The 72,089-nt window shown below is 39.5% G+C and overlaps 2 protein-coding genes and 1 non-coding gene across 3 annotated transcripts; 2 read left to right on the top strand and 1 right to left on the bottom strand.

Moving 5' to 3' along the window:
- The first annotated feature begins 48,541 nt into the window (after nucleotides 1-48,541).
- On the top strand, nucleotides 48,542-49,825 carry LOC110933220 (pollen-specific leucine-rich repeat extensin-like protein 3). The gene is made up of 2 exons (XM_022176452.1): nucleotides 48,542-49,245; nucleotides 49,318-49,825. Exons 1-2 carry the CDS (start codon nucleotides 48,542-48,544, stop codon nucleotides 49,823-49,825), a joined length of 1,212 nt encoding a protein of 403 aa, XP_022032144.1.
- Nucleotides 49,826-52,979: 3,154 nt separating this feature from the next.
- LOC118490975 lies at nucleotides 52,980-53,085 on the bottom strand. The gene has a single exon (XR_004890200.1). It is a non-coding gene; the product is annotated as a small nucleolar RNA R71 (small nucleolar RNA).
- A 5,397-nt stretch (nucleotides 53,086-58,482) lies between these two features.
- LOC110936165 lies at nucleotides 58,483-61,117 on the top strand. Its single transcript, XM_022178508.2, has 2 exons — nucleotides 58,483-58,693; nucleotides 59,010-61,117. Exon 2 carries the CDS (start codon nucleotides 59,012-59,014, stop codon nucleotides 60,731-60,733), a length of 1,722 nt encoding a protein of 573 aa, XP_022034200.1. The 5' UTR covers nucleotides 58,483-58,693; nucleotides 59,010-59,011; the 3' UTR covers nucleotides 60,734-61,117.
- Nucleotides 61,118-72,089: the final 10,972 nt, after the last annotated feature.

Here is a 72,089-nt window from a genome sequence, read left to right as displayed (position 1 = left end):
ACCATAGACTTTGTTAGTAACGAGGTAGAGGGTTTGCCATGGTTTTCGGATTTGGAAAATTATTTAGCAACCGGTGATATTGTGAGGGGTATATCCTACCAACAGAAGAAAAAGCTTCTTAGGGATGCTAGGAAGTACATTTGGGATGACCAGTACCTTTTTAGGATAGGTGGTGATTGAGTGCTTAGGAGATGTGTTTCAAAAGAGGATGGGATAGACATCCTTAGACATGTGCACGAGGGTTTAATGGGAGGCCATCACGGGCCAAATGTGACGGCACAAAAGGTTTTTGATAGTGGCTTCTATTGGCCAATGGTAGTTGAAGATGCCATAGAGTTTATTAGGACATGTGACCGTTGCCAACGTACCAGCAACATCTCATCCAAGGATGAAATGCCCCAAAATCCCATCCAAGTTCTAGAAGTCTTTGACGTTTGGGGTATTGATTTCATGGGACCTTTCCCCTCATCGAGTGGGAATAGGTACATCCTCATGGCCATTGACTATGTCTCAAAGTGGGTGGAAGCTCAAGCTTTGCCCACTAATGATGCCCGAGTGGTGGTGAGATTTCTTAAGAAGTTATTCACACGTTTTGGAGTTCCTAAAGCTATCATAAGTGACTGTGGTACGCACTTTTGCAATTCCGCCATGGAAAAGGCACTTGCGCGCTACGGTGTCACTCACCATCTTTACACCGCATACCACCCGCAAACTAGTGGCCAAGTAGAGAATGCAAACCGAGGGGTGAAGAGAATCCTAGAAAAAAACGGTAGCAAAAAGTAGAAAGGATTGGTCGGAAAAGCTCGACAACGCATTGTGGGCATTCCGTACCGCTTACAAAACACTGTTAGGAACCACGCCCTTCATGATTGTGTATGGCAAAGTGTGCCATCTTCCGGTGGAGTTAGAACATAGATCTTTGTAGGCATTGAAAACCGTTAACCTCGACCTTACCGAAGCCGCAAGACGGAGGTTCTTCCAAATCCATGAATTAGAGGCTCTAAGGGATGCCGCCTATGAACGATCTTGGAGTATCAAGGAAAAGACTAAGGCGTTGCATGATAGGAGGTTGCGAGGGTTGAAGGAGTTTAAGGTAGGTGATAGAGTGCTCTTATTCAATTCAAGATTGAAATTGATAGCGGGGATGTTGAAATCGAGATGGACCAGACCGTATGTGGTAAAGGAGGTGTTTCCATACGGTACCGTCGAGTTGTATTACGAAGTTGATAAAGGTGTGTGGAAGGTAAATGGTCATCGATTCAAGCATTATTTGGGAGGTCCCATTGATACTACCGAGGAGGAAGAAATTTCTCTAGAGGACCCACCCACCTTCACCGAACAATGAGTTGAGAAAAGCTTCGTTTGCAGAGTATGTACCGTTTGTAAATTTCGTTAATTTTTCATTTTTCTCGTAGTTTTTCGTGTTTGTGTTTTGTGTGTTTGAGAAATTTTGCAGGAAACATACCCTTGAAGAGCTGAATTTGCGAAGAAAACAACATTCCAGGTAAGTCCCAACACCTAGAAAAAATTTGGGATGATTTAGGGAAGGTTTGAAAAAAGTTAGAAATTTTTCTAAGTCCTAAAACTCAATTTTTTACGAAACATTCTGTTAAAAAATGGCCTTAGCTTTGCGCCACCAGATAAGCCTTCCCCCCGTGGCGCAGCGCCACCCTTGGGGTCACCAAAAACCATCTTGAACCCCCAATAATCTGAACCCTCTACTTGACCCATGTCGTGGCATTACGCCACGGCTTATTCCTTCTCCCTTGGCGCCGCGCGACGGTAACAAAGAACGAATAAAATACTTTTTCTTACCTGCTACCCCAAACGAAACCCAAAACCCTTCTTTTTCTTCCCACCGCCGAATCACCTTACTCCCACCATAACTCCACCAAATCACCACCGTTTTCCGTCCTCGAACCACCCTTGTGACCGGTTTTCTTCACTTAACAACACCCACCAAGGTATTTCACCATACATCCGTCACATAGCTCTGAATCGAGGCTCACCCACATAGCTCCGAATCGAGGCTCACCCATCACCGAAAATTTCAACTTTTTCTTGCAAAAATCAACGATTCAGGTAGGTTTCTTCGCATTATTCTCTTATTTTTGCTGATTAGAGTCTTGTCTTGGTTTGTGGTGTCGGTTCTTTGTCAGTCGAGTCGAGTAGGTCTTCATCGAGTCATTAGTTAGTGGTGTTTGTCAGGTTAGTTGAGTCATTGTTTCTGTTAGTTTAGGTCAGTTCATCGGTTTTATTTTGAGTCCGGGTTGAGTTGTTTGTATGGCCTACATTGTCGGGTCAGATGTGAGTCAGTCTTCGAGTCAGTTGCTTAAGTCCGTATGTTGGGTTTTAGATTCTATGTTAATCGGGTGTGTCGAGTCTTGTTAAATAATCCGTTTGGTCAGTTTTGTCGTTGAAGTCTTGTGTCCTCGAGTCCTTTGTCTTATGTGCGGCATGGGATTGGTTTGGGGCATTTGAGTATTCGTTGGTTGTGTTTGGCTTGGTTTGGGTTTACATTGCTACTTTGAAATAAAATTTGGTTCTTGTTTCAAAGTTTACATTGGCTTTGGGTGGTGTCGGTTTAGGATAGTGAATGTATTTGATTGTGGATTGATTGGTATGGTACATTGACACTTGAAGTTCCGATCTTGCGCATTAAAACTGAATTTTTGCATACGAAAGAAACCTCCTTTAACTAGGCGGAATTTTTCAACGCTTAATTTGTTTTAAAATCTACTAAATGGCTGATTTTTAACCGAGGATTGGACTTCAATGTCATTGTTAGGCACTTGTTTTAATTGCGGACAATTAAAGTGCCAAGGGGGGTTAGTGTACATTGAGTCTAATTTAGTGTCTTCATGTCGTCTTAGTGTCGTTCTAGCCTAGTTTTAGTCGTAGTTAGTTGTGTTTGGGTTTACTTGTACGTACAAGTGATTTAAGCTCGCCCGTACTCAATCTCCATCCGGGCGAGTTTAACTATCACTTAGCAATTGTAAAAAGTAACCCGTTTATTTTAGAATAAGCCGCAAATGAAATGCTATACGGCTATTCTTTCTTTTTCGAATAAATTATAAAAATACAAAAAAAATATAAAAAATTCAAAAAAATTAAAAAATTAAAAAATACCAAAAATAGTTTGTTATCACTGATTGTCTGCTTGTTTTGTCTTGATTATATCTGTTTTGCAGACATGGTGAGCAGTTCGCATAGAGGTAGAGCGCGAAAGACAGGAGCGAGTCAGTCGGCCCCACAACAGGATCTGCCTCAGCAGGACCCGGTCCCACAGGAGACACCGATCACTCAGATAGCTGCCGATGATCCTAAGCTGAGAAAGATTGAATATCAAAGGTCTTATAACTTTATTTCGGATAGGAAAACACATAGAGCTGATCACCCGATATTGAAATTTGAGCCGAGTACATCAAAATGGAACATGTATGATAAACTGAAAAATACTGATCTACTTCAGCACAGGGTGATAGACTGGTTGTGGCTAAGTGAAATAGGCTCAAAGCAGGAGGTGAGGGATCTTTTGGGTCAAAGGTTGATTGATGCAGCATAAGGAGGGAAAGTTTGAGCATGGCACAGCTGTGTCATTCAGTTTAGGTAGGCAGGTGTATGAGATGAATATGGCGAGGTTTGCCATAGTGTCGGGGTTGTATACTGAGGAGGAAGTGAAGAGGCCGGAGTTTGTTACTAGTTTGAGGGGTGCTTATTCTCAGCCTAGGGATTATGGGGTTGGTGCGACTGAGCTGCGAGAGTTCTGGAGTACGATTTCTGACCACCCGTTCACGACTACGAACCTGATCACTTTGGTTCATAATCCGGTTTACAGGTATGTGTTGAAGATCTTATATACTACACTGGTGGGTCGGAAGTCGGGGGAAAACAAGGCGAATTAGATAGAGCTATTCATTCTGATGTGTAGGGTACAGAACAGGGAGATGAATCTGGCTACGGTCTTAGCAGATTCATTTAGTAGAGGTCGTCGAGGTGGTCCTCGTGCTGGTTTGGATATGGGCCCCTATATTACTCGGATTATAAGAAATTTGGGGGTGTTTGACAAATATCTTCCCGAATTTCTACACGATGGGCCCAAGACAGTGACATTTGGTTTGAAGGAGTTGCAATAGGCGGGTATAGTGTCATGGATGGAGCCCTACGGCTGGGAACCGGTCAGGCAGGGTCTGCAGGTGCAGCCGCCGGAGGGACATCCCGCTGAGGATATGATGCTTCAGATTGACCCCACACACAGACAGCGGCCACCTTAGAGACGCGAGCTACCAGCACAGCAGTACCCGAGGAGGCAGCCTCCACTTGAGCCTCTCACTTTACAGTCACTCTTTGGCTATGTGGAGCAAAGATTTGACAGATTGGAGCATCTTATTGAGGCGATTCAGTTGGGACAGTCGAGGCAGGATGACGCTCTCCTCTATATGATGACTACTCACAGTATGAGGATCCCAGACTTCTTCCAGCCGAGGTAGCAGGAGGGCCTGGCTGGTGCTGGTGCGAGGGTTGAGCCGGATCCTCCATTCCGTGTGTTTGGTGAGAGCAATGCTGGAGCAGCTGGGCAGGAGGAGGACAGTGATGAGGACTGGTGTGGGGATAGCATGAGGATGCAGGAGCAGCAACTGACTACTATATCTTTTGTTTGATTATTTTTCTTTTATGCTATTTTTTATTCTCATTAGTTGGTCTGTACTGATATTGATATACTTTGAACAGGTTGGTTAGGGAGGTTGGGTTGGGTTGGGTTGGGTTGGGTGATGTTGAAACAAATGATCTTTTGATGATATATATATGATATGTTTTGGTAGTTTGTGTTGATGATTGATAGGTTGATTTATAGCCATTTTCGTTCGCGTGTCCGAGGTTAGAGTTGTTTGCTGAGCGCGTTTCGAATTGGAGGGCTTATGTGGAAACGACTGGCACTTTGACAGTCTCACATATTCAGCTAAGTCGTTTCCCTTTTTGTTGTTGTATTTTATTTATTTGTTTCGTTATTTAGTTCGTTATTTATTTAGTTAGTTCGTTAGTAGTTTAGTAGTTGTTTTTAGGTAGTTTGGAGTCGTATTTCCATTCTTGCATTAGGGACAATGCAAACTTTAAGTGTGGGGATGGGATACATGTAAATAATCGATTCATAATATTGAAAAATACAAAAAAAAAATTAAAAAAAATTTATAAAAAATTCAAAAAAATTTGAAAAATTAGAAAAATGTCCTTTGAAATGAGAAGTTTGCATATTTAAAACGGAAAATGATAGAAAAGGTGAATTTTTGCTTGGGTTCGAATAATAAAAATATGAGATTAAAATTAATCGAGCTTGCGTCTAGTTAGGGATATGTGGATAGGCCAGGGTTTGGTTTTAAGTCCCTTTGAGCTAATACACCTTAATTGTCGTTCTACTAGTGGGTTTTCGCCTGGGAGATATGGGAAATCAAAACTGCCGATAATAGTATAAGGGACACCGTTATAAGTTAAAACTGTTAGAGTTTGTGATCATGCGAAAAAATAGAAAAAATAAAAAGTGAGCTAGAAACCGAATGAAGATAGCACATTCCTATGTAGTCTGGGTTGGGGATAGTGACTTTACAGCTGGATTACCGCTAGGATGTGTGAAATCGACTGTGCAAAGAAAAGTAAAAAGTACTGAAGCTTAAGTAATCCGAGTTGGGGATAGCGACTCTACAGTCGGATTGCCTCTTGGTTAGGGAAAGCATCGTCTACGCTCATCGAAAGAAAAAAAAGAATAGAGAAAAAAATGGAAAAACAAAAAAAATTTGATTGTAAACTCTCTTGGTTTTGATATAAGACGGTTGGGAATTGGTCCAGTGATCGTTCCTTTAGTCCTATAAGCTTGAGGTGGGAGTAGGTGGACTGTAGATTCTAGTGTGAGGCCCTAGGTAGATTGGCCGCACTTAAATTAAATTCACATGATAAGGGCTTAGGATCGGACTTGAGTTTAAAAGGACAAGTATATTCGCAATCGCGACTAATGCAAACCTTGGTTTTAATAAGATATAAATAATTTTTTACCCAAGTTATTATTCGTCTCCGATTCCATTGCGTAATTCTTTTTCGAGGACGAAAAAAGAGTAAGTGTGTGGATATTTGATGTATTGCAAAATACATCCTTTATTAGTATATAGTTTGTACAATTTTCCGTTATTTCTAGTTTAGTTTACGTTAGAATGTGCGTACTATTGATTAAATTGCGTTTTCCAGGTCTTGGTACATAATGTTGCTCAAAATGGAGTGAAAACGAGCTACAATGCTGAAACACCAAGTCCCAGAACTAGCTTAAAAGAGTTAGAATAATTTTGGAGAATTTTGGGATGCTAGAGCTGGGAATTGGACGCAACATTCTATGAAAAAAGTGTCATGGCGTCGCGCCATAGCTAAAATGGATACGAGTCGCGTAGCGCTAGCAATAAACAAGAAAGTTATGGATTTTCACATGGTGGCGTCGCGCCACCAGGAATGCTTTTCCCCGTCGCACGACGCGACGTGGGTGTCTGGAGGGCTAAAATTCGTAAAAGCTAGGGTTTAGTATATAATCTAAAGTTAATCATTCATTAAGGGGAAGTTACGAATTCAAGAAACCCTAGGCGGATTTCAGAGCTGATTTTACGGTTTTCGGAGTACTTTGGCTTGCAGGAATCATCCGGTTGAAGCTCGGAGCATAGGAAAGAAGATTGTTCGGGTCTTATCTCCCGGTTTTCATTATTTTCTTGTTTCGATACTTTGACGATGAATTCTTGTTTTGAACTTATTATGTTGATGTTAGACATTATCTTTTCAGGCTAAAACCTTCATTACTACCTAGGTTAGATGATAGTTTAATAAAGTTTGGATTTTTACTGGTTTTCTATTGTTTGGTATGGATTGATCTTTGAAAGTAAATAATTCAGGAACCTTTAATTTGGTGCGTGTGCGTATTTAACTTTGATTGTTGATTATTTGCTGTTTCACATAAATTTTGGTGGATGTCTTTCACGTAATGAATTTGTGTTGATTATTCGTATCTTTGCGGGTTCGGGTGATCTTTGGGTAAATCGGCCGATAACCTTTGAAACAGTAATTAAAATTCTATTAGAATTAAGTATTTTGCTTAACTTGTCGCTGAGAGGCTCGAGTTAGTTATTAGGTCTCGGTGCAATATATAGCTAAGATAGGTTTTGAGAGAAGTCGGTTTTAGTTCCCTAATTGCACCTGTGTCTATTAAACCAAGTTAGAATCTAGGATTGCCTTAGACTGCCGCGCTAAGAGGTAGATAGTCGTATTAGGGCACTTTTAGAGATGTTAGAGGACTAAGGGGAAGTCTAACAATCGGTGTTCACAACAGGCTTGTAGGGTTTCCTAGGTTTCTTCCTGAGAAGGGTCGGGAAGTCTTAGCTTGAAATACCTTAGGGTTTAGTACCTTACGATCCCGGTTCCATACCGCAATAGTACCGTTAGAAATCCATTCCTAGTTAAACTAGATTCAAGCCTAGGTAGTCGTTAATCTCATTTGAATTAAACCTTAGTTCTTGTTCGTTTCATAGTCTAATTTTATTTTAATTCCAATTTTAGAATTTTAGTAAACCCCCCCCCCCACCCTTAAAACACAACAATAGTTAAGTCGTGTCAGTAGTAGTCTAAATAAAGTCGTTAACGTAATCAATTAGAGTCCTTGTGGGTTCGACATCCGGACTTGCTTTCCTTTGCTAGAGTCGACCGGTTCACTTACCGGTGATAAGTTTAGTCAAGTTAGAGAGTCTAGATTATTATTACTTGAGTCTAAATTTAGGTTTATTTTAGTTTATTTATTTGAACTACTTATTTCACATCAGGTTTCCTTTACAAAACAAACCGATACGGTTCACGTACCGATATAGTATTCGTTTTATATGGTCTCCCCGCATACCGGTGTAAAATTTATTAAAAACGGAGTTGTATATAAAATTCATTAAATGAGGAGTTGTATTCACAATAGAGTGTCGGTACCTTGACGATCCAAACCCATATTGGCCACACAACATATGTACTAATATACGTTTTTGGGTTTTTAATCGATATAAAACACGTGTTAATATCCTATTTGTCATATCTCTTTCAATTGCTATGTTGATGGTATCATAATGGTACTATAATGAACCATATCAATACCGAACAGAACCCGCAGCAAAGCGCGGGAATCCCACTAGTATATATATACATATATATAGGGAAGGGTATCTCTTCAGAACGCTAAATATTGCGAGAACCATGAGAACGAATGAAAAAACCAATCAAAATTAAATTTTTAATACAAACATCATTATAATCAAAATACAACATTAAAAAAAGAATTGAATTTTTAAATAATTTATCTCTCATCTCAAAATCACTCTTAATAAAATTTTTACACGTGTAAATACAACAAATTTACAAATGTGTAAATGACAAAGTTACACATGTGTAGAGTTTCTTTATTTACGAATACATGTAAATTTAATTTCTAATGTTGTAGTCGAATAATAATGATAAGTGTAAAATGAAATTATAAATTTAAATTGTTTTTGAACAAGTTCTTGCAGTTTTTTCGTTCGTTCTCACGTTTCTCGCAATATTTAGCATTCTCATTTAAAGCATCCCCTATATATATAACATTTTTATTCAACTACCTAAAAATATATTACCTTGATAGGTGGATAGCCGACGAATGGTGCACCAGACACAACTAGAGCCACAAAAACCTAGGCTTGCATCCACCTATGATACTGAGACTCTCATGGTTTACATCCACACTCGCGTCACATCTTACTTCTTGTTCTCTACTTTTGAACAGTCTTCCGTGAACCTTTCTTGAACTATAAACGCAATATCAAAAACTACATCTATTTCTATAACAGTAATAAAAAAAACTACTTACTGAGTTATGTTGTAGAATTTATTAGGAAAGAAAGATAACATGGAGTATATAACTGTTGACACTGGGTAGACTTTATGACTTTCTAAGTTCTTCGTCTCCTATTGTTGAAGAATTTGTATGTTGGTGTTCTAGGTTCCTGAGCACGCATCTCGCAATTATCCTTGCATCGTGTGGAGCTGAAAATGCAGTGTCTGTAGCCCTAAGAACACGTGGTGCACTCGATGCTTGCAACAAGTTCACTTTGCCCACCCGATAGTAAACTGGGAACTTTATAAATCAAAATTAGTTAAAGACATGTTAACAAGTATTAACGGGTGTTTAACCTGTTTAGACAAGAAAATTGACACATCTTATCGTGTCAACCTGTTTAAGACAAGAAACCTATTAAGAGTGAAACATGAACCTGTTAAGGTCGTGTCGTGTTTTCGTGTCTAAAATTGCTAGCCCTAGTTGCTTGTAAGATGATTTATATGTTTAGGCTTTGTAACTGACATCCATCTGTATGTTTGTGGGATTTAGGGTTGCCATGCATTTTCATTAGGCGTATCCCTCATTTCTTTGTTTATATTAGTACAAGTCTACTAAGTGTTTTACATTGATATCTACATTTTTTTAGCAATTTGTGATTACCAAGTCTTTGATGCCTTACATAGGTAACGTTTCTTCTTTTATGGCAATGATTATAAAGGATGTTTGAAGGTTACTGTTATGGCATTGTGAATGTTTTATTCGCACCCACTTTAACCTTCTAAGCCTCATTTCTATTGTGGCTCCGGAAGAGATACATTTAGGCCTATTGGTACCGTATAAAACTTCTAACATGTTGGCCATGGTATTATCCTACCCATTTTCTATGATTTTCGGTATCGATATCGGTACAGGTACAGTACAGAGCTCATCCCTACTGCATTCACTAAATCACATAAATATCATATTCACATGTTTTTGAATAAAGTTTTTATCTTTTAACTTCATAAATATCGTATTCACATGTTTTTGAATAAAGTTTTTATCTTTTAACTTCATATCTGTAATATGTCATTATTTATCTATTAAATATGTTTATTGTTAGAATAAGTATTAAAATTTAAAATTATATCCAACTCTATGTAGGATAAGTATTAAAATTTAAAATTATATCCAACTCTATGTTTTTAATATAGAATTTTCAAATTTTATACATCTTTTGTCTTCCTAACTCCATGCATAATTTCAATGGGTTGATGTGTGTAAAATGCAACATATAAATTACATTAAATGAGGCATAAAACTAACCCTTTTTAAGTACTAATGTTGGAAAAAGTATGCTTTTGTCTTCCTTTTGTATTTTCAGGGTTAAATGAGCTTAAATGAACAAAAGAAGCAAAAATGCAGCCAAATCTAACAATAATACAAGAAAAGCAATAAACGTGGCATGGCCGACCCCTCGACAGCATCTTCCTAAGCAAAAACAAGACATCAGAAGGCTGAACACGCCACGTGCCCATCGGACACGGGGGGCGTGCCCAAGTGTCTGCAGAAAAGACAAAGTTGTAGAAGCTTCTATTTCCCAACACGGGGGCGTGCCCAGCGGACACGTGATCGTGGTCAACGCTAAGATTCGCAGAATCCAAGCAAATCTTGATAGTACAGATACGCTTCTGCACACGGGGCCGTGCCCAGCGGACACGGGGGCGTGGTCAACTAATGCAGACAAACTGCAATTAATAAAGAAAGAGAAAGTGGATGGACACGGGGCCGTGTCCGAGCTTCTGTGCAGGCTATAAATAGAGGTTCTTGGTTCACTTCAAAGGCATCCTTTGACAAACCACCTCTCTCACACTTCACCCACCCTCCACCACCATCACAACCCACATCCACCACCATCATCCATCATCCATCATAGAGTGTGTGTAGTAGTCTCGGGATCCAAGATTGATAGTAAGAGTTCTTGACAATCAAAGGCCATGTTTGCCTAAGTTGTAACAACTCTCAATAAAATTTATACTTAGTATGTTAATTATTCCATAAGGAAACCCTAATTGAGAAACCCAAGTAATTCTGCATAAACCCTAACATTTTCAGAATAATCAGAATTAGGATCAGGGCCCCTAAAACTCAGGGGGGGGGGGGTAAACCCTATGTCACACCCCTAATTTCCACGTGTCACCGGTGGGCCCGGTGGGGAGTATAGTGACGTAGTTGGCATCATCATAGACAAACAACACAATATATAAATGCACAGCGGAAGCAAAGATAGATTCATTTCAACTCTAATAAAGTGTAATATCAAATATCACTAATAGTTGAAACGGATCCACAGGCGGATCAAAATAAAATAAGATATTGTTCAACAGATTTATTGTCATCCAAGCTTGCGAGACTTATTGTGGACGCTCTGGAAGACAGCCAGCCTATTACGTGTAGTACCAGCACTTAACCTTTTGGGAAAAATACGTCAGTTTACACTAGTAAATACAGTTTAACTGACTCATTTTGAAAAGGTTGAAAATTGATTTGAATGCTCAAGGCACAAAACGTTTTTATAACTTGGGATAATTATTTATTATAATCTTGTGAACGATACATGTTACTTGTGCGTTCAGTAGCCCGGATCTTGTCCGGGTTAAAGATCAATAGACACACCACAATAATGAGTTATACACTGACAGGTGTACGCCTACACCTCGTACTCTGGTCGTGGCCATCTCGTAAGATGATGCCAAGGATATCCGGGACATGGTCATTAATCCCCCAAAGGCTTAAAGTAAACAAGACTGTTTAAACGAGTCGATCAAATTATTCAATTAACCACCCAAGGATGTAAGATTTGATGCTCGATCAAGCGGTATTCTATATACCGTAACCCAAACCCGTATAGGGAAAATAAGTTAAAAGTATTTACCTTGGTAAGTATAAATCACAACTAGCAAGTGAAGGTAGCTTTTACTGGTTCTTCTATTCTGGAACAAAGGTTTATATAACCTATTAGATTCCTAACGGATCTTTATTTAAGCCTAAGCTTAGACCGGTTAGTTTAAAGGACGATACGGTTCAAACGCACGATTAAGCGAAGACTGGATAGAACGTGATTTAGACCCGACAAGTTTGGATACTTGTATAATATGGGTATGCTAATTACATTCTGGATTTTGAGACAAAAATGATAATGTTTGACCCGTTTCGGTCAATTTATGCAAACTAGTTACATAAACCGCACCGAACGCTAAAAGAGCGTTACGGGTAACCATAAGAGTCATATGCAAGTTCCCTGAGATAATATGCTCTAAATATGTCATAATATCAGTAAGTTATGTTCTATTATGCCCCGAATGAATTTAAACTCAACTTATGCCTTATAAGGGCATTTTGGTCATTTAAAAGATTATAAAAGAGTTAAATTTGTACTCTGAGTCGTAGGTCTGATTCATACAGTAAAAATACTTAATTTAACATATTATAACAGTAGGGTATGACCCATATATGAAACTTATCATTTAAAATCAAACTATGCACCTTAGGGGTATTTTGGTAATTTCACAAGGGCTAAAAGTGTCAAAACTGGAAACCTGAATTCAAAAACTTATACTTACTGTTATTTTATAAAAATATAATAAGAATATCAGTAGGTATCAACCTTATATGTTTAATAGGGTTATAGTGCATACTAGGCGTTAAAAACGCTTAAATAGGCGATTTAGAGCCGTTTCCGGATTTTCAAAAGAAAGCTGATATTTTTATATTTCCAGAATGCTCAAAATAATTTATTTAACAAATGAAATCAGTGGAAAAAGGTTTGGGGTCAAAAAGATTTATAAAACTCATTTTATGGCTTAAAAGGGTAAATTCGGTATTTACCGAATTAAACTTAGAGACCTATGATACGATCAGCCAAAAATTAAATAAAAATCATCAAAAATCCCAAAATATTATATAACATCAGTTGGTAAAAAGTTTGGTGTCAAAAAGTGGGTTTAAATAGGCTATACGCTAATTACGCCGTTTACTTAACATAAAGCTTTCAAATTACGATATTGAGCATAACTCTTAATCTAGACCTCCAACTGATATCAAATTTTAAGTGCATGCTCAGAGAGTTGTACATATATAAAAATGGTCCAAAATAAGCTCTAAGGCAGATCTCAAACATGCATGCACGGATCCGAATTGAGAGTCAAAGAAAAAGTCATTTTATGAGACTTTCGGTTCCGATCCGGGTTTAAACTGAAAATTGTCGAGTTGATCATGATGAAACATGTTCTTACATTAATTACAAAGTTATTTTGATGATCAAACAGATTGCATGTGACCTACATTGCTATTTATGCTAAATTTTGCAAAAACACATTCTGTTGACTTTTTAAGAAAAGCTTTGACTCGACAATCATCATGCTTAGAGTGAGAATCTGAAAATACCATTTTGAGGGTTTGTTACCTACATAAATACCAACTTGTAGGTACTTTCAATTCGAGAAATGACTGAGCCATTTTTGTTTAATCGTAAAGTCAAACTAAATTTACGACGGATTGACTTTCGGTTAATAAACTAAGCTAGAACGAATTTAAAAGAGTTATGAACACTTACAATGGTCCTAAATAAGCTTAGAGATCACTAGGAAGATGCCTTGATGTCCAGAAAGCTCCAGAGATGGTCTTGTGAATTTTTGTAATTGCAAGTGTTGAATGTTGTAAGCTTCAAGACCCCTTTTATGTAAACTTTGATCTCATTTGAAGATGCCACATGAGTCTCTGATGTTGTAGGATGGTTACAAGTGCCCCTAAATGCATGTAATACCATTGGAGAGTCCCTAGTATCAATGCACAGCTGTTAAGCACCGGAACAGACCTGAAAACTGGCATCTGTGCGTTTTCTGTCGCTGGGCAGGTCATGCGGCCCGCTTAAGGGTGCCAGGCGGGCCGCCTGGCTTCTTCTGATCCACAAAACTCTTTTAATGTTTGCGTTTTGGTCATTGGTCCTTTGTTACGTGGTTTTGGCTATCTATCTTGCTCATTAGACCCTCAAACTTGATTTTTAAGGACCTTGGGACATTTACAAACATGGTAAGGTCCTTGGTTAACTTTGTGCTCACCCGAAAAGTCACGAAATTCAACGTTGACGCATTTAACCCTTCGTGCATGGTTTTGATCATAACTTTCTCATACGATAACGAAACTTCATGAAATTTTTACCACATATTCTAGTGAGTATATCTTATCATTACAAAGCTTCGGGTTTGCCAAAAGATCATTCAGAGGTATACATTCAACATGTTGACACAATTGGCCCCTGTAGTTTGCAATTCCTCACTTTCTTTCATTTTTCGCTTTGTATGATCCATGATATATCCGTTTAGGATTATAAACACCATGTAGGGTTATTGTAGAGCCTATTTTTCCATTGTTGACACTTTGGACCTTTATATTCCCATAGTTCCACTGTTTGTCAACTTTAGTCCTTCTAAAGTATGTTTTCACATATCCAAAGCCTATGCCACGTGTCAATGCATTATTGGACGTAAATTTCCGAGGTGTTACATCCTCACCCCCTTAAAAGAAATCTCGACCTCGAGATTTACTGGAACAAATGAGGGTATTTTTCTTTCATCGTGGATTCTACCTCCCATGTGTATTCGGGACCTCTACGGGCATCCCACTTGACCTTAACTATAGGTATATACTTCCTTCGGAGCTTCTTCACCTGTCGATCCTCAATCGACAATGTTTTTTCCACAAACTTCAAGCTTTCATCAATGTGTATATCTGTTTGCGGTATGACCAGTGATTCGTCAGCGAAACACTTCTTTAGATTACAGATGTGGAACACATTATGTATACTACTAAGTTCTTCAGGTAAGTTTAGCTTATAGGCAACTGATCCGACGCGTTCGATAACCTCAAAAGGTCCTATGTATCTCGGGCTTAGCTTACCCTTCTTACCAAATCGCATCACTCCCTTCCAGGGTGATACCTTAAGCAATACTTTGTCACCTACTTCAAAGTGAAAAGGCTTACGCTTTGGATCAGCGTAGCTTTTCTGCCTATCTTGGGCCGCTTTCAAGTGATCGCGAATCTGGACAATCTTGTCCGTTGTTTCAAAAACCAAATCTGGTCCTGATAACTGAACTTCTCCTACTTCTGCCCAACAGATGGGTGTTCTGCATTTCCTACCATATAATGCCTCGAAAGGCGCGGCCTTAATGCTAGTATGGTAGCTATTGTTATAGGAGAACTCTATCAATGGTAGGTGGTTATCCCAACTGCCACCTAAATCAATCACACATGCTCGAAGCATGTCTTCCAATGTTTGGATGGTACGCTCACTCTGTCCGTCTGTCTGCGGATGGTAAGCCGTACTAAAGTTTAAGCGCGTACCCAAAGACTGTTGAAAACTCTTCCAAAAATGAGAGGTGTATCTCGTATCTCGGTCAGAGATAATCGACACTGGTACACCATGTAGAGCTACGATCTTATCCACATACAATTGAGCTAACATGTCAGAGCTGTAAGTTTCCTTAATGGGAGGAAAATGTGCTGACTTGGTTAGCCTATCTACTATAACCCATATAGTATCGTTTCCCTTTCTTGTCTTGGGTAATTTGGTGATGAAATCCATTGTCACCATCTCCCACTTCCACGTGGGAATTTCAGGTTGTTGAAGCAAACCTGACGGCTTCTGATGCTCAGCTTTGACTTGCGCACAAGTCAGACATTTAGCTACATACGCATCTACAGACTTTTTCAAACCAATCCACCAGTAGTTTGCCTTTAGATCCTGGTACATCTTATCAGCTCCAGGATGAACGGAATATTTGGAGCTGTGGGCTTCCTGGAGGATAACATCTCGAAGTCCTCCATAAACTGGAACCCATATTCTCCCATTCAGTCTTAGCATTCCATCCTTGTCATAGGATAACTGCTCCTCAGTTACTCCTAGCTTTTCTTCAGGATAGTTAGCTTCCAACACAGCTTCCTTCTGTGCAGCTAACACCCTTTCGTTCAAATTATTCCTTATTTCTATGCGCTTGGCATTGATTCTTATCGGCTTCACTCTTTCTTTTCTGCTTAAGGCGTCAGCAACTACATTCGCCTTGCCTGGATGGTATCTTATCTCACAGTCGTAATCATTTAAAGTTTCCATCCATCGTCTTTGTCGCATGTTCAAGTCCTTCTGATTGAACAAATGTTGAAGGCTCTTGTGATCCGAATAGATTACACACTTTGTTCCATACAAGTAGTGTCTCCAAAGTTTCAATGCAAATACAACGGCACCCAGTTCCAAGTCGTGGGTGGTGTAGTTTTTCTCGTGCACCTTTAGTTGTCGTGAAGCGTAGGCGATGACCTTGCCTCTCTGCATGAGTACACAGCCCATGCCAGTGTGTGACGCATCGCAATATACCACGAATTCTTCTATACCATCGGGCAATGTTAACACTGGTGCATTGCTCAACTTCTTCTTCAGAACGTCAAAGGATTCCTGCTGCTTAGGGCCCCAATCAAACTTGATCTTCTTACGTGTCAACGAAGTTAGGGGCGCAGCAATCCTTGAAAAATTTTCGATGAACCGCCTATAGTATCCTGCTAATCCTAGAAAACTGCGAATCTCGGTAGGTGTCTTTGGCTCTTGCCAATTCATAACTGCTTCTACCTTAGCGGGATCTACTTGGATACCACGCTCACTTACCACATGTCCAAGGAATTGGACTTCTCGAAGCCAAAATTCGCACTTTGAAAATTTGGCATAGAGTTTCTCATGATGTAGAAGTTTGAGAATACAACGAAGGTGTTTCTCGTGGTCAGCTTGGTTCTTTGAGTAGATAAGGATGTCGTCAATAAAGACGATGACGAATTTATCCAGATAAGGCTTGCAGACGCGATTCATGAGATCCATGAATGCGGCCGGTGCGTTAGTGAGCCCAAAAGGCATCACTAGGAACTCGTAATGTCCATAACGAGTCCTAAACGCTGTCTTGTGTACATCTTCATCCTTGACCTTCAACTGGTGATAGCTTGACCTCAAGTCGATCTTTGAAAAGTAGCTTGCCCCTTGTAACTGATCGAACAGATCGTCGATCCTAGGCAAAGGATACCTATTCTTGATAGTGACTTTATTAAGCTCGCGGTAATCGATGCACAGACGCATCGATCCATCCTTCTTTTTGACAAACAAAATCGGCGCTCCCCAAGGAGACGAGCTAGGTCTAATAAAACCCTTAGCTAACAGATCGTCTAACTGCGTCCTTAACTCCTTCATCTCCGTTGGTGCCAACCTATATGGTGCTCTCGCTACTGGCGCCGCACCCGGAATGATGTCAATTCGAAACTCCACTTGCCTATCCGGCGGTAAGCCAGGTAGTTCGTCCGGGAAAACTTCAGGGTAATCCGAAATGACAGGGATATCCTCAATCTTTGGCTTTGGCTCATCAACAGTAACTTGTGCCATGTAAATGACACAACCCTTCTGCAGACATCTGGATGCCTTGAGCATGGACACTTGCTCAGGCAATCCATGCTGGGTATCTCCTTGGATAGTGAGTGACTCACCGGACGGAGTTTTAACTACCACTTGCTTTCTGTTGCACACAATCTGGGCTTGGTTATGTGACAACCAATCCATACCTATCACTACGTCAAAACCGGCTAGCTTAAAGGGAAGTAAGGATAATGGAAAAGAGTGATTCCTGATGGATATAACACATCCATCTAACACAGTTGAGGCGGTTTCTATGGTCCCATCAGCTAATTCCACCTCATACTTCACACTTAAGGCTTTTACAGGTAATTTTAACAATTCACAGAACTTATTATCTACAAAAGACTTATCTGCTCCAGAATCAAACAATACTCTAGCAAAAATATCGTTTACAAGAAAGGTACCTGTAATCACGTTGTCATCTTGAACAGCTTCCTTAGCGTCCATCTTGAAGACCCTTGCGTTGGTCTTTTTCCCTTCTTCGGTTTTCTTGGTGTTCTTTGGGCAATTAGACTTAATGTGCCCCTTCTCATTGCAACCATAACATGTTGCATCCTTCAGCTTCTTACATTCCAAGGTCTTATGATCGGTGGATTTGCAGATTCCACAGGGTCTCGCGTGAGACTGGGATTTAGACTCAAATCGACACTTCCCAAAATGGTTCTTCTTGCAAGTTTTACATTTGGGCTTATCCCCTGATTGTTGCCTATCCTTTTTAGATCCCGACCCTTTCTTGTGGTCGTCATTTCCTCGGTGTCTCTTCTCTGATCTTCATGAGGTATCGTCCTCACGCTTTCTCTTACTTTCTTCTGAGTTCCTAAGAGCTCTCAACCTGACTACGTCCTGGGTGAGAGAGAGGGATAGATCAGCTACTGATCTGAAAGTTGTAGGCCTCGATGCCTTAACACTTGCTTTAATCTCAGGGGCTAAACCCCCAATGAAATGGGCGATCCTTCTCGGCTCTGGGGTTACCAAGTATGGAACCAATCGAGATAGAGTATTGAAAGTGGTGAGGTATGCCTGGAAGTCTAGATTTTTCATCACCAAAGATACGAAGTCTGACTCGATCCTTTCAACTTCATGTTGTGGGCAAAAATTCTCTTTAATAAGGGTTACGAACTGATCCCATGACATACTGTAAAGTGTGGCCTTTCCGGCAGCTTGTAAGAGAGATTTCCACCACGCTAGTGCGTCCCCTTTGAACGATTGGGATACGTACTTCACTACATCCCGATCAGCACACCCGCTGATATCTACCACTGTATCCATTTCGTCCAACCAGGTCATGCAGTCAACCGCTCCCTTCTCCCCAGTAAAGTCCCGGGGTTTACATGAGACGAAGTATTTGTATGTACATGACTTACCACGCAGTTCTGACTTATGCTCAACCTCCCTTGATGGAACACTGTTTTGGTTGGATGAATGTCGCTCATCATCCTTCTTGAGCTCATCTTTCTTAGATGCATCTTTCTTAGAGGGCGGTTTGCTATGAGCCTCCGAATGAACCTTGGTCTTGGGGTGTGGCGCGGACCGGGTCCTACTTCGGGTCCTATTTGATTCACTATATTGCCTTTCAATGGCTTTGGTAACAGCATTCTCCACTAATGCTTGCAGCTCCGCACCAGTTATATGTATTTTAGTGTTATCTGGGCCTTCCTCTGGATGACTGTTTATTTCCTCAGACTTAGCCATGTAGCTTTAGGTGCTACATAAAAGTAAGGACAAGGTCTATTTAGAAGCCTAAACAGTATTATCGTTCTTGACGATTTATTAACCATGGTAAATAAGGGCCATATTAGTTAATTAGTTTCATTCAGGACTTTTTATTAGCTACTTTACCTGAGAATGAAATATATATTGGCACAATAGGCCTAGTCACTTGGACAAATTTCTAAATTTGAATTTAGATTCTACAGGATTAAAATTTGAATAATTAAAACAATCCATCCTTTTCTTGGCAGGGGGTCTATAAACCACGGCTGTCTTTTTGTTTTATATGACATTAGTTATAACCCGTACGCATTATGTCACAATCAGATATAGAATATAAATTTGGATAATTCATTAAAAGGGTGACATGTGTGATTTTACGGATCACACTAGCCAAGAATGCTAACATGTTTACAGATGTTAACAGAGATTGAATCTTTTTAAACAGGTTCTACCATATTGGCCAGGTCTTTAATATGACATTCAAGCTAGGTTTTACCTTTTTAAGATTCTTATTATTAAAATGGTAAATTAAAATAATAATTGCTATTTTTCATTTATTTGTGTATTATATTCATGCATATAATTTAAAAATGAAAAACTTAAATTAACCATTTCAAATAAAATTAACTAACAAGAGTTTGCCCTAAACGGGACTTTTACACAAATAACATACCCACGCAGGGGCTAAACTAACAAACAAACCCACGCAGGGGTCAAACAGAAACAAACAAACCCACGCAGGGGTAGAACAGAAAGGAATAAAATATGCCCACGCAGGGGCAGAGTACAGAAATAAATATCCTCGCAGGGACATGATTAAATAACTAGCAAACAAAGGATTTAGTAGTCCTTCTTGCTTTTTCCCTTGATTAAATCCACCATCTTCTTAAACATCCCACGATTATGCCGACGATCTTCCCGTAATTCATGCCGCATCTCTCGTCGCACATCATTTATCCCTTGAAGGATTTCTTGAACTTGTGGCGGCGACATCATCGGTGCCGGCGGTGGTAGCGGATAATGCGGTGGTTGAGGAGGCTGCGGCTGCTGATATCCATATGATGGGTATACATAAGTCGATTGTCCCGTAGCCCAGGGACCTCCAAAAGGACCTTCCGGATGTAGAGAGTTGTAGTTCGCAGCTACCCAGTAGGGATCCTCTGTAAAGTTATAACCTGTGGGGATCGTCTGCTCGAAGGGATTGTATGCTGCCGCGCTAGTATAAGCAGGGATTGGGTTTCCGAAATCCTGTGGTGGTGGTGGCGCGATTGGCGCAGAAGTTACTTCTGAGACGGGGTGTGAAGATTCTCCCATCTCTGGTTCTTCATGAAGTGGCGAGTATCGGCTGCTACCTGAATGTGGAGGGGTGCCGATGCGTATTCCCCCTCGTGCGGAAATCCGTGCGTTCCTTCCTCTTCGCCTCGGAGGCGGGGGAGGCAGAACCGGAGGTGGTGGCGGCGGTGGAGTGACCGCGACAAGTCGGGAATCCTCAGAAGGATTCTGCTGCTGCTGTGGCTGCTGTTGCTGGGGGTGCAAGGGAGAGCTGTGTTGTGGCTGGTGCAGGGGAGAGTTATGGTAACTAGGGGTAAATACCCAGTCATACTGCCTGAATTTCTCCTCAAAGCTGTCGGGACCATTGTATGGTGATCCCACAAAAGGTGACCCATCGGAAATCTCGATAGGGTGGTTCGGAGTTCCAGATGGTGGCATTGAGGGATCGGTATCTTCATCAACATCCATCGCATTGTCGCCAGGAAAATGGTCTTCTGGTCCAAGTGGGTTAAAACCCATAGGCACATCAAGGTAGTCAGCAGGGTTGAACAGGCCTTGGAAAACAGGTGATGGGTGGTTAAAGGGTGATTGGTGTCCTTGGAGAGGAATATAGGACTGGTGAGAGTTGTGGGGCTCATTTTCTGATTGAGGCCCAAAGGAGTGTGGGATAGAAGGTGAGGTACTCAGTGAAACCGAGTGCCTTGCGGGTTCAGTAAAAGACCTCCACAGATTTTGAGTATCTGTGTTATGGGAGCCTGAAGGTGTTCGCCTGTGCGAAGGTCCGGCTTCATGGTCGTTTGGGGCTACATATGCTCCTTGTTCCCTTCCTCTTCCTCTCATACGTGGCGGCATTTTGTGAACCTGTCAAAAATCAAACAAGTGACACAACAAAATATATATAAGACAAGGTTAGAAAATAAAACAAATTTCGGATATTTCCTAAGTTCTTTGTCTAGACTCGAGAATCGAGGAATGTGCAATTGTGTAACTGAGATTAAACACAAAAGGCTAGTGTTTAATTCACTCAGAGTTGGCTCTGATACCAACCTGTCACACCCCTAATTTCCGCGTGTCACCGGTGGGCCCGGTGGGGAGTATAGTGACGTAGTTGGCATCATCATAGACAAACAACGCAATATATAAATGCACAGCGGAAGAAAAGATAGATTCATTTCAACTCTAATAAAGTGTAATATCAAATATCACTAATAGTTGAAACGGATCCACAGGCGGATCAAAATAAAATAAGATATTGTTCAACAGATTTATTGTCATCCAAGCTTGCGAGACTTATTGTGGACGCTCTAGAAGACAGCCAGCCTATTACGTGTAGTACCTGCACTTAACCTTTTGCGAAAAATACGTCAGTTTACACTGGTAAATACAATTTAACTGACTCATTTTGAAAAGGTTGAAAATTGATTTGAATGCTCAAGGCACAAAACGTTTTTATAACTTGGGATAATTATTTATTATAATCTTGTGAACGAATTACATGTTACTTGTGCGTTCAGTAGCCTGGATCTTGTCCGGGTTAGAATCTAGGATTGCCTTAGACTGCCGCGCTAAGAGGTAGATAGTCGTATTAGGGCACTTTTAGAGATGTTAGAGGACTAAGGGGAAGTCTAACAATCGGTGTTCACAACAGGCTTGTAGGGTTTCCTAGGTTTCTTCCTGAGAAGGGTCGGGAAGTCTTAGCTTGAAATACCTTAGGGTTTAGTACCTTACGATCCCGGTTCCATACCGCAATAGTACCGTTAGAAATCCATTCCTAGTTAAACTAGATTCAAGCCTAGGTAGTCTTTAATCTCATTTGAATTAAACCTTAGTTCTTGTTCGTTTCATAGTCTAATTTTATTTTAATTCCAATTTTAGAATTTTAGTAAACCCCCCCCCCCACCCTTAAAACACAACAATAGTTAAGTCTTGTCAGTAGTAGTCTAAATAAAGTCGTTAACGTAATCAATTAGAGTCCTTGTGGGTTCGACATCCGGACTTGTTTTCCTTTGCTAGAGTCGACCGGTTCACTTACCGGTGATAAGTTTAGTCAAGTTAGAGAGTCTAGATTATTATTACTTGAGTCTAAATTTAGGTTTATTTTAGTTTATTTATTTGAACTACTTATTTCACATCAGGTTTCCTTTACAAAACAAACCGATACGGTTCACGTACCGATATAGTATTCGTTTTATATGGTCTCCCCGCATACCGGTGTAAAATTTATTAAAAACGGAGTTGTATATAAAATTCATTAAATGAGGAGTTGTATTCACAATAGAGTGTCGGTACCTTGACGATCCAAACCCATATTGGCCACACAACATATGTACTAATATTCGTTTTTGGGTTTTTAATCGATATAAAACACGTGTTAATATCCTATTTGTCATATCTCTTTCAATTGCTATGTTGATGGTATCATAATGGTACTATAATGAACCATATCAATACCGAACAGAAACCCGCAGCAAAGCGCGGGAATCCCACTAGTATATATATACATATATATAGGGAAGGGTATCTCTTCAGAACGCTAAATATTGCGAGAACCATGAGAACGAATGAAAAAACCAATCAAAATTAAATTTTTAATACAAACATCATTATAATCAAAATACAACATTAAAAAAAGAATTGAATTTTTAAATAATTTATCTCTCATCTCAAAATCACTCTTAATAAAATTTTTACACGTGTAAATACAACAAATTTACAAATGTGTAAATGACAAAGTTACACATGTGTAGAGTTTCTTTATTTACGAATACATGTAAATTTAATTTCTAATGTTGTAGTCGAATAATAATGATAAGTGTAAAATGAAATTATAAATTTAAATTGTTTTTGAATAAGTTCTTGCAGTTTTTTCGTTCGTTCTCACGTTTCTCGCAATATTTAGCATTCTCATTTAAAGCATCCCCTATATATATAACATTTTTATTCAACTACCTAAAAATATATTACCTTGATAGGTGGATAGCCGATGAATGGTGCACCAGACACAACTAGAGCCACAAAAACCTAGGCTTGCATCCACCTATGATACTGAGACTCTCATGGTTTACATCCACACTCGCGTCACATCTTACTTCTTGTTCTCTACTTTTGAACAGTCTTCCGTGAACCTTTCTTGAACTATAAACGCAATATCAAAAACTACATCTATTTCTATAACAATAATAAAAAAAACTACTTACTGAGTTATGTTGTAGAATTTATTAGGAAAGAAAGATAACATGGAGTATATAACTGTTGACACTGGGTAGACTTTATGACTTTCTAAGTTCTTCGTCTCCTATTGTTGAAGAATTTGTATGTTGGTGTTCTAGGTTCCTGAGCACGCATCTCGCAATTATCCTTGCATCGTGTGGAGCTGAAAATGCAGTGTCTGTAGCCCTAAGAACACGTGGTGCACTCGATGCTTGCAACAAGTTCACTTTGCCCACCCGATAGTAAACTGGGAACTTTATAAATCAAAATTAGTTAAAGACATGTTAACAAGTATTAACGGGTGTTTAACCTGTTTAGACAAGAAAATCGACACATCTTATCGTGTCGACCTGTTTAAGACAAGAAACCTATTAAGAGTGAAACATGAACCTGTTAAGGTCGTGTCGTGTTTTCGTGTCTAAAATTGCTAGCCCTAGTTGCTTGTGAGATGATTTATATGTTTAGGCTTTGTAACTGACATCCATCTGTATGTTTGTGGGATTTAGGGTTGCCATGCATTTTCATTAGGCGTATCCCTCATTTCTTTGTTTATATTAGTACAAGTCTACTAAGTGTTTTACATTGATATCTACATTTTTTTAGCAATTTGTGATTACCAAGTCTTTGATGCCTTACATAGGTAACGTTTCTTCTTTTATGGCAATGATTATAAAGGATGTTTGAAGGTTACTGTTATGGCATTGTGAATGTTTTATTCGCACCCACTTTAACCTTCTAAGCCTCATTTCTATTGTGGCTCCGGAAGAGATACATTTAGGCCTATTGGTCCCGTATAAAACTCATAACATGTTGGCCATGGTATTATCCTACCCATTTTCTATGATTTTCGGTATCGATATCGGTACAGGTACAGTACAGAGCTCATCCCTACTGCATTCACTAAATCACATAAATATCATATTCACATGTTTTTGAATAAAGTTTTTATCTTTTAACTTCATAAATATCGTATTCACATGTTTTTGAATAAAGTTTTTATCTTTTAACTTCATATCTGTAATATGTCATTATTTATCTATTAAATATGTTTATTGTTAGAATAAGTATTAAAATTTAAAATTATATCCAACTCTATGTAGGATAAGTATTAAAATTTAAAATTATATCCAACTCTATGTTTTTAATATAGAATTTTCAAATTTTATACGTCTTTTGTCTTCCTAACTCCATGCATAATTTCAATGGGTTGATGTGTGTAAAATGCAACATATAAATTACATTAAATGAGGCATAAAACTAACCCTTTTTAAGTACTAATGTTGGAAAAAGTATGCTTTTGTCTTCCTTTTGTATTTTCAGGGTTAAATGAGCTTAAATGAACAAAAGAAGCAAAAATGCAGCCAAATCTAACAATAATACAAGAAAAGCAATAAACGTGGCATGGCCGACCCCTCGACAGCATCTTCCCAAGCAAAAACAAGACATCAGAAGGCTGAACACGCCACGTGCCCATCGGACACGGGGGGCGTGCCCAAGTGTCTGCAGAAAAGACAAAGTTGTAGAAGCTTCTATTTCCCAACACGGGGGCGTGCCCAGCTGACACGTGATCATGGTCAACGCTAAGATTCGCAGAATCCAAGCAAATCTTGATAGTACAGATACGCTTCTGCACACGGGGCCGTGCCCAGCGGACACGGGGGCGTGGTCAACTAATGCAGACAAACCACCTCTCTCACACTTCACCCACCCTCCACCACCATCACAACCCACATCCACCACCATCATCCATCATCCATCATAGAGTGTGTGTAGTAGTCTCGGGATCCAAGATTGATAGTAAGAGTTCTTGACAATCAAAGGCCATGTTTGCCTAAGTTGTAACAACTCTCAATAAAATTTATACTTAGTATGTTAATTATTCCATAAGGAAACCCTAATTGAGAAACCCAAGTAATTCTGCATAAACCCTAACATTTTCAGAATAATCAGAATTAGGATCAGGGCCCCTAAAACTCAGGGGGGGGGGGTAAACCCTATGTCACACCCCTAATTTCCACGTGTCACCGGTGGGCCCGGTGGGGAGTATAGTGACGTAGTTGGCATCATCATAGACAAACAACACAATATATAAATGCACAGCGGAAGCAAAGATAGATTCATTTCAACTCTAATAAAGTGTAATATCAAATATCACTAATAGTTGAAACGGATCCACAGGCGGATCAAAATAAAATAAGATATTGTTCAACAGATTTATTGTCATCCAAGCTTGCGAGACTTATTGTGGACGCTCTGGAAGACAGCCAGCCTATTACCTGTAGTACCAGCACTTAACCTTTTGGGAAAAATACATCAGTTTACACGTGTAAATACAATTTAACTGACTCATTTTGAAAAGGTTGAAAATTGATTTGAATGCTCAAGACACAAAACGTTTTTATAACTTGGGATAATTATTTATTATAATCTTGTGAACGAATTACATGTTACTTGTGCGTTCAGTAGCCCGGATCTTGTCCGGATTAAAGATCAATAGACACACCACAATAATGAGTTATACACTGACAGGTGTACGCCTACACCTCGTACTCTGGTCGTGGCCATCTCGTAAGATGATGCCAAGGATATCCGGGACATGGTCATTAATCCCCCAAAGGCTTAAAGTAAACAAGACTGTTTAAACGAGCCGATCAAATTATTCAATTAACCACCCAAGGATGTAAGATTTGATGCTCGATCAAGCGGTATTCTATATACCGTAACCCAAGCCCGTATAGGGAAAATAAGTTAAAAGTATTTACGTTGGTAAGTATAAATCACAACTAGCAAGTGAAGGTAGCTTTTACTGGTTCTTCTATTCTGGAACAAAGGTTTATATAACCTATTAGATTCCTAACGGATCTTTATTTAAGCCTAAGCTTAGACCGGTTAGTTTAAAGGACGATACGGTTCAAACGCACGATTAAGCGAAGACCGGATAGAACGTGATTTAGACCCGAAAAGTTTGGATACTTGTATAATGTGGGTATGCTAATTACATTCTGGATTTTGAGACAAAAATGATAATGTTTGACCCGTTTCGGCCAATTTATGCAAACTAGTTACATAAACCGCACCGAACGCTAAAAGAGCGTTACGGGTAACCATAAGAGTCATATGCAAGTTCCCTGAGATAATATGCTCTAAATATGTCATAATATCAGTAAGTTATGTTCTATTATGCCCCGAATGAATTTAAACTCAACTTATGCCTTATAAGGGCATTTTGGTCATTTAAAAGATTATAAAAGAGTTGAATTTGTACTCTGAGTTGTAGGTCTGATTCATACAGTAAAAATACTTAATTTAACATATTATAACAGTAGGGTATGACCCATATATGAAACTTATCATTTAAAATCAAACTATGCACCTTAGGGGTATTTTGGTAATTTCACAAGGGCTAAAAGTGTCAAAACTGGAAACCTGAGTTCAAAAACTTATACTTACTGTTATTTTATAAAAATATACTAAGAATATCAGTAGGTATCAACCTTATATGTTTAATATGGTTATAGTGCATACTAAGCGTTAAAAACGCTTAAATAGGCGATTTAGAGCCGTTTCCGGATTTTCAAAAGAAAGCTGATATTTTTATATTTCCAGAATGCTCAAAATAATTTATTTAACAAATGAAATCAGTGGAAAAAGGTTTGGGGTCAAAAAGATTTATAAAACTCATTTTATGGCTTAAAAGGGTAAATTCGGTATTTACCGAATTAAACTTAGAGACCTATGATACTATCAGCCAAAAATTAAATAAAAATCATCAAAAATACCAAAATATTATATAACATCAGTTGGTAAAAAGTTTGGTGTCAAAAAGTGGGTTTAAATAGGCTATACGCTAATTACGCCGTTTACTTAACATAAAGCTTTCAAATTACGATATTGAGCATAACTCTTAATCTAGACCTCCAACTGATATCAAATTTTAAGTGCATGCTTATATATCAGTAACAAACGTTTCTACTCTTTCACTTTTTCAAAAATCACGTTTTATAGTAAAAAGGGCAAAATAGTCATATTTAAGCATAAACCGGTAACATGCATATGAATCGGATAAGTGTTGAACCAAGTTTGTAAAATCTCAGAGAGTTGTACATATATAAAAATGGTCCAAAATAAGCTCTAAGGCAGATCTCAAACATGCATGCACGGATCCGAATTGAGAGTCAAAGAAAAAGTCATTTTATGAGACTTTCGGTTCCGATCCGGGTTTAAACTGAAAATTGTCGAGTTGATCATGATGAAACATGTTCTTACATTAATTACAAAGTTATTTTGATGATCAAACAGATTGCATGTGACCTACATTGCTATTTATGCTAAATTTTGCAAAAACACATTCTGTTGACTTTTTAAGAAAAGCTTTGACTCGACAATCATCATGCTTAGAGTGAGAATCTGAAAATACCCTTTTGAGGGTTTGTTACCTACATAAATACCAACTTGTAGGTACTTTCAATTCGAGAAATGACTGAGCCATTTTTGTTTAATTGTAAAGTCAAACTAAATTTACGACGGATTGACTTTCGGTTAATAAACTAAGCTAGCACGAATTTGAAAGAGTTATGAACACTTACAATGGTCCTAAATAAGCTTAGAGATCACTAGGAAGATGCCTTGATGTCCAGAAAGCTCCAGAGATGGTCTTGTGAATTTTTGTAATTGCAAGTGTTGAATGTTGTAAGCTTCAAGACCCTTTTTATGTAAACTTTGATCTCATTTGAAGATGCCACGAGTCTCTGATGTTGTAGGATGGTTACAAGTGCCCCTAAATGCATGTAATACCATTGGAGAGTCCCTAGTATCGATGCACAGCTGTTAAGCACCGGAACAGACCTGAAAACTGGCATCTGTGCGTTTTCTGTCGCTGGGCAGGTCATGCGGCCCGCTTAAGGGTGCCAGGCGGGCCGCCTGGCTTCTTCTGATCCACAAAACTCTTTTAATGTTTGCGTTTTGGTCCTTGGTCCTTTGTTACGTGGTTTTGGCTATCTATCTTGCTCATTAGACCCTCAAACTTGATTTTTAAGGACCTTGGGACATTTACAAACATGGTAAGGTCCTTGGTTAACTTTGTGCTCACCCGAAAAGTCACGAAATTCAACGTTGACGCATTTAACCCTTCGTGCACGGTTTTGATCATAACTTTCTCATACGATAACGAAACTTCATGAAATTTTTACCACATATTCTAGTGAGTATATCTTATCATTACAAAGCTTTGGGTTTGCCAAAAGATCACTCAGAGATATACATTCAACATGTTGACACAATTGGCCCCTGTAGTTTGCAATTCCTCACTTTCTTTCATTTTTCGCTTTGTATGATCCATGATATATCCGTTTAGGATTATAAACACCATGTAGGGTTATTGTAGAGCCTATTTTTCCATTGTTGACACTTTGGACCTTTATATTCCCATAGTTCCACTGTTTGTCAACTTTAGTCCTTCTAAAGTATGTTTTCACATATCCAAAGCCTATGCCACGTGTCAATGCATTATTGGACGTAAATTTCCGAGGTGTTACACCCTAGCTGATAATTATCCTCCGAATACGTTGTCTAAATTGAGAATTCTTAAACTGTCGACTCACCAGGCCTATACCAGTGACTAACCTACCCTACCCTAAATTGACACCCCAGGCGATACGCGGCACGTGACACGGATTCTTCCACGACTAGCGGGAGGCGCCAATTTTGGGTATAAATAGAGGGGCCTGGCACTTGCATTCTGTTGATTGTTCGACGTTAAAATTCAAAATATACTACGAGATGTTAGCTGATTACTATAAAACACACACAAATCACGAAGTGCTACCGCAATCAGGGTAATAACTCGATCGCTATTACGATTCAACGTCCGATCGATTATAACTATCCAACGATTGTTTGAGTGCTGCTCAAATTGAGTTTATACTTTGTTATTCGTCGTGATTTCGACTTGAATATTTGAGTATCGTCTGAATCCAGACTATGCTCTGTTATTCGTTGTGAATCCGCTGAATATTTAAGTATTGCACTTTGTTAATCGTTGTGAGGGCTTAATCTCGTGAATTGTCGTAAATGCTGTATTAGTTACTAACCCGTTTGTGTGTGCATTGTTATTTAAATTAGGTTAATCAAGGATAATCAGTAGGCTTATACTCTGCTCGTTAAATCTGCAATGTGAGTCATTCTCTTTTTATCAACTGTTTTACAATACTCCAAATTATTTTCCAAAGTTATAATTACAGGGATTAAGTCTTTGTAATCACCAAATTTACAGCCAGTATGTGGGGTATTGTGCACATTACTATTGTTTGTATCATGTTAGGTGAGCGAGCCTAAATCATGATATACACTATTAGGTAGTCGGACCTAAATAGTGATTTACGTCACTTGTGGGTGAACGGACCCAACAGTGATATGACCACAGTCACAGATCCGGTCGAGTGACAAATACTGTGGGTAGTTGGTTGATATGGAAACATTGTAATCGCTCTTAATACTCTAAATTATAACAACGTGTCATTTTAGTAAAACTGAATGATTCACTCAGTATTTCCCTGCTGACAAAACCTTTTCCAAACATGTTTCATGTGATCTGTTGTGAGCAAAGAAAAGTGTCGAGGAGCACTACAAGCTTAGAAAAGTGGCTCAATGTAAATAAATAAAGAAACATGTTTTGAGAAATAAAGATTTCCCCGGGAAATCACCTTATTGTAAATTATGGGATTTATCCCTATATTATATAAAACGAGCAGTTTTAATATTAAAAAGATCCTGTTTAAGAAAGCTTCCGCTGTCATTTAAATAGATACCACGGGATTTCCTGCCTCGCGGCTCTGGACCGGGTTAAACCGGGGCCAAGGGCCGTGACAGGAAAAGGTGGTATCAGAGCCACTGATTTAAGCTTACTATTGATTTTAGCCTATTGATTAATTCTAATTGTCATTCTGTGAATATATGTTTTATTAATTGATTAATTGTTGAGTTATAGTATGGGTAAACAAAAGCTTTCTGCTATCTACCACAAGTTAGATACTGCACCCACAGAAAAAGGAACCTCTTCCTCCAAATACCCAGTAGATCCGAAAGAAGGGATTTTTGTTCGAAAAGCACAATATATGAATCCTCTCACCACAGAGAAAAGAAATTCGATCATTAGGAAAAGCCAGAAACCCCAAGTCAAGAAAGTGAGGTTTAATCTAGAAATTCAGGAATTAGGCAATAATCCACCTTGGGAAGACCAATTAGATGAAAAATGGGCAAATCTGTATATGCTAGCTACCGTAGCGGAAAATGCAAACCTCTAAACTATCAATAAGCCTGGTCTAGAAGAAAACTACCATATAGTAAATAAATAAATCCTAGCGTGTTCTCTTTCCTGTTGTCTTTTGTACAAATTAGTATGCAATAAAACTGCAATGTTTATTTGTAAAACTTTGTTCCAAAGTTTTAACTTAGCATTTTTGTGCATTTTGGATATATGCTATCCAGCATGAATGAGATATCGGAAGCATTTCAGAATCTCAACCTCTACCCAGTACCAATTGAAGTCTCCCACGACTTTACTGGTTATATTGCGGACATAGAGGAACCTCTGGAATTCCAAAAGAGAAGAAGCAGATATGTAGGATGGAGGAAAGGGCGCAGGAGAAAGCCAGCCACTAGGAAACTCCCCAAAATAGAAAACCCCATAGACAAAGGAAAAGGACTCGAGACCAGAGAGAGCTCTAAGCCAGCAGAGATAGAAGTAAGGGAAAATTCTAAACAAAAAGGAATAGAAATTGGAGAAAGCTCTAAACAACCTGAAGAAATCATATTTCAAGACGAAATAGACCGTCTACTGGCAAATCGTGATGTCATCAGCCCTATTCACAATAATCTATATCCTTACCCTGCCGAAAACCAACTTCCTGTAAATCTGGAACCAACTATTCCAGATCCACTAATCCACACTCGACCTTTAGGCCAAATGGAAGAATGGTGGACGAACGACTGGCAATATCAAAACATGATAAACAGTCCTTATACTCTTCTCCCACAGTTTGATCCAGAACCTATCCCCAATCCTCCAATGAGCAACGAAAACTTAGCCGAACTTCGTCAGTTTTGGTAAACATTGTAAAATCTAACTCTGTAAAATGGGAAATAAAACATTGTGAGATAAACAGTGTGTATGGATGCCTATATAATCTATAAAACAAAATAGAAGTCGAGACATCGACAATTTTGGTTATAGATAGGTGTTGTAAGGTTTTATGTGTTTATGTGTAATTGCTTTGTTATATCTAACTAGCAATTATTTGACACTAATAATTTACACTTATACTAATTATCAGATGGAAAACGCTAGTAATGAACCAGTTAATGAAGAGAATCAATCTGAGCAAAATCAGGAAAACCAATACATGACTAGACAAGATATTGAAAATATCATCACTCAAGGGATAGCTAATGCTATTCCTGCAATCATGGCTGCTGCTCAGAAACCTGTTGAACCGCAACAAATCATTCCTAGTAAACGTACCCAGGAAGACAATTTTAGTCATAGTGTAAATGGAGGCAGCAATCATGACAATAATAATCCACGACAGGCTCCACCTCCTAAGAAAATGAAAGCTGCAACGCCTGGCTACACTTACAAAGAATTTCTTGCTTGCAAACCTGCTGAATTTGCAGGTAACGAAGGAGCAACTGCAGTACTGCGTTGGTTAGAGAAAACCGAAGCAGTAATTGCAATAAGTAAATGTGCCGAAGAAGATCAAGTTATGTATGCGTCGAATTTGTTCAAAGAAGGGGCGTTAGAGTGGTGGAACACTGTATTGCAAGCAAAAGGAAGAAGGGTGGCCTATGCAATGAACTGGGAAGAATTTAAGAGTCTTGTAGAAAGAAAATTCTGTCCCGAATACGAAAAGGAACAAATGGCTAACAAGTTCCTGAGTCATCGTTTGATAGGCGTAGATTGTCAGGGATATACTTTGACATTCTTCGAATATGCGAGAGTGGTACCTACCCTGGCTTCGCCAGAACCGGTACTCATTTCCCGTTACATTTGGGGATTAATTAGTGAAATCCGTAACATCGTTAAAGCTGCAAGACCTTGCACTATTGATGATGCTGTTGAATTAGCTAATACCCTAACTGATGAACTGGTACGTGCAAGAGAAGAAGATCGAAAGAAGGCATTGGCTCAAAAGATTACCCAAGGATTTCGTGTGGGTAATAATAGTAATAAATTCAAGAAGAGAGGAACGAGGCAAGCTGCAAATCCGCCTTTTTGCAGAAATTGTAGAAAGAATCACTTTGGAAGGTGTAATGTGACCTGTAACTTTTGCAAAGCTATAGGACACCGGGAAGAAGAATGTAGAAGGAAAACAATAATTTGCTACAACTGTGGTGAACCTGGACATTTTCAAACAAAATGCCCTAAGCTAGCAAAACCAGCAGATAATAAAACTAAGATGGCCGACGAAGCTACCAAGAAGAATGCACGAGCATTCCAGCTAACCACTCAAGAAGCTGAACTCATCCCAGATGTGATAGCCGGTACGTTCCTAGTTCACGACGTGTTTGCAAAAGGATTATTTGACTCTGGTGCAAACCAAAGTTTTATCAATACTTCATTCTGCCAAGCTCTTAACTTACCCTTAACCGCCCTTAGACAGATTTTTACAGTCGAAACGGCAGATGGAAATTCTATTAACATAGATAAAGTTTTGCAAGAAGGAAAAATAGAACTTGTAGGACATAAGTTCTCTACAAACCTGTTACCTATGAAATTAGCCAGATTCGATGTAGTATTAGGAATGGATTGGTTAGTAGCCAACCATGCTCGAATCCTTTATGATAAGAATTCCGTAGAAATCCGTACTCCCACAGGAGAGGTAATTTTAATTACAGGAGATAAACCTCGAAAGCCACTGAAATTCATTTCAGTAATGAAGTTGGCTAGTTATTCAAGAAAACAAGAAATGGTGTATATGATTTCTGTAATCATTAACACTAAAAGTAAGGAACTACAGGACATCCCTATCGTCTCAGAATACCCAGATGTCTTTCCAGAAGAATTACCTGGGTTACCACCCGATAGAGAAGTAGAGTTTAGAATTCATCTAATTCCAGGAACTACACCAATAGCCAAGGCACCTTATCGATTAGCACCCACCGAAATGCTAGAACTGAAAAAGCAGTTAGATGAATTACTAAGCAAAGGGTTTATATAACCTAGTTCATCCCCGTGGGGAGCCCTAGTGTTGTTTGTTAAAAAGAAGGATGGATCGATGAGAATGTGTATCGATTATAGGGAACTAAATAAAGTTACAATTAAGAATCGATATCCATTACCTAGGATTGACGATCTTTTTGATCAACTTCAAGGCGCTAGGTATTTTTCTAAGATAGACTTGCGCTCTGGATATCATCAATTGAAAGTACAAGAAGAAGACATACCTAAAACTGCTTTCAGAACTAGGTATGGTCATTATGAATTTACAGTTATGCTCTTTGGACTAACAAATGCCCCAGCAGCATTTATGGACATGATGAATCGGATCTGTAAACCATACTTGGATAAATTTGTAATCGTATTCATCGACGATATACTTATTTATTCCAAAAGTCAGGAAGAACATTGCAAGCACCTGCATGCACTCTTAACGTTGTTAAGAAAGGAAAAGCTTTATGCCAAATTCTCAAAGTGTGAATTCTGGCTACAAGAAGTACAATTCTTAGGTCACATGGTGAATCACGAAGGAATTCACGTAGATCCTTCTAAAATAGAAGCAATCACCAAATGGAAGGTCCCGCAAACAGCTATGGAAATTAGAAGTTTTCTAGGCTTAGCTGGATATTACAGACGATTTATTAAGGATTTCTCTAAGATAGTTGTACCTTTGACTAAGCTGACCTGTAAAGCCGTTAAGTTTGAATGGGGACCTAGACAAGAAGAAGCTTTTAAAATTTTAAAGCACCGATTGACAAATGCTCCAATTTTAACCTTACCCGAAGGAACAGAAGATTTTGAAGTATATTGTGATGCTTCAAAGTTAGGATTCGGATGTGTATTAATGCAACGCAAAAAGGTAATTGCGTATGCTTCCAGACAATTGAAGAAGCACGAGGAAAACTATACGACGCATGATTTAGAATTAGGAGCTATAATTTTTGCCCTTAAGATTTGGAGACACTATCTGTAAGGAAGTAAGTTTACTGTTTATACAGATCACAAAAGCTTAAGGTACATATTTGGGCAAAAAGAGTTAAATATGAGGCAAAGAAGATGGATGGAAATCTTAAGCGATTACGACTGTGATATTCAATATCACGAAGGAAAGGCAAACGTAGTCGCAGATGCCTTAAGTCGTAAGTATCAGGAGAAGCAAAAGCGAGTCCGTGCTCTTAGATTAAATCTACAAGTAGATTTAATGGAACAATTGAAGAAAGTTCAAGAAACAGCAATTAAGGACGATGCTGAAGAAATGAAAGGATATATAAAGGAACTGGAACAAGGAAGTGATGGAATTTGGAGATTCCACAAGAAACAAATTTGGGTACCTAAGCAAGGAGATTTAAGAAATAAGATTTTAGAAGAAGCTCATAAATCTAGGTATACCGTACATCCAGGAAACAATAAGATGTACCAAGATTTAAGAAACAATTTCTGGTGGATAGGAATGAAAAAGGATATAGCTGAATATGTATCTAAATGTCTTACTTGTTCACAAGTTAAAGCCGAACACTAGAAACCTTCAGGATTACTACAACAGCTAGAAATGCCTGTATGGAAATGGGAACTCATAACAATAGATTTTGTTACTAAGTTACCCAAAACCAGAAAAGGTAATGATGCGATTTGGGTAATCGTGGATCGATTAACCAAATCAGCTCATTTTCTACCAATAAAGGAAACTTTTAGCATGGAAAGGCTAGCCAAGTTATACGTAGATGAAGTAGTATCTTTACATGGAGTCCCACTCTCCATTGTATCGGACAGGGATAGTCGTTTTACTTCCCATTTCTGGACTAGTTTCCAGAAAGCAATGGGAACCCGACTAAATTTGAGTACTGCATATCATCCACAAACAGACGGACAAAGTGAAAGGACGATACAAACTTTGGAAGACATGCTTCGAGCATGTGTAATAGATTTTGGTGGTAATTGGGATAACCACTTACCCTTAATTGAATTCTCCTATAACAATAGTTATCATTCAAGCATCGAAGCTGCTCCATTCGAAGCACAGTATGGACGCAAGTGTAGAACCCTAGTTTGTTGGGCAGAAATAGGAGAAAGTCAATTATCAGGTCCAGAAATTGTGCAAGAAACTACGGATAAGATAACTCAAATCAAGGAAAGACTAAAAACTGCTAGAGATCGTCAGAAAAGCTATGCAGACAATCGCCGTAAGCCACTAGAATTTCAAGTAAGAGACAAGGTACTTTTGAAAGTCTCCCCTTGGAAAGGAGTAGTACGATTCGGTAAGAAAGGAAAGCTGGGTCCAAGATATGTAGGACCATTTTCAGTAATACAACGAATAGGACCAGTTGCTTATCGCTTACAACTACCAGTAGAACTAGCTGGAGTACATGATGTATTTCATGTATCCAATCTCAAGAAATGTTTATCAGACGAATCCCTGGTAGTACCTCTTCAAGATGTAGAGGTAAATGAAAAGTTAAAATTCGTAGAGAAACCACTGCAAATAGAAGACAAGAAAGTCAAGTTTCTCAAACACAAGCGACTAGTGTTAGTCAAAGTCAAATGGGATTCAAAGAGAGGACCAGAATACACTTGGGAGCTGGAATCAGAAATGAAGCGGAAATATCCTCATTTATTCTAGTAAATCTCGAGGACTAGATTTTTCTTAAGGTGGGGGGATGTAACAACTCTCAATAAAATTTATACTTAGTATGTTAATTATCCCATAAGGAAACCCTAATTGAGAAACCCAAGTAATTCTGCATAAACCCTAACATTTTCAGAATAATCAGAATCAGGATCAGGGCCCCTAAAACTCAGGGGGGGGGGGGGTACAGCCTAACTGATAATTATCCTCCGAATACGTTGTCTAAATTGAGAATTCTTAAACTGTCGACTCACCAGGCCTATACCAGTGACTAACCTACCCTACCCTAAATTGACACCCCAGGCGATACGCGGCACGTGACACGGATTCTTCCGCGACTAGCGGGAGGCACCAATTTTGGGTATAAATAGAGGGGCCTGGCACTTGCATTCTGTTGATTGTTCGACGTTAAAATTCAAAATATACTACGAGATATTAGCTGATTACTATAAAACATACACAAATCACGAAGTGCTACCGCAATCAGGGTAATAACTCGATCGCTATTACGATTCAACGTCCGATCGATTATAACTATCCAACGATTGTTTGAGTGCTGCTCAAATTGAGTTTATACTTTGTTATTCGTCGTGATTTCGACTTGAATATTTGAGTATCGTCTGAATCCGGACTATGCTCTGTTATTCTTTGTGAATCCGCTGAATATTTAAGTATTGCACTTTGTTAATCGTTGTGAGGGTTTAATCTCGTGAATTGTCGTAACTGCTGTATTAGTTACTAACCCGTTTGTGTGTGCATTTTTATTTAAATTAGGTTAATCAAGGCTAATCAGTAGGCTTATACTCTGCTCGTTAAATCTGCAATGTGAGTCATTCTCTTTTTATCAACTGTTTTACAATACTCCAAATTATTTTCCAAAGTTATAATTACAGGGATTAAGTCTTTGTAATCACTAAATTTACAGCCAGTATGTGGGGTATTGTGCACATTACTATTGTTTGTATCATGTTAGGTGAGCGAGCCTAAACCATGATATACACTATTAGGTAGTAGGACCTAAATAGTGATTTACGTCACTTGTGGGTGAACGGACCCAACAGTGATATGACCACAGTCACATATCCGGTCGAGTGACAAATACTGTGGGTAGTTGGTTGATATGGAAACATTGTAATCGCTCTTAATACTGTAAATTATAACAACGTGTCATTTTACTAAAACTGAATGATTCACTCAATATTTCCCTGCTGACAAAACCTTTTCCAAACATGTTTCAGGTGATCTGTTGTGAGCAAAGAAAAGTGCCGGGGAGCACTACAAGCTTAGAAAAGTGGCTCAATGTAAATAAATAAAGAAACATGTTTTGAGAAATAAAGATTTCCCCAGGAAATCACCTTATTTTAAATTATGGGATTTATCCCTATATTATATAAAACGAGCAGTTTTAATATTAAAAAGATCCTGTTTAAGAAAGCTTCCGCTGTCATTTAAATAGATTCCACGGGATTTCCTGCCTCGCGGCTCTGGACCGGGTTAAACCCGGGCCAAGGGCCGTGACATAAGTCTCTTACATCACTTGGTGAAGACAAGCATTTAGTGTAATACTTTTTATTTTTAATCTTTTCGCACTTTTTATTTGGTTATGTTTTAATGACTTTAATAACTAGTTTCTTATGTTGAAGGTGAAACTGTCTATATAAAATAAAAGATTTACACCATTCATATCTCTACGGTCTATATAGAGATATGTTGGCTACCTGGTCGGGGGTTAAGGGAATGGTTTGGTAAGGTTCTTGCCTTGTTCAGTGTATAGATCCTGCAAGGACCTGGGTCAAGCTTACTAGGACCGCCTTCAATACCCACTGGTATTGGATGGCGGGGGTGCGAATGGCTTGATCCCCTCATATGTAAACTACTATTAATACATTAACCCGGATACTTAGGATTGTATCCCTACTGATTTATATTTTTATTTTTATTTTCAGTATTTTTAGTTTTTATTTTCATGTTTAAACCTTTTTCTAAAATTTTGATTTGATTAGACGTTGAGGATAAACCGGTACTAAAAGCTGTTGTGTCCTTGGACGACCTCGGTATCTTACCAACGCTATACTACGCTCACGATGGGTGCACTTGCCCATATGCGTGTTTAGGGTTAGTAAAATATCGTGATTCATAAATTTAAAACTTGACTAAAGTGTTAAAAAGGGCTAAAAATATACATAAAAACCTATCACACTACACACGTATCAAGTTTTTGGCGCCGTTGCCGGGGACACAAGGATTTTAAAAAAGCTTAAAATCAACGGCCTAATTAGTTTTTCAAAACTTTTTTTAAAAACGCGCGCACATTTTCTGCATTTTAGTTAGTTTTTGCATTTACAGTAGACTGAACACGGGGCCGTGTTCACTGAACACGGGGCCGTGCTACACATTTTTTGTCAAAACACCCAGATACAGAGTCTGAACACGGAGTCGTGCTCACTACTGAACACGCCCCCATACTGCACAAAACCAGTTACTTTTATTAAAACGCCCAGATTCAGAATCTGAACACGGGCCGTGTCCATTGAACACGAGGCCGTGTCGAGCCTCAGTTTCCGTTTTTATTTTTGTTTTCTGGTCTCGAGACTATGTTTTGGTCTGCTGAGTGATTCTTACGGATCAATACTCAGGAGGCTACAACTACACCTATGAGGAGGATGATTATAGGGAAGACTATTGCACCATTTGTGGTAACCCTCACTCGGTACAATATTGTGACCTCTTTGAACCATCCACTCCATACACCTACTATGAGGAGCCCAGGTACGAGCCGTCAACTTCATACACATCCTATGAAGACCCAAGGTATGAACCTTCTCCCTCATACTCATATTTTGATGAACCAAGGTATGAGCTTCATACTCGTACTTTGAGGAACCCAGATATGAGCCTCCACCTTCATATGCTTATTATGAGGAACCATGGCGTGAACAACCCACTTCATATGAGTATTATGAAGAACAAAATTACGACCCTTATCCATCATATACTTACAATGAAGAACAATGGTGTGAACCATCTACTTCCTATGAGTATTATGAGGAACAAAGGATCGAACATCTGAATTCGAGCTTTGAGGATCCCGATCCTTACTTTATCACCCACATAGCCGATAAGATAATAGAACACATTAAAACTATCGAGCGTTGCATAAAAGAATCCCGCGCAAGGGAAGAGGAGTCCCGCGCAAGGGCAGAATTAACTCGTGATAAAAAAGAGATAGTTGAAAATATAAAAATGGAAGGACAAATAAGTGAAAAACCGACACATGAGTTAAACAACGAAAAAGGTGAGTCCGACAACGTTAAAATTCAAGAAGAGTCTAATTTTGAAGAAATTAATCTCTTGTCACCTTCTTTCGAAAATCATTGTTTAGTACCCACTCATGCTAAGTTTTTAAAAGAGTTAAACACTAACACTAAAATTGACGAAACGGTAAGCATTAAGTTAACAAATGATCAAACTTCGCTAATAAAAGAAGACCCATTTGAAGTTAACATTACACGGGTTCCATGTTTTTTTCAAAACTCCTTTATTAGTAATATCACAATTGATAAAGATCTTTGTGTTAATATAATGCCAAACTACATTTTTGAAAAACTAAGTATTGGTGATTTTTCTCCACTTCAAATACTCATTTTTCTATCTAATCGGAAAGTAATAGAATCAATAGGGGTAGTTGAGGATGTTTTGGTCCAAACAAATCAAATGATAATTCCAACCGACTTTGTCATCCTTGATGACACTCCTCTAGTGTTGGGACGACCTTTTGTAAAAACCCACGAAGCTTTGAAAAATCGGAAGTACAACAATCTATCTATTCAATTAAGGGCATTTAAAAAGAGTGTCGATCTTGAGTGTTCAATGAATATCCATTTGGCAATAATGACCCCCTAATTGAAGATGAAGATGAACCACCCGATACAAGAGAAGAAATTGACCACTTTGTTGAAGAAAAGGTCGCCATAGAACAAGCCTTTGTGTCTTGATCAAAATGAGCAACCAAATAAGGAGTCTCCTAAAGACCCACCTCTTGAGCTCAAAGAACTCCCAAAAGGTTTGGAATATGCTTTTCTAGACAAAGATGGTAAATCACCTGTAATTATTTCGTCAAAATTAACTAGTTTAGAAAAAGAAAAATTAATTACGCTTTTGAAAAAAACACAAAAATGTGATCGCTTGGAAGCTTGTAGATATTAAAGGAATAAGTCCTTCCATGTGTACGCACAAAATTTTGATGAATGATGACTATAAATTGGTAATACAACCACAACGTAGAGTAAATCCAAATGTCCAAGAAGTGGTTAAAAATGAAGTCATCAAATTACTTGATGTCGGACTTATTTACCCAATCCCCGATAGTTCTTGGGTAAGTCCCGTCCAAGTAGTTCCAAAGAAAGGAGGTATGACGGTAATAACTAACGAGAAAAATGAATTAATACCAACGAGAACCGTCACAGGACGGAGGGTATGTATAGATTATCGTCGATTAAATGAGGCAACAAGGAAAGATCACTTTCCTTTACCTTTTATTGATCAAATGTTAGAAAGATTATCCGGTCACAAATTTTATTGTTTCTTAGACAAAGGAAAAGGACTCGAGACCAGATAGAGCTCTAAGCCAGCAGAGATAGAAGTAAGGGAAAATTCTAAACAAAAAGGAATAGAAATTGGAGAAAGCTCTAAACAACCTGAAGAAATCATATTTCAAGACGAAATAGACCGTCTACTGGCAAATCGTGATGTCATCAGCCCTATTCACAATAATCTATATCCTTACCCTCACTCGGTACAATATTGTGACCTCTTTGAACCATCCACTCCATACACCTACTATGAGGAGCCCAGGTACGAGCCGTCAACTTCATACACATCCTATGAAGACCCAAGGTATGAACCTTCTCCCTCATACTCATATTTTGATGAACCAAGGTATGAGCTTCATACTCGTACTTTGAGGAACCCAGATATGAGCCTCCACCTTCATATGCTTATTATGAGGAACCATGGCATGAACAACCCACTTCATATGAGTATTATGAAGAATAAAATTACGACCCTTATCCATCATATACTTACAATGAAGAACAATGGTGTGAACCATCTACTTCCTATGAGTATTATGAGGAACAAAGGATCGAACATCTGAATTCGAGCTTTGAGGATCCCGATCCTTACTTTATCACCCACATAGCCGATAAGATAATAGAACACATTAAAACTATCGAGCGTTGCATAAAAGAATCCCGCGCAAGGGAAGAGGAGTCCCGCGCAGGGGCAAAATTAACTCGTGATAAAGAAGAGATAGTTGAAAATGTAAAAATGGAAGGACAAATAAGTGAAAAACCGACACAGGAGTTAAACAACGAAAAAGGTGAGTCCGACAACGTTAAAATTCAAGAAGAGTCTAATTTTGAAGAAATTAATCTCTTGTCACCTTCTTTCGAAAATCATTGTTTAGTACCCACTCATGCTAAGTTTTTAAAAGAGTTAAACACTAACACTAAAATTGACGAAACGGTAAGCATTAAGTTAACAAATGATCAAACTTCGCTAATAAAAGAAGACCCATTTGAAGTTAACATTACACGGGTTCCATGTTTTTTTCAAAACTCCTTTATTAGTAATATCACAATTGATAAAGATCTTTGTGTTAATACAATGCCAAACAACATTTTTGAAAAATTAAGTATTGGTGATTTTTCTCCACTTCAAATACTCATTTTTCTATCTAATCGGAAAGTAATAGAATCAATAGGGGTAGTTGAGGATGTTTTGGTCCAAACAAATCAAATGATAATTCCAACCGACTTTGTCATCCTTGATGACACTCCTCTAGTGTTGGGACGACCTTTTGTAAAAACCCACGAAGCTTTGAAAAATCGGAAGTACAACAATCTATCTATTCAATTAAGGGCATTTAAAAAGAGTGTCGATCTTGAGCGTTCAATGAAATATCCATTTGGCAATAATGACCCCCTAATTGAAGATGAAGATGAACCACCCGATACAAGAGAAGAAATTGACCACTTTGTTGAAGAAGAGGTCGCCCTAGAACAAGCCTTTGTGGGTCTTGATCAAAATGAGCAACCAAATAAGGAGTCTCCTAAAGACCCACCTCTTGAGCTCAAAGAACTCCCAAAAGGTTTAGAATATGCTTTTCTAGACAAAGATGGTAAATCACCTGTAATTATTTCGTCAAAATTAACTAGTTTAGAAAAAGAAAAATTAATTACGCTTTTGAAAAAAACACAAAAATGTGATCGCTTGGAAGCTTGTAGATATTAAAGGAATAAGTCCTTCCATGTGTACGCACAAAATTTTGATGAATGATGACTATAAATTGGTAATACAACCACAACGTAGAGTAAATCCAAATGTCCAAGAAGTGGTTAAAAATGAAGTCATCAAATTACTTGATGTCGGACTTATTTACCCAATCCCCGATAGTTCTTGGGTAAGTCCCGTCCAAGTAGTTCCAAAGAAAGGAGGTATGACGGTAATAACTAACGAGAAAAATGAATTAATACCAACGAGAACCGTCACAGGACGGAGGGTATGTATAGATTATCGTCGATTAAATGAGGCAACAAGGAAAGATCACTTTCCTTTACCTTTTATTGATCAAATGTTAGAAAGATTATCCGGTCACAAATTTTATTGTTTCTTAGATGGTTTTTCAGGTTACTTTCAAATACCGATAGCACCCGAAGACGAAGAAAAGACAACATTCACATGTCCTTATGGAACTTTTGCTTATCGACACATGCCTTTTGGTCTATGTAATGCCCCCGCAACCTTTCAATGTTGCATGGTGGCCATCTTCCATGATATGATAGAAAAGACAACGGAAGTCTTCATGGACGACTTTTCTATCTTTGGAGATTCGTACGACCAATGTCTCGATAACCTTGAACGAATGCTATCCCGATGTGAGGAAACTAACCTCGCCCTTAACTAGGAAAAATGCCATTTCATGGTAACGGAGGGAATAGTACTCGGTCACAAAATCTCAAGCGAAGGAATGGAGGTTGATCAAGCAAAAATAGACACTATTTCTCGATTACCACACCCATCCTCCGTTAGAGCTATCAGAAGTTTCCCAGGGCATGTCGGATTTTATAGATGATTTATCAAGGACTTTTCTAAAATCTCAAGGCCTCTAATAAAATTACTTGAAAAAGATGTCCCTTTCATCTTTGACAAGGATTGCAATCAGGCATTTCTAGCACTAAAAGAAATGCTAGTCAATGCACCTATCATGATAGCGCCTGATTGGAAATTACCCTTCGAAATCATGTGTGATGCAAGTGACTTTTGCAGTTGGAGCCGTCTTGGGACAAAGAAAAGATAAGCATTTTCACCCAATTTATTATGCTAGTAAAACACTTAACGATGCACAAGAAAATTACACAACAACAGAAAAGGAGTTACTAGCTGTGGTATTTGCTTTTGATAAATTTCGTTCTTATCTTGTTCTTTCTAAAACAATAGTCTATACAGATCATGCAGCCATTCGATATCTCTTCAAGAAACAGGATGCTAAACCACGTTTGATATGGTGGATTCTACTCCTCCAAGAATTTGACATTGAAATAAAAGACAAAAGAGGAGCAGAAAACACCGCAGCAGATCATCTTTCGCGCTTGGAAGACCCAGCTTTGGAGGCAACCATGGACGAGCAAATCAATGAAAAGTTCCCATCGGAGTCCCTGGAAATGGTGGAATACCGAGAAGAGCCATGGTACGCCGACTATGCTAACTACCTAGCTAGCGGTATAGTCGCCAAAGGATGGCCACGTTATCAAAGAAAGAAATTCTTTGCTAATGTAAAGCATTATTTTTGGTAAGATCCTTATCTTTTCAAAATGTGTGCCGATCAACTCATCCGCCGATGCGTACATGGTAGTGAAGCAAGAAGAATTCTCCGCCATTGTCATGAAGGTCCATACGGAGGACATCAATGTGCCGCAAGTACCGCATGAAAGGTATTTGATTCAGGATTTTATTAGCCAACCATTTACAAAGACGCCCAAAGTCTTGTCAAGACATGTGACGCTTGCCAACGATCAGGTAATATTTCTTCCAAAAACGAAATGCCACAAAATGGCATTCTTGTTTGTGAGATTTTTGATGTGTGGGGACTCGACTTTATGGGACCTTTCCCACCGTCAAAAGGAAACAAATATATACTTGTGGCGGTAGATTACTTGTCTAAATGGGCCGAGGCCGAGGCACTTCCAACAAACGATGGAAGAGTCGTGGTAAGATTTCTGAAAAGATTATTCTCTCGTTTTGGAACACCAAAAGCATTAATAAGTGATAGAGGCACCCATTTTTGTAACCATCAACTTGAAATTTTTTTAACAAGGTATGGGGTCTATCACCGGGTCTCAACAACATATCACCCTCAGACAAACGGACAAGCTGTAACACCTCGAAAATTTACGTCAAATAACGCATTGACACGTGGCATAGGCTTTCGATATGTGAAAACATACTTTAGAGGGACTAAAGTTGACAAATAGTGAAACTATGGAATATAAGGGTCCAAAGTGTCAACAATGGAAAGATAGGCTCTAAAATAACCCTACATAATGTTTATAGTCTCAAACGGTTAAATCATGGATCATACGAAGCGGAAAATGTAAGAAAGTGAGGAATTACAAACTACAGGGGCTAAACGTGTCAACATGTTGAATTTATACCTCTGAGTGATCTTTTGGCAGACCCGAAGCTTTGTAATGATAGAATATACTCACTAGGATGTGTGGTAAAAATTTCGTGAAGTTTCGTTATCGTATGAGAAAGTTATGATCAAAACCGTACACGAAGGGCTAAAAGCGTCAACGTTGAATTTCATGACTTTTCGGGTGAGCGCAAAGTTAACCAAAGACTCTACCATGTTTGTAAATGTCCCAAGGTCCTTAAAAATCAAGTTTGAAGGTCTAATGAGCAAGATAGAGGGCCAAAACCTCGTAAGCAAGGACCAGGGACCAAAACGCAAACTTTGAAAAAGTTTTAGTGGATCAGAAGACCCAGGCGGCCCGCCTGGGGACCTTTAGGCGGGGCGCGTGACCTGCCCAGCGACAGAAAACCCACAAATGCTAGTTTCAGGTCTGTTTTGCGAGTTGTTTACAGCTGTTATCACCTCCCAAGCTCACCAATGGGATTACATGCAATTGAGGACACTTGTAACCTTCTTACAACACCTGCATCACCATAAATCAGATCAAAAACCTTCATAAAAAGGGGACATGAAGTTGTAACCAAGAACTCTTGCATTTTCAAAATTCACAAGATCAACTCCTGGAGCTTTCTGGACGACAAGGCACCTTCCTAGTGATCTCTAAGCTTTATTAGGACTCTTGTAAGTGTTCATACCCTTCTCTAATTCGTTCTAGCTTAGATTATTAGCCGAAAGTCAATCCGTCGTAAATTTAGTTTGACTTTACGATTAAATGAAAATGGCTCAGTCATTTCTCAAATTGAAGGTACCTACAAGTTGGTATTTATGTAGGTAACAAACCCTCAAAAGGGTATTTTCAGATTCTCACTCTAAGCATGATGATTGTCGAGTCAAAGTTGTTCTTAAAAAGTCAACAGAACGTGTTTTGCAAAATCTAGCATAAATAGCAATGTAGGTCACATGCAACTTGTTTGATCATCAAAATAACTTTATAATTAATGTAAGAACAGGTTTCATCTTAATCAACTCGACAATTTTCAGTTAAACCCGGATCGGAACCGAAAGTCTCATAAAATGACTTTTTCATTGACTCTCGGTTAGGATCCGTGCATGCACGTTTGAGATCTGCCTTAGAGCTTAATTTGGACCATTTTTATATATGTACAACTCTCTGAGATTTTACAAACTTGGTTCTACACTTGTCCGATTCATATGCATGTTACCGGTTTATGCTTAAATATGACTATTTTGCCCTTTTTGCTATAAAACGCGATTTTTGAAAAAGTGAAAGAGTAGAAACGTTTGTTACTGACTTATAAACTTGCACCAAAAATTTGAGATCAGTTTGAGGTCCAGATTTAGAGTTATGCACAATATCGTAATTTGAAAGCTTTATGTTAAGTAAACAGCGTAATTAACGGATAGCCTATTTAAACCCACTTTTTGTTATAAAACTTTTTACCCACTGATGTTATATAATATTTTAGGATTTTTGATGATTTTATTTAATTTTTGGCTGAGCGTAACATAGGTCCTTAGGTTTAATTCGGTTAATACCGAATTTACCCTTTTAAGCCATAAAATGAGTTTTATAAATCTTTTTGACCCCAAACCTTTTTCCACTGATTTCATTTGTTAAATAAATTATTTTGAGCATTCTAGAAATATAAAAATATCAGCTTTCTTTTGAAAATCCGGAAACGGCTCTAAATCGCCTATTTAAGCGTTTTTAACGCCTAGTATGCGCTATAACCATATTAAACATATAAGGTTGATACCTACTGATATTCTTAGTATATTTTTATAAAATAACAGTAATTATAAGTTTTTGAACTCAGGTTTCCAGTTTTGGCACTTTTAGCCCTTGTGAAGTTACCAAAATACCCCTAAGGTGCATAGTTTGATTTTAAATGATAAATTTCATATATGGATCATACCCTACTATTATAATATGTTAAATTAAGTATTTTTACTGTATGAATCAGACCTACAACTCAGATTACAAATTTAACTCTTTTATAATCTTTTAAATGACCAAAATGCCCTTATAAGGCACAAGTTGAGTTTAAATTCATTCGGGGCATAATAGAACATAACTTACTGATATTATGACATATTTAGAGCATATTATCTCAGGGAACTTGCATATGACTCTTACGGTTACCCGTAACGCTCTTTTAGCGTTCGGTTCGGTTTATGTAACTAGTTTGCATAAATTGACCGAAACGGGTCAAACATTATCATTTTTGTCTCAAAATCCAGAATGTATTTAGCATACCCATATTATACAAGTATTCAAACTTGTCGGGTCTAAATCACGTTCTACCCGGTCTTCGCTTAATCGTGCGTTTGAACCGTATCGTCCTTAAAACTAACCGGTCTAAGCTTAGGCTTAAATAAAGATCCGTTAGGAATCTAATAGGTTATTATAAACCTTTGTTCCAGAATAGAAGAACCAGTAAAAGCTACCTTCACTTGCTAGTTGTGATTTATACTTACCAAGGTAAATACTTTTAACTTATTTTCCCTATACGGGCTTGGGATACGGTATATAAAATACCGCTTGGTCTGGCATCGAATTCTTTAATCGAATAGAGGTTAAATTTATTGAGATGCCTTGTTTTGAATGTGTTTTATTGCTTAAAGCCTTTGGGAGGTTAATGACCATGTCCCGGATATCCTTGGCATCATCTTACGAGATGGCCACGACCTGAGCACGGGGTGTAGGCGTACACCCGTCAGTGTATAACTCTATATTGTGGTGTGTCTATTAATCTTTAACCCGGTCTACGGATCGGGCTACTGAACGCATAAGTAACATGTAAATCCCTTACAAGATTATATTGCATAATTATTCCAAGTTATAAAATATTTTTATGCCATGTGCATTTAAATCAATTTTCAACCTTTTTCAAAATGAGTCAGTTAAATTATATTTACCAGTGTAAACTGACGTATTTTCCCAAAAGGTTAAGTGCAGGTACTACACGAATTAGGCTGGCTGTCTTCTAGAGCGTCCATAATAAGTCTCGCAAGCTTGGATGACAATAAATCTGTTGAACAATATCTTATTTTCTTTTGATCCGCCTGTGGATCCGTTTCAACTATTAGTGATACTTGATATTACACTTTATTAAAGTTGAAATGAATCTATCTTTGCTTCCGCTGTGCATTTATATATTGTGTTGTTTGTCTATGATGATGCCAACTACGTCACTATACTCCCCACCGGGCCCACCGGTGACACGTGGAAAATAGGGGTGTGACAGGTTGGTATCAGAGCCAACTCTGAGTGAATTAAACACTAGCCTTTTGTGTTTAATCTCAGTTACACAATTCCACATTCCTCGATTCTCGAGTCTAGACAAAGAACTTAGGAAATATCTAAAATTTGTTTTATTTTCTAACTTTGTCTTATATATATTTTGTTGTGTCACTTGTTTGATTTTTGTCAGGTTCACAAAATGCCGCCACGTATGAGAGGAAGAGGAAGGGGACAAGGAGCATATGCAGCCCCAAACGACCATGAAGCCGGACCTTCGCACAGGCGAACACCTTCAGGCTCCCATAACACAGATGCTCAAAATCTGTGGAGGTCTTTTACTGAACCCGTAAGGCACTCGGTTTCACAGAGTACCTCACCTTCTATCCCACACTCCTTTGGGCCTCAATCAGAAAATGAGCCCCACAACTCTCACCAGTCCTATATTCCTCTCCAAGGACATCAATCACCTTTTGACCAACCCTCACCTGTTTTCCAAGGCATGTTCAACCCTGCTGACTACCTTGATGTGCCTATGGGTTTTAACCCACTTGGACCAGAAGACCATTTCCCTGGCGACAATGCGATGGAGGTCGATGAAGATACCGATCCCTCAATGCCACCATCTGGAACTCCGAACCACCCTATCGAGATTTCTGATGGGTCACCTTTTGTGGGATCACCATACAATGGTCTCGACAGCTTTGAGGAGAGATTCAGGCAGCATGACTGGGTATTTACCCCTAGCTACCATAACTCTCCCCTGCACCAACCGCAGCACAGCTCTCCCTTGCACCTCCAGCAACAGCAGCCACAGCAGCAGCAAAATCCTTCTGAGGATTACCGGCGTGATGTAGTCACTCCACCGCCACCACCACCTCCGGTTTTGCCTCCTCCGCCTCCGAGGCGAAGAGGAAGGAACGCACGGATGTCCACACGAGGGGGAATACGCATCGGCACCCCTCCACATTCAGGTAGCAGCCGATACTCGCCACTTCATGAAGAACCAGAGATGGGAGAATCTTCACACCCCGTCTCAGAAGTAACATCTGCGCCAATCGCACCACCACCACCACTGGGTTTTAGAGACCCAATCCCTGCTTTTACTAGCGCGGCAGCATACAATCCCTTCGAGCCGACTTTTCCCCCAGGTTATAACTTTACAGAGGATCCCTACTGGGTAGCTGCGAACTACAACTCTCTCAATCCAGAAGGTGCTTTTGGAGGTCCCTGGACTACGGGACAATCGACCTATGGATACCCACCATATGGATATCAGCAGCCGCAGCCTCCTCAACCACCGCATTATTCGCTACCACCGCCGGCACCGATGATGTCGCCGCCACAAGTTCAAGAAATCCTTCAAGGGATAAACGACGTGCGACGTGAAATGCGGCATGAGTTACGGGAAGAGCGTCGGCATAATCGTGGGATGTTTAAGAAGATGGTAGATTTAATCAAGGGAAAAAGCAAGAAGGACTACTAAATCCTTTGTTTGCTAGTTATTTAATCATTTCCCTGCGAGGACATTTATTTCTGTACTCTGCCCCTGCGTGGGTATGTTTTTCCTTTCTGTTCTACCCCTGCGTGGGTATGTTGTTCTGTTTGACCCCTGCGTGGGTTTGTTTGTTAGTTTAGCCCCTGCGTGGGTATGTTATTTGTGTAAAAGTCCCGTTTAGGGCAAACTCGTGTTAGTTAACTTTATTTGAAATGGTTAATTTAAGTTTTTCATTTTTAAATTATATGCATAAATATAATATACGAATAAATGGAAAATAGCAATTATTATTTTAATTTACCATTTTAATAATAAGAATCTTAAAAAGGTAAAACCTAGCTTGAATGTCATATTAAAGACCTGGCCAAAACGGTGAAACCTGTTTAAAAGATTCAATCTCTGTTAACATCTGAAAACATGTTAGCATTCTTGGCTAGTGTGATCCGTAAAATCACACATGTCACTGACGGGTGGTCCGTAGGACAACCCTTAAAAGGCTTAAACTTAACGCACATTCTGCATTTTATCCGTTTATTTGCGTGAATTGGGTAATCACAAGTTAATGATGGTGCAGGTGTTAAAGTGTACAAGATGCAGCTTTTAGAGGGCTTGAAGGATGCTAGAGGCTGGTGTGATCGAAATATGTGGGAACCAAAGAAAAATGAAGAGAACGGGAGCAAAAAGTCATTCAGGGCCGTAAGCTACGGTCTCTGCCGTAGGCTACGGCACCCAAAGAATTGCCAAAAATGCCGCCGTAAGACAGGAGCAAGAAGGCGTAAGAGACCACTGCCCGCCGTAAGCTACGGCCACCCGCCGTATCTTACGGCGCTGACTGAGACTTGGAACCCACTGCCCACCGTAAGCTACGGCAGGAGGCCGTAGCTTACGGCGCCGATTGAACCACAAATGTAACCGATGCATTGATTAGTATTTTTAAGACATTTTATGATTGCTAATCATATTGGTCGGTTACTACATGAGAAAAAACGAGTGGAGGACTATTTAGGAGGCACTTGGGAGTTAAGAAAGATATCTTTTGCATAATCTTTCACTAGAATCAAGTGGGAAGAATCTTGGCACTATATTTCTTGTCTTTGTTGGTGAAACTTGGAAACATTGTTTGTTATTTCTATTTTGTCATGATGTGTGTTAAAGCCATGAGTGGCTAGGTACTTTAATGACTATCTTGTGGTGAAGGTTTGTTTAGACTTTTGTGTTCTTATTTGCATTTCTAGAATATCAATCTCTTTTCATTTAAATTGATTGTTATGGTGTGTAATCGATTGTTAGTAACAGGTTGATTCTTATTTTAAACTAATTAGAAACCATACGTTCTTGGTGCCGTTGGCAATCGGGATATCATGGGTATAGTTAGGTTTGGGTAAGGGTTGATTGATCATCGGGTGACAACCTCACGTTCTCGGAATCTGAGTACTTCGTCCCCTTTCATCACTGCAATTGGTTATGCATGAACTATGTCTATGTAGTTCTTTCTAGTTAAATGATTAACACAAAAGTTGAAGCAAACCGGATACACAAGATAGTCGTTTATTTCTCAATTGTTTACAACTTCAAGTTTCATTTCGCAAATTAGTTAATTAATCTTAGTGTTTAAAACCAATCAAATCAAAACAACTCGTGAATTTTATTTTTCTTGCAATTTAGTGTAATTTTAGTTAACTTAGATAACTTTCAAATAACACATTTTCCACAAACTCCCTGTGTTCGATACCCGCTTACCACTATTTACATAGTTGTTTTTGGGATTAAATTTGCGTGACCACGACATCACGTCAAATTTTGGCGCCGTTGCCGGGGAGTAGTGCGCAACGTGTGTTATTTTTGTTTTTGCTTTGAGTTTGTTATTTTTCTGGTTTACGCGAGGTGTGTTAGTGTGCAGGTATTTACAGGTGCATGCGTACTAGGAGCTCTCACAAGCTATCACCATTGGCGTTTGATCCGGAAATCGAGCGAACTTTGCGAGCAAACAGAATTTTGCTAAGGGAAAATACAATCAATAGTTCACCAACAACACCAGTTACACCAATTCGATACATGGATCCACCACCACCACCACCACCCACTACGGGTGAATTTACTTCATCATTCATGCCTACATCCACTCAACCTTCACCTAACACTACCATTCCACCAAATACTACCGAACCCACCATACCTCAACAGGTTATACCAACCAACACCACACAGCCCATTACTACCCAAGAAGAACCAACCGTCACCTTTAACCCTTCCACTACTATACCACCATTATCCCATTTTTTTCCGGGTGCGGGTCCATCATATTCGAGCCATACTATGGCACCAATTTCGTCTATTGTCCATGCTACACCGTATCGACCACCAAATCAATCGGGTTTCCAATACTCGACTATTCCATTTGGGCAATCATCGGGAATTCAAGGAGATGGGTATGATGAAGGTTATGAGAAATTTGAAGGTTTTGATGAAGAAGGATACGGTTATGGGGGTGATGGAGAGCAAGGGGAGTATGGTTATACGCAAGGCCAAGTACAAGTGATTCCAAATGTTGGTGGGGTTCAACAACAACTCATACCTCAACATATTAGGCCAAGGCCACAAGGGCCGCAAATGCAACGCCCGGTTCCTTTGCAACAAGTTCGACCACAACAGGTGCAACCGCAAATTCAAAGGCCAATTCAACAACCAATCGTACCACAAGGGCCCATACAAAGGCCAATGGGTCAAGTTCGTCTAAGAGGTCGATTCGGTGTGCCAAGGAGGCATCTTAGGGAAAATGCAAGGGGAATTGAAGCACATTTTAGACCGGTGATAACGCACAATCCTTCACCGGTGGTTATTCCTCATAATAACCAAGGGAGAACTTTTGAAGTAAGAACCAATTCGTTACAAAGTTTGCCGAAATATAAGGGGCTAGCAACGGAGGAGCCTTATTTCCATTTGGAAGCCTATGACTCAATTTGCAATACTCTTGGGAGTCAAGGTTTTTCGGCCGATGATATCAAGTTGGTACTATTTCAATTTTCTTTGGAGGACAAGGCAAAGAAGTGGTTCTACACTTTGCCTTCAGCATCTATTTATACTTGGGCGGAGATGCAACAAACATTCTTAGACGAATTCTATACCGCTCAAAAGACCAATGATGCGAGAAAAGGATTAAGGAGCTTTCAACAACAACAAGGCGAAATGTTCCATGAAGCATTCGAGCGTTTGAACATGATGATTAAAAATTGTCCACACCATGGGATTGAGCTTTGGGAGTTAATGAACGCTTTTCATGAAGGGTTGTGTGCCGAAGATGCACGAGATTTGATGTCCATCACAAATGGAACTTTTGGCACAAATTATGAGTATGAGGATTGGGAATTTTTGGAACAAATGGCGATCACCTCAAAGAGAAAGGCTCAAGCTTCAAGGAGAGCACGACCGGCCGTTACACGAACACAAGTGCACGCGGTTGATGATGGTAATATACAAACTTCTAATCAAATTTATGACGTTTGTGCATTGTGTAATGAAATAGGTCATGCGGCGGAAAATTGCCAAGGAATGGTTGAAGGGCAATTTGAAGAAGTTCATGCCATTCAAGGTCAAGGAGGGGGTGGTAGAAATTACAACATGAATTCTAACACTTATCACCCCGGGTTGAGAAATCATCCGAATTTTCGTTATGGGAACCCTTCGAATCAATCAAACCAAGGATACCAAAGGCAATACCAAGCGGGTCAAGAAAAAGGGGGGTCTTCGGGTGGAAATGAAATGATGGAAATGTTGAAGAGTATGCAAGCGGAGATGCAAAAGAGGAACCAAATGGATGACGCACGCATACAAAAGGATGAGGCGCGAGACAAAGCAATCCAAACTTTGACCACTCAAATGGGTCAACTTGCAACCGAAGTGTCCGAATTGAAGAAGGGTAAAGGTCAATTACCAAGCGACACTAAGGTAAATCCATCTCACGGTACGTCAAGAGGTAACAATGTTAATATTCATCATGTGAGTGTTTTGAGAAGTGGGAAAGAGTATAAAACCAATCCTTCACCAGATTTGGTTGAAGGGGTGGTTGAGGATATAACGGGTCAAGAAAGTGAGGAAGAAAACGAACCACCCATTGTTTCTTCTAAAAAACCCAATTTTGAAAAACCCGAAATTGTTAAAGGAAAAGAAAAAATAAATGAGGGTGAGGGGTCTAGTGAAGTACCGTTTCCTTCGGCTTTGCTAGATCCGGGTAAAAAGAATTTTATTTCAAAACGGGGTCCTCAAAAAGAGGAAATGTGGGAGGTTTTTAAACAAGTTAAAATTAATCTTCCTCTACTTGAAGCTATTAAACAGGTACCCGCTTACGCCAAATTTCTAAAGGAATTGTGTACTCAAAAGAGGCAACAAAAAGTGCCTAAATTGGTAGATTTGACGGAGCGGGTAAGTGCGGTATTGAAAGGAGACCTTCCTCCTAAGTTACAAGATCCGGGAACGCCCTTAATAAATATTCAAGTTGGAAATTTTCAAACCACAAGGGCATTGTTGGATCTTGGAGCCGGAGTAAGTATCCTACCGGGGGGGTTATATGACCAATATGATTTTGGTCCATTGAAGCGGGTCGAAACAACGGTTGTATTAGCCGACTTGTCTCATAAGCTTCCCCGGGGTATCGTACGGGATGTTATAGTTAAAGTTGATGAATTTTATTATCCCGTTGATTTCCTTGTGCTAGATTACTCATCCGCGGACCCAATTCAACAACAAAATGTTATTTTGGGTCGGCCATTTTTGAACACCGCACATGCTATTATTGATTGTCGTTATGGCACAGTTGACATGACATTCGGTAATAGAAAAATGAGGTTGAATGTTTTTACTAACGGTACTAATGTGTATGGTGATGAGTGTTTCTTGGCAGATTTTATAGATGGCTATGACCCGAAGGTGTTCGAAGAAGAAATTTTGGGTTCTTGTGTTTGTGATATGTCTTTGCAGGTTCATACATGCGAGTTAGAGGTTGAAGAGAAGGAGCAAGAAGCTCTCGCGGTGAAGGAAGGAAGTCCACCATGGACTTACCAAACGGATACTTTACCGGTGGAAATTGATTCGGGCACAAAGCCTTCTTTGGAAAGTCCACCAAGTGTAGAGTTGAAGGAGCTACCAAAGCACCTAAAGTATGCATTCTTGGGGGAGAATGATACCTTACCGGTAATCATTGCTTCCAACTTGGAGGTAGCTCAAGAGGAAGAATTGATGCGGGTGTTGAAGGCTCATAAGGCGGCAATTGGGTGGACGATAGCCGATTTAAAAGGCATTAGTCCATCCATTGTGATGCACAAGATTATTACAAGCGAGGATGCGAAGCCGACCCGTGAAACACAAAGAAGGTTAAATCCGAATTTGAGAGAGGTGGTGAAGAAAGAAGTCATCAAGTGGTTGGATGCGGGGATCATTTACCCCATTTCGGATAGTGCATGGGTAAGTCCAACACAGGTAGTGCCTAAAAAATCCGGCATCCAAGTAGTGAAAGATGAACAAGGTGAGCAAATCGCCACCCGCCCGGTAACCGGGTGGCGAGTGTGTATTGATTATCGCAAATTAAACGCGGCTACCTCAAAAGACCATTTCCCGTTACCCTTCATTGACCAAATAATTGAAAAACTTTCTGGTCAAAAATATTATTGCTTTTTGGATGGGTATTCGGGATATAACCAAATTGCTATTCACCCGGACGACCAACACAAAACCACGTTTACATGTCCATATGGTACATTTGCTTTTCGGCGAATGCCATTTGGATTATGTAACGCCCCTGCCACGTTCCAAAGATGTATGATGAGTATATTTTCGGACATGGTCGGGGAGTCTCTTGAAGTGTTTATGGACGATTTTTCCATTTTTGGTCCAAGTTTTGACTCTTGTCTTAATGAATTAGAAAAAGTTTTAAAAAGGTGTGTTGAGACAAACTTGGTACTAAGTTGGGAAAAGAGCCATTTTATGGTTCAAGAGGGTATTGTTTTGGGGCATGTCATTTCGGACCGGGGGATGGAGGTAGACAAAGCAAAGATTCGGGTAATTTCATCTTTACCCCCACCAAAGAATGTAAAGGGGGTGAGATCTTTTTTGGGACATGCGGGGTTTTACCGAAGGTTTATTAAAGGCTTTAGTGTGATCACAAAACCTTTATGTAACTTATTATTAAAAGATGTTCCATTTGATTTTACTGACGAATGTTTGCAAGCGTTTCATGTTTTGAAGGAACAGTTGGTGAAGGCTCCCATTTTGCAACCACCGGATTGGTCAAAGCCGTTCGAGATTATGTGTGATGCTAGTGATACAACTATTGGAGCGGTTTTGGGGCAAAGGGTAGATAAAAAGCCGGTGGTGATATACTATGCAAGCAAAACATTGTCCGAGGCGCAACTTAATTACACCACAACCGAGAAAGAATTATTAGCGGTGGTGTATGCCTTGGACAAGTTTCGATCTTATATTTGGGGAAGCAAGGTGATAGTGTATTCGGATCATAGCGCGGTCCGATATTTGATGGAAAAGAAGGATGCAAAACCCCGGTTGATTCGTTGGGTGCTTCTACTACAAGAATTCGATCTTGAGATTCGGGACAAAAAAGGGTGTGAAAATGTTGTTGCGGATCATTTGTCCCGAATCCCGTTGGAAGGTGTCGATGACCCAAGTGAAATAAATGAACGGTTCCCCGATGAAGACTTGTTGGCCGTCTCCACTTATGTTGCACCTTGGTATGCCCATTATGTCAATTATTTGGCTAAGGGTGCAATTCCAAGTCATTGGACTAGGAAAAGACGACAACAATTTCTTAGTCAAGTGAAGCAATACATATGGGACGAACCCGACTTGTTCAAAATTGGAGCCGATCAAGTGATACGAAGATGTGTTCCCGAAACGGAAGTTCTAGAGATTTTGATTCATGCTCATTCATCGGCATGTGGTGGGCATTTTAGTGGGAACAAGACGGGTTATCGGGTGTTATCTAGTGGGTTTTATTGGCCCACGATTTTCAAAGATTCTTGTGAGTATGCCCGGAATTGCATCAATTGTCAAAGAATGGGAAGTATTTCGAAACGTGATGAAATGCCGTTAAACCCGATTTTGGTAGTAGAAGTATTTGATGTTTGGGGAATTGACTTCATGGGTCCTTTCCCAAACTCAAATGGGTTCTTATACATTTTGGTTGCGGTTGATTACGTGTCGAAATGGATTGAAGCTATTGCCACAAGGACCAATGATCATTCCGTTGTTTGTAAGTTTGTGCAATCTAATATTTTTGCTCGTTTTGGTGTGCCTAGGGTGATAATAAGTGATGGCGGGTCGCATTTCAAGAATTTCAATTTTGGGAAGTTGCTCAAGAGATACAATGTGAACCACCGCGTTGCTACACCATACCACCCGCAAACGATTGGTCAAGTCGAAGTTTCTAACCGGCAAATTAAGGAGATCCTTATGAAGACGGTGAGAACGGATCGGAAGGATTGGTCAAGCAAGCTTGACGATGCGTTGTGGGCCTACCGAACGGCTTACAAAACTCCACTTGATACCACTCCTTATCGGATGGTTTATGGGAAAGGATGTCACTTGCCTATGGAGTTGGCACACCGGGCGTATTGGGCAATTAAAACGGTGAATGCAAACTATGATGAAGCGGGTCGGGCGAGAAAGCTTCAATTGAATGAAATAGAGGAAATAAGAGATCAAGCCTATGAATGTGCATCCGCGTACAAAGACAAACTTAAAAAAGTTCATGATGCGAAAATAAAGAAAAAGAACTTTGAAGTGGGTCAAAAGGTGTGGTTGTATAATTCAAGGCTGAAATTGTTTGCGGGGAAACTAAAAAGCAAGTGGATGGGTCCTTACGTTGTCCGAAGAGTGGGAAGGTTCGGAGATGTTGATATTCAAGACGAACGAACAAACAAGCAACAAACGGTTAACGGGCATCGCCTCAAACCGTACTTGGAAGGGAATGATATCAACAATCTTGAGCTAGATAAAGTGGGCTACATTTTACGCCCAGTGGATGATGAGGAAACGTGAAAGAGGCCCAGGTTTGTTTTTTTTTGTAAATATTTAGTGTAGTTTATTTCGTTTCGAATAAATCTCGTTCAAAACCGGTGTTTGAAACAAGTGTGGGGAAATTTTCACGAATTTCCCGAACATAGTGTTGAGGACAACACGGGTTTTTAACGGGGGGTAGGGTAAAATTTATGTTTTTCTTAAAAATTATGAAAACTAATAAAAAAAAAAAAAAAGTTTTAAGAAAAAACAAAACAAGCCCCCCAATGCCCAGTAACCGCCGTAAGCTACGGTGGGGGGGCCGTAGCTTACGGCACCCATTCAACAAATAAAGTCATACGGTGCCAAGCTCCTGTTTTACGACGAAAGAAAATCCCCCAGATATCACCGTAAGCTACGGCACGGAGCCGTAGCGTACGGCGCCGAGCGGAAGTTGGGAATGGTTCCGTGTCACTGTTTGTATATAAAAAAAAAAAAAATTTTTGTTTTTTCCGAAAACTTATTAATAATAATAATAAAATCATTATCTAAAAAAACCCCAACCACATCTTTGTTCCTTCTTCTTCTACTTCTCTCTCTATCAAGAACCCTAACTCCATAACCACAAACCTTCACACTTTCATAACTTTCTCAAAACAAGTCCGATTTCGGTGATTCTTGGGTCCATTTTGGGTGGAATTTCACAAGGAATTCAGATTTAGTATTGAATCTTGAAGATTCCTTAGTTTTCTGGGTCGAATTTCAAACCCTAGGTGCCGAAAATTTGGGTCTTTTTGTGGGTTTTTGTGTGAACTTCAAGCTTTAGTGATTCTCATCTTCTACAACACCAAGGTATGCAATTTTTGTTCATTCTTTGAAGTACATTGAGGTTTGTAAGTTTCCCTCATGTTTTTACTTACACACTTGCTTGTATGAGATAGATGATAGAATTTGTAAACCATTGATTGTTATTAGTATAAATGTGTTGATGTTTTATAAAATTTTGTTGGAAAATTCTGATTTTAGGAGACATCATGCCAAAATTTTGTTTGAAAAAATAAAAATTTTGGGTTTTTGCACATTTATATCTATAACATGAAGCAAGTGTGGGGAAGATGGGATAAATATAACTAACTTGAATTGTTTGCTTGGTTGTGAATGTGTGTAGGTATGGCATCTAGGAAAGGAAAGGGAATTGCAAGTTCTTCCCAAGGGGATGCGGCACAACAGAAAAGGAGGAAATTGGCTCGGATTGGTGACCCGGATTCGGAGGAGGATGCACCGCCAAGGGGGCCAAAGCCGGATTGGACAACCGGTTCATTGTTAGACCAACCCGCGGAATGGAGAGAGGAACTTTTTCACGATCAAATGAACAAGTTAAAACAAAGGGGAGAAGCGTTTATTTGTGAAAAAGAAATCCGGGAGGCGGATTTTGCCCCGTTTGGGATCATCGCCAAGTTTAATGCGTTGGGTTGGGGAGCGGCCACAAAATGCTATGATGGTGAGACGAAGAAAATGTATGACAAGCAAATTCAAGAGTGGGTGGCATCACTCGAATGTCCCCCATTCAAGGCTCCGAACAAGATGCGATTAGTTGGGAAGTGTAATGGTGTGAAAGTGGAAATGTCATATGATTCTTTGCGCCGGGTGGCGAAGTTCGATGATGGGCCGGCCAATGAATATATCTACCCGAGTCTTAGGGATCTTTATCATGAGCCCGCGAAACATGAACAATGGCAAGCCATGCTTGATTACCTCTTCCTTCCGGGCACAACACATGGGAAGTTATATAGAAGAAATTTAAGGATGGAAGCGAAGTTGTTATTGACGTTGTGCATGTACAATGTCATGCCAAGGCGGGGTGACAAGATGGAGGTGCGGTTTCAAGAAGTACCAGTTTTGTATATGTTGATGAATGGGTCACCAAAGGTTCCTTTCCGATTTTTGGTACTAAACAACATCTGGTTGAGCAAGATTAGCGGGGAAAGGAAGATTATACCCCATTGCCGGTTGATTACGGCATTACTCAAGAAGTATGGGGCAATCAAAGGAGATGAAAGAGGTTCTTACAAGAGGTTTAGACCATTCGACCTTAAGAATCTTGGGTCGGATTGGACGTACACCGAATCGGATAGGTTTCATAAGTTGAAAACGGATGGTAGAAGGTGGAGAGCGTTAAAAGTAGACGCGAGACCGTTACGACCGGGGGAGGAAGAGGAGCCCGAGTCAACGGATGATGAAGTGAGCGGGGATGATGATTACCGCGAAGACACATTCACGGTAGATGCTCAAGTAAGAGGTGTTGGTCAAGCGGGGGTTCAAGGAGCCGGCGTACAATCTGGCTATGTGGGAAGTGCATTTGACTATGCACAACAAGCTTACGACCCGTATTGGGCCCACTCGGGGGATATGGGTCAAATCATTCAACAAAGGCGGCCACCCACATTCGGCAATTGGAGTGAACCAAACCAAGTGTTATTTGATCATCAAACTTTTTTGGGTGCTAGTGCGGAAAGGGCTATCAAAAGAAGCTATGATAGGAATGAGCAATTGAACCGCGCTCATAGATATGCCCATGAAGAAGAGATGAATAACCGTTACTTGGATGATCGACAAAGGCGCATGCACGATCAATGGCATGCGGGGCAACCGGTTGTAGGAGATCCACCCGTTGTGGACTACACCACACTTCCACCATATGATGGTAGTGTGTCATACCCCACCCCACCATTGCACCACTCTCAATGGGTGGATCCGCATGCTATGAGTTACCAACAAGCAAATCCAAGTAGTGATCAAGGAAGTAGTAGTGGCGGTGGAGCATTTGGTTTTGGTGAATGGACGGATGTGATGACATCCATCTTTGGGCCTCCACAGCCGAAGTATTACTAGCCAGGTCGTATTTCGCTCCTTTGTACATTTTTGTATATATGTTTATGTGTTTATGTTTATGTTGCGGTTGGGAGGTTGGGTGGTGTTTGTGTTAATATGTTTGTGGGTTGTGAGCGTTGGTGGTGTCAATAAAAAAAAAAAAAAAAAAAATATGGGTTTGAGAATATAAGCAATTGGGGATGTTTTTGTTGAAAGCGATCTTTCCCTCAAAACCATACATTGGGACAATGTATCCCAAGTGTGGGGATGGGGGAAATTTTTGAGAAATTCAAAAATTTTGCAAATCCAAGCGAAAGTGTAAAATTTTGAACACTTGATATTGTTCCATTTGACACACCGACACCCATCTCTAATCCTTTCTTGGTGAGAATTGAGCCACGCATGATTGTTAGTGATTTCCTTGTTTGAGTGGCGTTGTGTGTTAATAGAACTTGTGTGTGAATACTTGTTAGATCCTAGAGTCAACATGCCTTTGAAGATGATAGGGGACTTCTAGGATGCCTCGTCTAGATGAGTGCGAGTGTGGGATTTGGGGGGTTGGACCTCATTAATTATATATATGAGCATGGTTGCGAGAAGGGTGGGGGTTTGGACATTTAGTTGCCCATTTTGTGCTTAAAGCCTATCATTTGTTACCCCCTAGTTAGTTACCTAAAATTTACCCGATTTGACCCGGTCTTATAATATTAGTGGTTGTTTAGTAGTTTGTGATTTAGTTGTGTTCTAAAAAAAAAAAAAAAAAAAAAAAAAAAAAAAAAAAAAAAAAAAAAGAGAAAAAGCAATGAAAATATGAAAAAAAAAAGTGATGTTTAGTTGTTTTGTATATAGTAGTTAAGTTTGATAGTTGTGTGTTTATTCCATTGTGTAATAAAAGACCGGGTAAAATCCTTCGCTACTACATATATATTCCTTTTCCTACCCTTGCACCTAGCCCCATTACAACCCGTAAGTTTCCTTGATCCAAAAGCATGCTAGACATTGGTTAGGAGGCAACTTGATTTTCATACAAGCTTATTGTCGCACACACACATATACGCATTGAGTGGTTTAGCATAAGTTGCTAATTTTTCTTGTCACCGAGAGTTTGAGAGGGGTGTGTCTTGTGGTTTGATAAAAAGCTAGTAAAAGGACGGCACTTTGGTTGGGTTTGCATGATTAGTCGCTTATGGTTAAAAACAGTTTTGAAGTGGTTGCTTGGGACAAGCAACGGGTAAGTGTGGGGATGTGACGGGTGGTCCGTAGGACAACCCTTAAAAGGCTTAAACTTAACGCACATTCTGCATTTTATCCGTTTATTTGCGTGAATTGGGTAATCACAAGTTAATGATGGTGCAGGTGTTAAAGTGTACAAGATGCAGCTTTTAGAGGGCTTGAAGGATGCTAGAGGCTGGTGTGATCGAAATATGTGGGAACCAAAGAAAAATGAAGAGAACGGGAGCAAAAAGTCATTCAGGGCCGTAAGCTACGGTCTCTGCCGTAGGCTACGGCACCCAAAGAATTGCCAAAAATGCCGCCGTAAGACAGGAGCAAGAAGGCGTAAGAGACCACTGCCCGCCGTAAGCTACGGCCACCCGCCGTATCTTACGGCGCTGACTGAGACTTGGAACCCACTGCCCACCGTAAGCTACGGCAGGAGGCCGTAGCTTACGGCGCCGATTGAACCACAAATGTAACCGATGCATTGATTAGTATTTTTAAGACATTTTATGATTGCTAATCATATTGGTCGGTTACTACATGAGAAAAAACGAGTGGAGGACTATTTAGGAGGCACTTGGGAGTTAAGAAAGATATCTGTTGCATAATCTTTCACTAGAATCAAGTGGGAAGAATCTTGGCACTATATTTCTTGTCTTTGTTGGTGAAACTTGGAAACATTGTTTGTTATTTCTATTTTGTCATGATGTGTGTTAAAGCCATGAGTGGCTAGGTACTTTAATGACTATCTTGTGGTGAAGGTTTGTTTAGACTTTTGTGTTCTTATTTGCATTTCTAGAATATCAATCTCTTTTCATTTAAATTGATTGTTATGGTGTGTAATCGATTGTTAGTAACAGGTTGATTCTTATTTTAAACTAATTAGAAACCATACGTTCTTGGTGCCGTTGGCAATCGGGATATCATGGGTATAGTTAGGTTTGGGTAAGGGTTGATTGATCATCGGGTGACAACCTCACGTTCTCGGAATCTGAGTACTTCGTCCCCTTTCATCACTGCAATTGGTTATGCATGAACTATGTCTATGTAGTTCTTTCTAGTTAAATGATTAACACAAAAGTTGAAGCAAACCGGATACACAAGATAGTCGTTTATTTCTCAATTGTTTACAACTTCAAGTTTCATTTCGCAAATTAGTTAATTAATCTTAGTGTTTAAAACCAATCAAATCAAAACAACTCGTGAATTTTATTTTTCTTGCAATTTAGTGTAATTTTAGTTAACTTAGATAACTTTCAAATAACACATTTTCCACAAACTCCCTGTGTTCGATACCCGCTTACCACTATTTACATAGTTGTTTTTGGGATTAAATTTGCGTGACCACGACATCACGTCAGTCACCCTTCTAATAAATTATTCAAAATTTATATTCTATGTATATATTTGATTATGACATAATGCCTACGGGTTATAACTAATGTCATACAAAACAAAAAGGCAGCCGTGGTTTATGGACCCCCTGCCAAGAAAAGGATTAATTGTTTTAATTATTCAAATTTTAATCCTATAGAATCTAGATTCAAATTTAGAAATTTGTCCAAGTGACTAGGCCTATTGTGCCAATATATATATTTCATTCTCAGGTAAAGTAGCTAATAACAAGTCCTGAATGAAACTAATTAACTAATATGGTTCTTATTACCATGGTTAATAAATCGTCAAGAACGATAATACTGTTTAGGCTTCTAAATAGACTTTGTCCTTACTTTTATGTAGCACCTAAAGCCACATGGCTAAGTCTGAAGAAGTAAACAGTCACTCAGAGGAAGGCCCAGATAACACTAGAATACATATAACTGGTGCGGAGCTACAAGCATTAGTAGAAAATGCTGTTGCCAAAGCCATTGAAAGGAAATATAGTGAACCAAGTAGGACCCGAAGTAGGGCCCGGTCCGCGCCACATCCCAAGACCAAGGATCATTCGGAGGCTCATACCAAACCACTCATTAAGAAGGATGCATCTAAGAAAGATGAGCTCAAGAAGGATGATGAGCGACATTCATCCAACCAAAACAGTATCCCGTCAAAGAAGGTCGAGCATAAGTCAGAACCACGTGATAAGTCATGCACATACAAATATTTCGTCTCATGTAAACCTCGGGACTTTACTGGGGAGAAGGGAGCGGTTGACTGCATGACCTGGTTAGACGAAATGGATACAGTGGTAGACATCAGCGGGTGTGCGGATCGGGATGTGGTGAAGTACGTATCCCAATCGTTCAAAGGGGACGCACTAGCGTGGTGGAAATCCCTCTTACAAGCTGCCGGAAAGGCCACACTTTACAGTATGTCATGGGATCAGTTCGTAGCCCTTATTAAAGAGAATTTTTGCCCACAACATGAAGTAGAAAGGATCGAGTCAGACTTCGTATCTTTGGTGATGAAGAATCTAGACTGCCAGGCATACCTCACCACTTTCAATACCCTATCTAGGTTGGTTCCATACTTGGTAACCCCAGAGCCGAGAAGGATTGCCCGTTTCATTGGGGGTTTGGCCCCTGAGATTAAAGCAAGTGTTAAGGCATCGAGGCCTACAACTTTCAGATCAGTAGCTGATCTATCCCTCTCTCTCACCCAGGACGTGGTCAGATTGAGAACTCTTAGGAACTCGGAAGAGAATAAGAGGAAGCGTGAGGACGATACCTCACGGAGATCGGAGAAGAAACACCGAGGGAATAACGACCACAGGAAAGGGTCGGGATTTAAGAGAGATGGGCAACAATCAGTGGATAAGCCCAAATGCAAAACCTGCAAGAAGAATCATTTTGGGAAATGTCGCTTAGAGTCGAAATCGCAGTTCCACACGAGACCCTGTGGAATCTGCAAATCTACTGATCATACGACTTTGAAGTGTAAGGGTCTGAAGTAGGGGTGTTCATCAGGTTTTTTCTTTGGGTTTCGGGTTTTTCGGGTCTGGTTGTTCGGGTTTTTCTCTGTGAAAAATTGACCCGATAACCAACCCATTTAAAGTTCGGGTTAGTCGGGTTTCGGTTATTCGGGTTCGGGTTAGTTCGGGTCGGGTTATTCGGTTTTCGGGTTTAGATGTAAAATGAAAATAAATGTTTTTTTTTACAAAATATCATCAAAATTCATATTGTTACTTTATAATATCATAAAAGTTCAAAGATTAATTGACAAGATGCTATTATAATATTTAAGAAACCCAAAACTTAGTGTTCCAACTATTAAAAACTCAAAATCTAAACACTTTTATAAGAAAAAAACAATAAATGTTCGGGTTTTTTTTCGGGTTTCGGGTTTTTCGGGTCGGGTTTTTCGGGTTTTTGGCCTAGAAAAAGTGACCCGATAACCGAACCATTTAAAATTCGGGTTGGTCGGGTTCGGGTTTCTCGGGTTCGGGTTTTTCGGGTATTCGCTAATTCGGGTTCGGGTGGCTTTAAATTCGGGTCGGGTTTCGGGTTTTGGATAAAAATGAACAGCCCTAGTCTGAAGGATGCAACATGTTACGGTTGCAACGAGAAATGGCACATAGAGTCTAATTGCCCAAAGAACGCTAAGAAAGCCGATGATGGAAAGAAGACCAATGCAAGAGTCTTCAAGATGGACGCTAAGGAAGCTGTTCAAGATGACAACGTGATTACAGGTACCTTTCTTGTAAACGATATTTTTGCTAGAGTATTGTTTGATTCTGGAGCAGATAAGTCTTTTGTAGATAATAAGTTCTGCGAATTGTTAAAATTACCTGTAAAAGCCTTAAGTGTGAAGTATGAGGTGGAATTAGCTAATGGGACCATAGAAACCGCCTCAACTGTGTTAGATGGATGTGTTATATCCATTAGGAATCACTCTTTTCCATTATCCTTACTTCCCTTTAAGCTAGCCGGTTTTGACGTAGTGATAGGTATGGATTGGTTGTCACATAACCAAGCCCAGATTGTGTGCAACAGAAAGCAAGTGGTAGTTAAAACTCCGTCTGGTGAGTCACTCACTATCCAAGGAGATACCCAGCATGGATTGCCTGAGCAAGTGTCCATGCTCAAGGCATCCAGATGTCTACAGAAGGGCTGTGTCATTTACATGGCACAAGTTACTATTGATGAACCAAAGCCGAAGATTGAAGATATCCCTGTCATTTCGGAATACCCTGAAGTGTTTCCGGAAGAACTCCCTGGCTTACCGCCGGATAGGCAAGTGGAGTTTCGAATTGACATCATTCCGGGTGCGGCGCCAGTAGAGAGAGCACCATATAGGTTGGCACCAACGGAGATGAAGGAGTTAAGGACGCAGTTGGATGATCTGTTAGCTAAAGGTTTTATTAGACCTAGCTCGTCTCCCTGGGGAGCACCAATTTTGTTTGTCAAGAAGAAGGATGGATCGATGCGTCTGTGCATCGATTACCGCGAGCTTAATAAAGTCACCATCAAGAATAGGTATCCTTTGCCTAGGATCGACGACCTGTTCGATCAGTTACAAGGGGCAAGCTACTTTTCCAAGATCGACTTGAGGTCAGGCTATCACCAGTTGAAGGTCAAGGATGAAGACGTACACAAGACAGCGTTTAGGACTCGTTATGGACATTACGAGTTCCTAGTGATGCCTTTAGGGCTCACTAACGCGCCAGCCGCATTCATGGATCTCATGAATCGCGTCTACAAGCCTTATCTGGATAAATTCGTCATCGTCTTTATTGACGACATCCTTATTTACTCAAAGAACCAGGCTGACCACGATAAACACCTTCGTTGTATTCTCAAACTTCTACATCATGAGAAACTCTATGCCAAATTTTCAAAGTGCGAATTTTGGCTTCGAGAAGTCCAATTCCTTGGACATGTGGTAAGTGAGCGTGGTATCCAAGTAGATCCCGCTAAGGTAGAAGCAGTTATGAATTGGCAAGAGCCAAAGACACCTACTGAGATTCGCAGTGTTCTAGGATTAGCTGGATACTATAGGCGATTCATTGAAAATTTTTCAAGGATTGCTGCGCCCCTAACTTCGTTGACACGTAAGAAGATCAAGTTTGATTGGGGCCCTAAGCAGCAGGAATCCTTTGACATTCTGAAGAAGAAGTTGAGCAATGCACCAGTGTTAACATTGCCCGATGGTATAGAAGAATTCGTGGTGTATTGCGATGCGTCACGCACTGGCATGGGCTGTGTACTCATGCAGAAAGGCAAGGTCATTGCCTACGCTTCACGACAGCTAAAGGTGCACGAGAAAAACTACACCACCCACGACTTAGAACTGGGTGCCGTCGTATTTGCACTAAAACTTTGGAGACACTACTTGTATGGAACCAAGTGTGTAATCTATTCGGATCACAAGAGCCTTCAACATTTGTTCAATGAGAAGGACTTGAACATGCGACAAAGACGATGGATGGAAACTTTAAATGATTACGACTGTGAGATAAGATACCATCCAGGCAAGGCGAATGTAGTTGCTGATGCCTTAAGCAGAAAAGAAAGAGTGAAGCCAATAAGAATAAATGCCAAGCGCAAAGAAATAAGGAATAATTTGAACGAAAGGGTGTTAGCTGCACAGAAGGAAGCTGTGTTGGAAGCTAACTATCCTGAAGAAAAACTAGGAGTAACTGAGGAGCAGTTATCCTATGACAAGGATGGAATGCTAAGACTGAATGGGCGAATATGGATTCCAGTTTATGGAGGACTCCGAGATGTTATCCTCCAGGAAGCCCACAGCTCCAAATATTCCGTTCATCCTGGAGCTGATAAGATGTACCAGGATCTAAAGGCAAACTACTGGTGGATTGGTTTGAAGAAGTCTGTAGCTGAGTATGTAGCTAAATGTCTGACTTGTGCGCAAGTCAAAGCTGAGCACCAGAAGCCGTCAGGTTTGCTTCAACAACCTGAAATTCCCACATGGAAGTGGGAGATGGTGACAATGGATTTTATCACCAAATTGCCAAAGACAAGGAAAGGAAACGATACTATATGGGTCATAGTAGATAGGCTAACCAAGTCAGCACATTTCCTCCCCATTAAGGAAACTTTCAGCTCTGACATGTTAGCTCAATTGTACGTGGATAAGATCGTAGCTCTACATGGTGTACCAGTGTCGATTATCTCTGACCGAGATACGAGATACACCTCTCACTTTTGGAAGAGTTTCCAACAGTCTTTGGGTACGCGCTTAAACTTTAGTACGGCTTACCATCCGCAGACAGACGGACAGAGTGAGCGTACCATCCAAACATTGGAAGACATGCTTCGAGCATGTGTGATTGATTTAGGTGGCAGTTGGGATAACCACCTACCATTGGTAGAATTCTCCTATAACAATAGCTACCATACTAGCATTAAGGCTGCGCCTTTCGAGGCATTATACGGTAGAAAATGCAGAACACCCATCTGTTGGGCAGAAGTAGGAGAAGTTCAGTTATCAGGACCAGATTTGGTTTTTGAAACAACGGACAAAATCGTCCAGATTCGCGATCGCTTGAAAGCTGCCCAAGATAGGCAGAAAAGCTACGCTGATCCAAAGCGTAAGCCTTTTCACTTCGAAGTAGATGACAAAGTATTGCTTAAGGTATCACCCTGGAAGGGAGTGATGCGATTTGGTAAGAAAGGTAAGCTGAGCCCGAGATACATAGGACCTTTTGAGATTATCGAACGCGTCGGATCAGTTGCCTATAAGCTAAACTTACCTGAGGAACTTAGTAGTATACATAATGTGTTCCACATCTGTAATCTAAAGAAGTGTTTCGCTGACGAATCACTGGTCATACCGCATACAGATATACACATTGATGAAAGTTTGAAGTTTGTGGAAAAACCATTGTCGATTGAGGATCGACAGGTGAAGAAGCTCCGAAGAAAGTACATACCTTTTGTTAAGGTCAAATGGGATGCCCGTAGAGGTCCCGAATACACATGGGAGGTAGAATCCACGATGAAAGAAAAATACCCTCATTTGTTCCAGTAAATCTCTAGGTCGAGATTTCTTTTAAGGGGGTGAGGATGTAACACCTCGGAAATTTACGTCAAATAACGCATTGACACGTGGCATAGGCTTTCGATATGTGAAAACATACTTTAGAGGGACTAAAGTTGAAAAATAGTGAAACTATGGAATATAAGGGTCCAAATTGTCAACAATGGAAAGATAGGCTCTAAAATAACCCTACATAATGTTTATAGTCTCAAACGGTTAAATCATGGATCATACGAAGCGGAAAATGTAAGAAAGTGAGGAATTACAAACTACAGGGGCTAAACGTGTCAACATGTTGAATTTATACCTCTGAGTGATCTTTTGGCAGACCCGAAGCTTTGTAATGATAGAATATACTCACTAGGATATGTGGTAAAAATTTCGTGAAGTTTCGTTATCGTATGAGAAAGTTATGATCAAAACCGTACACGAAGGGCTAAAAGCGTCAACGTTGAATTTCATGACTTTTCGGGTGAGCGCAAAGTTAACCAAAGACTTTACCATGTTTGTAAATGTCCCAAGGTCCTTAAAAATCAAGTTTGAAGGTCTACTGAGCAAGATAGAGGGCCAAAACCTCGTAAGCAAGGACCAGGGACCAAAACGCAAACTTTGAAAAAGTTTTAGTGGATCAGAAGACCCAGGCGGCCCGCCTGGGGACCTTTAGGCGGGGCGCGTGACCTGCCCAGCGACAGAAAACCCACAAATGCCAGTTCAGGTCTGTTTTGCGAGTTGTTTACAGCTGTTATCACCTCCCAAGCTCACCAATGGGATTACATGCAATTGAGGACACTTGTAACCTTCTTACAACACCTGCATCACCATAAATCAGATCAAAAACAGGTTTCATCTTAATCAACTCGACAATTTTCAGTTAAACCCGGATCGGAACCGAAAGTCTCATAAAATGACTTTTTCATTGACTCTCGGTTAGGATCCGTGCATGCATGTTTGAGATCTGCCTTAGAGCTTAATTTGGACCATTTTTATATATGTACAACTCTCTGAGATTTTACAAACTTCGTTCTACACTTGTCCGATTCATATGCATGTTACCGGTTTATGCTTAAATATGACTATTTTGCCCTTTTTGCTATAAAACGCGGTTTTTGAAAAAGTGAAAGAGTAGAAACGTTTGTTACTGACTTATAAACTTGCACCAAAAATTTGAGATCAGTTTGAGGTCCAGATTTAGAGTTATGCACAATATCGTAATTTGAAAGCTTTTTGTTAAGTAAACGGCGTAATTAACGGATAGCCTATTTAAACCCACTTTTTGTTATAAAACTTTTTACCCACTGATGTTATATAATATTTTAGGATTTTTGATGATTTTATTTAAGTTTTGGCTGAGCGTAACATAGGTCCTTAGGTTTAATTCAGTTAATACCGAATTTACCCTTTTAAGCCATAAAATGAGTTTTATAAATCTTTTTGACCCCAAACCTTTTTCCACTGATTTCATTTGTTAAATAAATTATTTTGAGCATTCTGGAAATATAAAAATATCAGCTTTCTTTTGAAAATCCGGAAACGGCTCTAAATCGCCTATTTAAGCGTTTTTAACGCCTAGTATGCGCTATAACCATATTAAACATATAAGGTTGATACCTACTGATATTCTTAGTATATTTTTATAAAATAACAGTAATTATAAGTTTTTGAACTCAGGTTTCCAGTTTTGGCACTTTTAGCCCTTGTGAAGTTACCAAAATACCCCTAAGGTGCATAGTTTGATTTTAAATGATAAATTTCATATATGGGTCATACCCTACTATTATAATATGTTAAATTAAGTATTTTTACTGTATGAATCAGACCTACAACTCAGATTACAAATTTAACTCTTTTATAATCTTTTAAATGACCAAAATGCCCTTATAAGGCATAAGTTGAGTTTAAATTCATTCGGGGCATAATAGAACATAACTTACTGATATTATGACATATTTAGAGCATATTATCTCAGGGAACTTGCATATGACTCTTACGGTTACCCGTAACGCTCTTTTAGCGTTCGGTTCGGTTTATGTAACTAGTTTGCATAAATTGACCGAAACGGGTCAAACATTATCATTTTTGTCTCAAAATCCAGAATGTATTTAGCATACCCATATTATACAAGTATTCAAACTTGTCGGGTCTAAATCACGTTCTACCCGGTCTTCGCTTAATCGTGCGTTTGAACCGTATCGTCCTTAAAACTAACCGGTCTAAGCTTAGGCTTAAATAAAGATCCGTTAGGAATCTAATAGGTTATTATAAACCTTTGTTCCAGAATAGAAGAACCAGTAAAAGCTACCTTCACTTGCTAGTTGTGATTTATACTTACCAAGGTAAATACTTTTAACTTATTTTCCCTATACGGGCTTGGGATACGGTATATAAAATACCGCTTGGTCCGGCATCGAATTCTTTAATCGAATAGAGGTTAAATTTATTGAGATGCCTTGTTTTGAATGTGTTTTATTGCTTAAAGCCTTTGGGGGGTTAATGACCATGTCCCGGATATCCTTGGCATCATCTTACGAGATGGCCACGACCTGAGCACGGGGTGTAGGCGTACACCCGTCAGTGTATAACTCTATATTGTGGTGTGTCTATTAATCTTTAACCCGGTCTACGGATCGGGCTACTGAACGCATAAGTAACATGTAAATCCCTTACAAGATTATATTGCATAATTATTCCAAGTTATAAAATATTTTTATGCCATGTGCATTTAAATCAATTTTCAACCTTTTTCAAAATGAGTCAGTTAAATTGTATTTACCGGTGTAAACTGACGTATTTTCCCAAAAGGTTAAGTGCAGGTACTACACGAAATAGGCTGGCTGTCTTCTAGAGCGTCCACAATAAGTCTCGCAAGCTTTGATGACAATAAATCTGTTGAACAATATCTTATTTTATTTTGATCCGCCTGTGGATCCGTTTCAACTATTAGTGATACTTGATATTACACTTTATTAAAGTTGAAATGAATCTATCTTTGCTTCCGCTGTGCATTTATATATTGTGTTGTTTGTCTATGATGATGCCAACTACGTCACTATACTCCCCACCGGGCCCACCGGTGACACGTGGAAAATAGGGGTGTGACACAAGCTGAAGTGACTAATAGAGGTTTAAAAAGAATACTTGAAAAAAACCGTAGGGTTAAATAAAAAAGAATGGGCCGATAAATTAGACGATGCTTTATGGGCTTTTCGAACAGCGTATAAAA

The sequence above is a fragment of the Helianthus annuus genome, chromosome 3 (assembly GCF_002127325.2).
Source record: "Helianthus annuus cultivar XRQ/B chromosome 3, HanXRQr2.0-SUNRISE, whole genome shotgun sequence".
Lineage (NCBI taxonomy): Eukaryota > Viridiplantae > Streptophyta > Magnoliopsida > Asterales > Asteraceae > Helianthus > Helianthus annuus.
This window is presented reverse-complemented; position numbering and strand designations above follow the sequence as displayed.

What these genes read in the sequence shown, in the direction of transcription:
- LOC110936165 (XM_022178508.2), top strand. Translation starts at nt 59,012, where the DNA reads ATGGCATCTAGGAAAGGAAAGGGAATTGCAAGTTCTTCCCAAGGGGAT.
- LOC110933220 (XM_022176452.1), top strand. Translation starts at nt 48,542, where the DNA reads ATGCCGCCACGTATGAGAGGAAGAGGAAGGGGACAAGGAGCATATGCA. An exon ending in TTGCCTCCTCCGCCTCCGAG is followed by an intron (nt 49,246 to 49,317) that starts GCGAAGAGGAAG and finishes ACATTCAGGTAG; the next exon opens with CAGCCGATACTCGCCACTTC.